The following is a 72,089-nucleotide window of genomic DNA, read 5'->3' as shown; positions in this document are numbered from 1 at the left end:
ATGTATCAAGTGATGGTTAAAATAGGAAAATACCCCAGGAGCTCTGACCTCTCTGCATAGGTGCAAATCTGTAATTCAGCTGGATTCATAGCGGAGCTGTATGAACCTGAGTGCAGGTCAGCAGGTGGCAGGCGGGACTCAAGGGCAGAGCGGGGCAGGAGAAGAGGCTCCCTAAACCCGAGCTCGGAACCGGATCACTGCCCGCGGCCGCTCAAAGCGGGACAGCCGGGCCAGGCTGGGCTCCGCGCTGGCACCGGCGGCCGCTGAAACCGGGCCTCGTGCGCCGATTTATTTAGAAAGTCCAGGGCACAGTCACTGGGCAGCCTAAATATAGCTCTACCGAAATGGAAAAACAATCTGGGATCGGTCGAGCACGATCAACAAGCGTCCGCGCACCTCGGAAGTCGGGACGCGCCGTTCAGCGCGCCAAGCGCGCTCCGGGCGGGGCGGCCGAGCCAGGGGCGCGGCGGCAGAGCGGGGACAGACCCCCAGAACGAGCCGGGTGTCCCCTGGGAACAGCGACAGGTACATGCAGGAGTCTGCAAAGCAAGCTGGTTTCGATCAGAGTAATGCCGTAAAGACCAAGAAAAAAAAAATCAGTAGAGAAAGCAAATGGTAATCACATGTTTCTAGAGCTCCCATTCTCCAAAAACTCTGAAGCAAGATGTGGAGGAAATATGGTTTTACTTGTGTAAGCAGTTCTTAGCCAAATGTCTTCTCTTTCCTCCCCCTTCACTACTTCTCGACAAATCGCTTTCCTTACACACAAACAAGGCTGTTGCCATAGGAGTCTTCTTGACTCGGTTAAAAAGCAATTCGAGAGGATCACCCGGTGGCTGAACGGGCTTATGCTGAGAGAAAGGCAGCAGAAAGCAGGCTCTCTGCTGGCTGGGGCTGGGGGAGAGCCCCAGCTCTCCTGTTACAGCTTGCCAATCTTGGTCTCTGCTTTTGCTCAGAAAGTGAAGCTGAACAGGAAATTATTGTGCTGCGTGACACAGAGAAGTACATTGTGGAGTATTAGGAAGATTATGTTTATAAAATCTTATTTTACCACTTTAACAGTTAAAATCTTTGGACTTGTTTTCTTAACATAATTTTTTATTTTCTGCAGTTATTGATGCTTTAATGCTCTCCTCCTCCAAAGGAGAGAATCCCCTCCTCTTGCACTAATGCATAACCTCCGTGTCTCCACAGCATCCCTGGGGCTGAGGGAAGGGAAGGCAAGTCCTGACACAGGCCAGGCATGGGGGGGAACCATCCCCTTGTGCCTCTTCCCTCCTGAGCCCATGGCAGAGCAGAGAGCTGGGGGCACATGAAAGGCTTTGTGGGCCACAAAGAGCAGCTGGGGAGGCTTGTAAAGCAAGGGGCTAAGTGGGCCCTTCCTCCAGTGGGAGCAAATGTGCTCTCACCTCCGTCATCTTTCAGAAATGGTCTGTAGCAAAGTGCTGGTATTATAAGAGGCCCTGTGACACTGGGAGTGCAGTGTAAACCAGTTCATCCATTTCCAAGAGTAAGACTAAAATAAAACACACGCTGCTCAGCCCACTGTAAACATTGTCAGCCTCCTTTGTAGCCTCTCTGACGAGCCTCCTCCAGCTACCCCTGTGCTGCAGCAGCGGTTTGGCACTCCCATTACAGATGTATGTCTTTCCAAGAACATTCCCCAAGTTAAGGATAACTCTTGCCGCAGAGAATTTGCACTTCTCACATGCTTTATGGAGACAGAAGCTGCCCAGCTCTCGAGGTGCCCCAGCAGTGAGCTTGCCCCACTGCTCTTTGCCTGCTGCGTGGCACTGGCCCAGACATGTGCCACCAGAAGCCATGTTCCTGCTGCTGCAGGCACTGAGTGGCTGTGGGCTGCCCCATGGTCCCCCTGGGCCAGGCACGAGTTCTCTCACAGGGTCCCAAATGTGCCTTTGCCAACAGAGTGGCAAAGGACAGGATTGAACATCCTGCCTTTAGCTGGAAGTAAAGGACAGAGGAACCAGTAGGGTCTGGCCAAAGGGAGAAGGGGAGGATGATGAAGAGGAAGGGGCCATGTCTGTTGGGGTGGATGGGATATCTGGAGAAGGCAGAGGACAGCCACATCCTCACCAGCTCTACTGGGTGCTGGCAACTGGCTGCTGAGCTCCAGCTGTGGGGTCTGGGATCTGAGTTGTCACCCTTCCCTGGGCCACAGGACCCAGGGTCCTGGATTACCTTATGAGAAATGGGATGAAACCCACTCTTTGATTGGCTGTTGGTTAATTAGGCTGCTGTACCCTGGGTGGGACAGAGGTCCATTAGGAGATGGAGCATCTGGCTGTGAAGGACGTGACACAAGGCAGCACAGCAGGCTTACACTGGGGTGGGTACTGGCCTCTCCTCTAGCCCAGGGGCTTCATTTGGGAGCTTCAATATTTAGTTGACATATTTTTGTTCTATTTTAAAACCCACCCTGAAGTTCAACACAAGCCAGTGTCACAGGCCTGAAGCTGAAATGCAAGACAGGGCTCATGGTGTATCCTGTGTGCATGTGGATCTAATTATCGGGGGGGCATTAACTAAATTATCTCTGCCAAGGCTTATAGAACTCCCAAGACATTGTCTGAAAGAACTATCTGACATTTTTAGACTGTTAAGGCTATGGATTTTTCATATTTTTTTAGAGTTAAACATGTGGAATCCATACAATATATTTCTCCATCCTAATTAGCATTTTCATTGGCATAGCTGTGCCTGGCCCTAATAGCTCTGAGGTCCACTGATTCCACACACCAGGAGGGCCCCACAGAAAACAGATACACAAAGACAATGCAATTATGCAGGATTTTAAGCAGCTTCCACTTAACCAGTGAGTGGTGTAATACTAGTCTAAAAGCTTCAACCATCTTTTGAAGCAAAATTCGACTGCTGAAAGATCGGGACAGAGAGAGGAAGGGGGAGAAGAAAAAGCCCAGAACAGGCTGTGCAGATTGGAGCTGCATAAAAACTGCTGATCAAACACTTTGATTAGTTGAGTGCCATGATTTGAACTGAAGGAGAGCTGAACCTCAGTTTGAAAGTTGTTTCCTTCCCAGATGGAAACTGAAAAGATCACCTATCTGCTTGGTATTTAATTTGCAATATTGATGTGCCAAGCTGCTCCCACACACAGTAAATCAAGGAGCAAGAAGTTGAAGATAACTGCCAGCCCATACGGACAGTGACCTGCTTCATTTGTTACCCAATGAATTGCGTCCATTTTGCAGATAGAAATGACATTTTCCTTGCTTGGTGGCACTAAGTATCCTATTACAGCAGGGCTGTCAGGGTCAGAGACCTGCTGACAGCTCAGGATAAAAGTGCCCAGTGCCTCATGGCACTAATTCAGTGAAAGCCAGACTGATGCAGATGTGAACACTCATATCTCTTTAAACAACAGAATATACTGCAGTGATGCTAAAAATTATTAGGTGCTATTTATCTGTGAAACAATGTGTCTGAAAGGGAAAAGAAAAGAGTTTTGATATGCTGCCCATGCCAAATGTGAAGATTTTTGCTGTCTTCTGGAAGCAAGGAGAGTAATCCTGGGGAGGTGCACCTTCCCAGGCCTGCTGGATGCAGCAGGGTTGTCAGACCCAGCCTTTGCCTTTGTTAAGACAGGCCAGAAGCTCAAGAGACGAAAAGCAGGAGATACCTGTTCCATCACACAAAGCAACACTTTCCCACTAGCTGCTGTTGAACAGCTAATCAAAAAAAGCAAGCACAGACTGGTCTAACGCTTGAAACATGGTGTTGCCTTCATATGTCACTGTCATCCATCCTTGCATGCTCCAATTCCTGCAATCTTATTTTCAGGTGAGGCACTGGAAAACTATTGCCTGTGAAGCTGAGCATGGCACCATGTGGTGAGGTAGCCCTGTAGTGTAGCACTGCCTTTCTCAGGCCAGAAGCTTTGCACTGGATTTCAAAATACTCAGGACTGAGATTTTTGGGCTCTGTCTGAACTCTTCTTGATCTGCTTGCAGTTTTGTTTTACTTTGTTTTGCTTCATTTAGATGTGGCAGTTAAGTTCTCTAAGTGACCGTGTGTGCAAAATTAGTTGGTTTTACTTTTGCACATCTTTGCATGCTATGGCCATAATTTTACAGAGACTGTAGCTATTCTATGCAGAATAAGTTATTTTTGATCAATACATATATACAATAATGCAGCGTAGAGGTGGACAAGTTGGCCACCACATCTCTGGAGAAGTGGATCTCCATAGCACAGGATGCACAGGCGTGGGATGGCAAGAGATGTGGCACAGGCAGGCACTGGTGATCCCACAGCTATAAATATCCCTCCCTTCAATGAAATTCAAGCAGAGTTAGTTCAATGAATTTTGGAACTGGACAAATCTAGTTTTAGAGTAAAATAAGAAAAAAGAAACAGTACTAAACTTATGTAAAAGGCATTACATATAGTGAATTTCAGAGCCCATGGAGCTGCAGACCAGCACAGAAAGAGAAAGGTGTGAAAAAAGCAAGTTAGAAAACTACTCCAAGTGGATCTTAGATCAAGAAAGGAAACACCAACCTGAACATCAGCGTGAACATCAGGATCCTCCTTGCAAAACACTCTGGATGTCCCTGACTCACTGCAATGCCCCAGCCCTACCAAACTGAGACCACCCACCTCAGGGCATGGAGGAACAGCCTGACATCAGGAAAGGGATAGAATCAGGTGTGTGTGAAAGAATTTTAACTGCACTGTTTTTCTTTCTTTCTTTCTTTCTTTCTTTCTTTCTTTCTTTCTTTCTTTCTTTCTTTCTTTCTTTCTTTCTTTCTTTCTTTCTTTCTCTCTTTCTCTCTTTCTCTCTTTCTCTCTTTCTCTCTTTCTCTCTTTCCTTTCTTTTCTTTCTTTCTTTCTTTTCTTTCTTTTCTTTCTTTCTCTGTATCAATTTGATCTAGACTAGAAGTGATTTTCAAATTACTGTTCAGGTTTCTAATAGTATATGGTGAGCTTCTCCTTCACCTCCAAACAAGATTTTTAACATGAGAATTTCTGGAATTAATTAAATGTGGTAACATTAAAATGATAGAGAGGCCATGGATAGGAAAGGGTCTACTGATCTCTGATCTTCTGTGGGTTTGCTCTGGCTATCACAATTCCCATGGTTGAGATGTGGTATGGGGTGGCTTCTGGAGGTCAGATGAGGCACGGCTGGCAGCTGCACAGCACAGCATGCTCCTGGGTGAGGGAGAGCTATTTCAGCAGAGAATGGCAAGCTTTCATCCACCATGAGGAAATCACTGCCTTTCCCAGGAAAGGGAATATGAATTTCCTCAGATCCCACAGAGGAAACAAAAAACCTGGGACAGATGAACTGCAACATACATTATTAGTGTTAAAATACTGAAGATCAAGCCAGAAAATGCTACAGCCAAATTGATTTGGAAGGGCTAAGCTGGATTCACGAGAGGGAGTCTAGGAGGGGATGGTATGTGTCTAATTTATAACTTAAACCAGGCTTCAGTGATATGGAGACACCAGCTGTCAAACCCTTCATGGATGCATAGAAAACATTTAACATGACTTAACAGGACTTTTTGAATCAAGTGATCTTGAAGTTTGTTTTCACAAGCTTTGCTGATAGTGTTTACTTTATGGACCTTCCCCTGTGAAATTGTTGCCAAAACTCAGCAGGATGCAATTTCTTCTTCATGTACCCTGAGAATGTTCCCACTGCAGTTCTGTGGGGCTAAACTCATACTAGCAGGTATCTAATCTTTAATAGTCTTTAATCAAGTCCCTTTTTTTCCCCCCCTATAAATGAGGAAAGAAGTATGTGCTATTTCTGAGTTAAGGTACTTAGGAAACAGCAAGTGCAAAAAAACAGTGGCTTGGGAAATCTGGGGGCCAGTGTTTGATGCATTATCATGGAAACCACATCACATAGAGCACTGTCTCCAAGTTCTGTAATCACAGCTTTTATGAACTCCAGGAGCTGGAGTGTGCTTTGAAAACCTACCTGGATGCCAGATCCAAGTTAACCTAACCAACTCAGTGGAATTAAACATATGGATATCATCCAGCTTCAATAGAAACACAAGTCTGTAGCAACTCCTCAATGTGCAAACATTTTTGAAGGCCATTGCCATTTTTCAATATCGCAATTTTTAGTCTAATGCTCAGATCTCTTCCACCTGCTTTATAGCTACACAGAAACTCTGGTCTTTGCTCCAAAGACTTTATTTTCTGTACATATGGATCTCATGCAGGCAATTCTGATGCTAGAATTAATAGTCTACTAATCATGTTAGCTTTTACTTTTCAACATATGCTGATGCCATATTTCTGCAGCTGAGTTATCTATAGCATAATGGATAATTTTGTCTGCTTCTAGTTTTCAAGTAATACTGGGAACATTTTAGATTTCACCAAAAGAACCTGACATAATTCTATGGTTTTGTTCTCGGCATTGCTTTCATGGTTCAAAAATATTCTCAGTGCCCAGCTTTAAAACTCTTAATAGAGATTGGTTTGAGTATACCAAGTTTCCAGTCTCCATCATTATGTGTCAGCCTCACTCAAGGGATAGGCTGGTTTCCCATGACTTGCTGCAGAGCCTGGACCTTCTGTGCTGCCCGCCCAGCACCAGGGTTGCTATCACAGTGTCCAACCTGTTGCCTTGTGCAGGAAATACTGGGGAGGACAGAGGAAGAGGGAATGTCCCTCATTGAATCTTTCTGGGAAGCAGACTAACTGTAGGACCCACTGCACTACTGAACTGCCCTCCCAAAGCAGCTGTATGGAGAAGAGCATGCCCAGTGATTCACCTGTGCTGGCAGGCAGAGGAGCTGGCACATGCAGCATCTTGTGGCCCTCTCATGGTCCTTGCACGAGTTGGACTGTGTGCTGTCAAAGGAAAGTTCTGTGGAATGTTTTGTGGTGGTATATTCCCCCTCCCATCCTGGCAAGATAAGTCACAGAGCAGGGGGAGTTCATTAAGTTCCATGTTTGTTGATCCAAGCAAGACAGAATGAACTAAGACTGATTTTATTTGGCTGGAAAGGGCTGAACAGCAGCTAATATTAAACACCGCTCATGTGAAGCAGGGACATTGGTACTGAAAGAATTATAATTTAATGTGAACAGTAATAAAGCGTTCATGAATAATACATTTTAAATTATTACCAAGATATTGGCTGGCTGGAGCTCCAACCTTAGCCCATATTTCTCTGGCAGTATTTAACCTTGTCACTAATTTAGAGGATTAGAGGCACTTGAAATCCTAGCTGGAGGGGAAATATGGGTAGACTTCAAATACAACCCTTGTCCCATTCACTCACTGTTTTCCTTTTGCTTGTATAAAGGAGAGTAACAGATAAAATGAAGTCTGTAAATGAAGTCCATAAAATTAACTCTACACTGAGTCTAAGACCTCTCCACACTTTGAGATGGGCCTTCCACCAGCCCAGGCCATGCTGTGCCCATAGGAGCTCGTCAGAAGTGCAGGAGCTGTTTTCCTGTGATGCTGCAAGTACCTACAGCAGCACTTCAGCACTTCATTGTGTCCAATGCAGCAGACAGCAAATTCAGCCCATCTCCTTTTAACTGTGAGAGTTTAGATTAAAATTCACAAAGAAAACATCCCACTAGCCAGAATTTTCCAGGCAATGGATGGAGGAGGCAGACAACACCGTAACACATAGGCATATAAAGGGACACATTTCCCTTTTCCCAAGTAGCTGTATCCATTTCCAACACCCTTAGCACTTTGTAGGTACCTTCTGCACAGCTGCTTCTTGCAGCACTGCACCTCTAAGAAGTGCTTTAGTAACACAAGGTACAGCTACGGATATTTCTGAATGGAGGTATGGATTTGCAGTGTCAGTGTAGCTGCTAGTGGCAACTTCTTCCTCTTGCCTTGGAACAAATTTCCCTTTATGGTTAGGGAACTTTTCACTTACCATAGGTTGTGAATGGGATCTTGCTGTGGAAAACATGATGTGATGTACATGCATCTCCCCACAGTCACATGTTTGTAGAGCTGTAACTTTAGAAATAAGAGCTGCAACCCAAGTAGGGTTTGACTAGAGTCCTGCTGCTGCCCAAACAATGCTTTCAAAGGACTTTCAAACAGCGTGTCATGAGGAATTTGTAATTTCTTTTGCCATACAAACCTCTGTGGCACCCATTTCAGCCTGGGTCTGAAGCAGAGTTTGTGGTTAAAAACACTGTGCAGCTGTAATACAACAACAAAGCAGTTCCTCTGACTAATGCTGGCCACAGTCCTAGGGTCTTTTCTCTTGCTTTCTCAGCCACACCCTTCCCTGTAATCTCCTTCTGGGTTATGCAGCTGACTGCAAGTCCATGGGGTTAGTCTATAATGGCAAAATGATTTTCCAGACCAGAACATTTACAGTTTGATATCTCGATAAAGAGTGACTGATTTTTGACTTATGAGTAATGCCTGACCTTACTGATGTGTCTCCATCTGGTTTTGAACTATCAGAGGAAATACTCATCCTCAAATTCCCAAGCACCATAGATGTCATGTGGTTGTCACCAGAATGACAAATGTGCACCCACACATCCCTCCCCTGCTGCACCCCAAAATGCTGTGACCCTTCAGAAGCTGAAACATCTGCAGCCTTTCTCCTGAGCTTGGGTGCACACAGAGGTGACAGCTGTTACCTTTCTGGCAGCAGCTGTACACACAGCTCCTGTATGGCCACCCCTCCCCTGCCAAACCATGCTGTGCAGGACTGTGCATTAACTCAGGATTGTATTAGGGTTAAGAACAGACATTGTGTGCAGGATGTGTTCTGTTTTCATAACAATATTTTGAAAGTAAGGGAATGCATGAGAATACATATTTGCTGCAACCCAATAAATTCCCTCCTTCTTTGTTTTAATAAGAAAACCACAAAGTCTGCAGCTAAATATTCCCCAAAGTTTTTGAAATTTCCCCCAAACTGAAGCTCCTGTACAAGCCAGGCATTTTTACAAAACAAAGGCAATAAAAAGTTGAAACATTAACATTGTGCAGAAGCCAAATTTCAGATGAATGCGTTGAAAATGTTCATACTTTCAACATCTTCTCCTCCTTACCAGTAGGAAACCATGTAACTTAAGGAAAGAAGGTGGAACAACACATGGTAAACACGGAAAAACTTCAGTAGTTCTCCTCACTGCTCAGAGATCTCCCTTTAGCGAACTTGCAGTCCACCTTGCAGTCCACAAGAGTGCCTATGTGCTGCACTTCAAGTGATGAAAATACACAGGAACAGGTGTCTCTTGGCCAAGCATTCCAGTAAGTAAAATTTATTGTTTTAATATTCCCTTCTCCAATTTCTCAACCAAGGACTCTTCCATCACTAAATCAACATGACCTAGGCTGGTGCAGGGAGACAGCGAACAGGACAAGTGCAGACCTTCAAAAATTAAAATAGAATCAAAGAGGTCCTCTGCAATACTGAGTTTTACTATGGTACCAAGATGACTCAAGGGAGCTACCCTGGGAGGCCAACAGAAGAAGGAGGTAGCAAGAAAAGCTTATTACTGCTATCATTATGACAAGAACGGGTGAAAATCATCCTAGACTTGAACCAATCTGATCCTTCCACCACAGTGCCTTCATCATCACATTGGTCACAGATGAGGGCAGGAGGGTTTGAGGGTGAACACTAGGTTTGTTCTTTGCTGCTTTCTCTGTTCCCAGGGCCAGAAAGGATAAGAGCATCACCTATCACGTGTCAGTCCACCGGCAATTTCTCAATGCTAAAGAGAAAACTGGGCTTGGCAACACCCTGTGTCTCATGGATGGCCCAAATGTACTTCCCAAGGGAGAGGACAGAAATAGCACCTTCATCCTTCACACATCACCTGTCCATGTAGGAGTCACTAGATCTGCCCCTCCCTGTGAGTGGCCCATCCAACTTCTACAGGATACCCGGAAGGGCTTTATTCCTGGTAATGCTAAAGGGGAGTAGTGTCTTAAGGTATGTAGTGCACAGAAACAGGGTAAAAAAATGAACCAGAGGGTTTACAATGTAATTAAAGGGTTTAATTCTTTACATACACTGTAAAACTGAAAATCCAAGCTAGGTGCATTCGAAAACAAAGCAAACCAGATAAATGTGAGCTGTTTCAGGCTAGACTCTGGGTATATTTATGTAGAAGACTGAACAAATAAATTAATGGTTTTTTTCTTATAATGTTAATACTCCCAAGAACACTGGAGATCCCAGCAAAGTCATCTGGATGGGGATATAATGCAGTGCAGATGTGAAAGTGCTTGAAGGGAAAGAGGGAGCATCCAAGCCTTTCCCAAGACTCTCCTAACACCCTTATGACAGTGATCTGCCTCAGTGTTGTTGTTGGCATGGCTCACTCAGCAGCCGTCACATCCCAGCTTCATAATTGAAGCTACAGTCCCAATTCATTAAAAGAAGATTTACTGGTGTTAGGAAGGTTTTGTCATAGATTTTGTTTTCATAAATGGGGCTCTCTAGTGCATGTGATTTACAGAGGAAAGAAAAATCTGAATTATGGGGAGAATTGCATGTAAGCAAGGTTCTTGGAGTGAGAATAGCTTAGTATGGAAATGTGACACAGATCTGGAGAAGGAATTCAATCTCCCCTCTTACCTGCTGGCCTCCCAGGAGATGTCTCAGCAAGACAAAACCACACTGGGCTTGTTGTGCTGCTCTGTACAACACTGCTCCTTTTGCTCTCCAGTGTGCTCCAGTAGCTCCAGGGGAGCTCACAAGGAACAAGGGAGTCCCAGCTCCCACTGCTCACTGCCTCCCCAGCGTAACTCTCCTGTCTCTGAGAACCACTCAGCTAAATGCTGAGGCCCTGTAGATGTCTTCTACACTTGGAGTGACTGTCCAGCCAGACTGGCAAGTACAGCCCAGCAAGATTAGCAAGGGGAGCTGCAGCTCTAGCACGAGTGGCTGTGAGAGCCACGGTGCAAGAGACATGCGTGACGTCTGGGTATGGCATAATAATTGACGATGGCAATAATAAATGATAATAGCAAGCAGGGACCTGGTCAGTGCAAGCAGCCAAGTCTTGAGCATGTCTCATCCTAAATGGATGTCTAAAACAAGAGGCTCTCCAATAACGCCCCTCTTTTCATTGCCTACCAAGGGAGCCAGGGTGCTGACTGGACCCAGTTGAGGTGAAGTCCCTCCGTGGGTCCTGATTCAAGCCTAATTGCAACTTTGCTGCTGCCCATGAGGCACAATACAAGCAGCACAGCTATGTACAGTGCTGTCTGTGTTGGCAGAAGCAATGCAAAGACTCAATCCAGGTGGGGAAATCCTGAGGACAGACCAAAACTTTTCTAGTCCCCTTCCCTCTTCTCTCTCCCCTAAGAACAGTTTATGCCTATTAGCCTTTATGTCTAGATTGCAAAACAATTGAGTAAAAATTCCTGTCCTTTCACTGAGCCCCTTATATTTGTTATTAAATACAAGTAAATTATTTTACAAAAAAATGTGGAAGTTTCTAATTTTTATGAGGTTTTTCTCTCAAAATTCATAAAAGGCTATAATATGATTAACAAAGCCAATGAGTAATTGTATAATGAGCCATTGTACAACTTAGTATCAGACATGTTGGAGCTGGTCAAAATCCATGACAGCCAGGAGTTAACAGACCTGTAGAAGTGAACAAGGGAAATTGTTACTTGTTTTGATTATGATGTGATGTTATAAGCATTTTGCTCTTGCAGATCTGATATGCTGCAGTGACCTACATGTGACACACAGCTCCTCCAGAGGGTGTCCTGTATACAACCAAGAAATTTTCCTGGCCAGATCTTGTATGTACAAATGATTTTCTGGAAAGGTTCTTTCACATCTTTACTTAGTGATATCATATAGGCCAAAAAAGTTTGTTGGCTTTTTAATAAAAAGGAAGTGTGAAGTGAAGCATTTACTGCCTTTAAGTTGTTCATACTTGTCCGGGAATTAGGAGCTGTTTTCCAGAGGCCCTGCAGGTGTCCGAGTGCAAATTAAATTTGACATGTATTGTTTATGCCAAGCAGTGGATTTTTGAGGAACAATTGGAAACATCCACAGAAAAGGGAAATTTTGGACTTGTGCAGTGGGAGCAATCTTGCACAAAACCTGAAGCTAAATTTTACTTGCCCAGCGGGAGAACAAGGTGCAAAACCATCCTTCTGAGTCATGAATTCATTCCTCATTCAGTGCCTAAATAGTATTAGATATAGGTTGCTCTTAATTTGCTTTTGACCAGGGAGTTATCCACTGAGTAATTTTGATTAAACAAAAATGTTGAAAATAGTCATAACTTGCTTGTGGTCAATTCACAAAGGAAAAAAAAAAGTTAAACCGTCCAAATATTATCTTTATTCCAAAAAGTTTATTCTGTTCTAATCACATGGCAACATTCAGCTATATCTAGTTAAACCTCACTGGCAAGCCATCAGCAATAGAACACCAGGAAAATCAGCCTTGATGCTTCAAATCCATGTTTTTCATTTGCAAACCAAGAACCATGTAGTAGAGGGGAAGAACCTGAATTTCAAGTGCAAGCTGACTGGCAACAAGCAGTTACCTTGGACAAACTCCACAGCAGTTGTTCCAGGGATCTGATGACTGAAAACTGTAGTTTTAGGTCAATCATATTTAAAAACCCAGTTTCAAGGCTGGGCTTTTTCTGTGTGGAACAGTAAAACTAGGAAGAGATTAAGAAGCCTGCCTAATAATTAGCATTCCAGCCTGTCAGAGTCATTAGGGCACATAAAACTTCGATTAGATGAACAATCCAAAGGCCGCCAAGATAAGGATTCAAAAGCCAGGCAATACCAGAAATAAGGTCCTTATGCTCAGTTTCAGAACTTTGAATGACACAGCCATGTTATCCTTCTGAGGGAGTCATCACTCTCCTCCACAGAAAACACATGGTCTGTGTAATTAGCATGTCCATGAATGAAAATCCCATCTGTACTCACCAATATAAATCATGACAGCCAGAGCTTGCAAGAAAATTGATTTTTCTGTTTGACGTGTGTCTTTCCTGATTTTTCAGGATTTTTAAGCCTGGCACCTCATCTAGCCAAAGTACACCTACCACTGGCGTTCAGTGGTACCTCCCACCTCTTCAAAGACTGCTTGAATGAAGTGCCCTGCACCACCTGGGACAGAGGGACAAGGACAGTCCATCTTTTTGGAGCACTGCTGTCCTTTCTATCCCTGTCCTTCTTGGCTGCAATATGTGCTTCCCTTCTGTTTGTGCTTGGAGAAGATGGACTTTGTAAAGTTCTAAAATCACAGTCTAAATGTACCTTGAAAATTGCTCTGTTCTTTCAAAGGCTGTTCTTTTTCTCCATGTTCTGCACTATAGTCAGTTCTTTTGCCACATTGCAAGCCTTTTCCAAAGAATGGAAGAACTCAGTCATCCCATCACCCATACAAGAAAGACCATTCAAGAATTTCAGGGAATGAAAAAACAGCATTTTTTTGATCCTTAACTTGGATCTTGAAAGTAACTTAAGCTGGATATCATGGAAAATCTCCTGCTGAAACATTTTTAAAAGATTGTCAAAATCACAAACAGAAAGACTGAGGATTTATAAAAGAGAAAATTCTTCAACCCAAATAATGAGTAGACTTGCTAGATCTTTCCAAAAGAGCACTTTCTGTAAGACCTAAAAGCATTTCTCCACAAAGGGTTGAAAGCTAATAAGCTAAGGACTGGTGTATTTTACAGACATAGGAGTGTGGAGAATGCTCTACATCTTCCTCTAGACATTCACTGAGATTAGACTGACACCAAGAGTTGTACTGAACTAAATCCACGGCCAAAAAGTGATAGAGTCTCTTACTTAATGTGAGTAGCAAGTCTCTTCAGACTGAATTGCTAGATTTCTGTTCTACACTAACAATCTGTAGGACTAATTCACAGACCATAACTGAAAACAAATACTCATATAAATCACCTTCTTTCTTCCTACAGATAGCTTCTTCAAAATGTTACTGTTCATTTGTAGAAAGCCCTGTTTGGAAGAGAAAGGAAAAGCATTACTTTGACACTATCTGTATGAGCATTGCTGCTCTTTACCTATTTTTCTGAGGGCCAAAATGTGGGAACTGAAACAGGAACTCCAAAAAGGCTCTGATTTAGATACCTGATGTAAGATATGCTTGAATATTTATCATCCCAAATTATGTTTCAGGTTTTTGGCTTTATGTTCATGTCTATTCTTTTGAATTTAGTTTTCTCTGATACATGTTTTCCCCTAAAGCCTCTTGCACTGCAGGCAAAAGAGCCCCTCAAAGCTGGTTTGTGTAGATTTTTAAAACTGGCTTACATGCTAAGCAACACACACAGCTGCGGTAAAGGGCGCTAGGCTTTTGATCTTAAAAAGAAAAAAAAAAGGAATCTAAGTTTGAAGAACACTCATTTTATGCAAATAAATCTGTGCAGAAAAAACAGTGTAAGAAAAATACATGCCCTTTAGAGACCCGAGAAAGCAGCTGGTGTGGCTCTGCAGGAAGCAGCCTGCAGGTGCTGGGAACTGGCCAAGGGTCAGACTTGCAGCTGCTGGACTCAGACCTGCCCTTTAGTACAGTGGGAGCAGGAAGATGTGCCTGAGGAAGCAGTAGTTGTCCCTGAAGATGATTCACCCCTCCCTGGCTCCAAGCAGAAGGGGGCTGCTTGGCTCTTTCTATCACATGCAGATTTCTATCAGGTTAGATTTTGTGTTTCTCTTGTAAAAAAAAATACTTAATTTGAGAAATATTTATTTGAAGGTTGTGTCTGGCAGGCATTTCCCTCTAGGGCAGTCTGTGTTCTAACTGTGGTCAGTCCAATAAAAAAAAAGTCAGATAAATGCTTCTGGAGACTTGCAGAGGAGGGACTGATACATTTCTCATTTGAAACAATAGTAGCTTCTTTTTGCAGAACTTGTACCTTTTTCTGTTTCTTTTTTTTCCCCCTGCTATCATGACTGTGGATTTTCTCCCTCTTCAATACCTTTCATATGAATATCCTACTGTATCAAATAGAAGCTGAGGGGAGAAGGGGAGACAAATAAATGCAGTTGCCATGTTTCTTCCCACCTAGGTAGATCTGGATAGCTTGCCCTTCATCTCCTTAGTCTGTAACTCCAAAGGGAACAGCATAGGTATAAAAGTTTATGCCATGCTGTGTGACTTGCTGTGTGAATTCCAAGGGCTGTGTAACAAGCCAAGGCTGACACATGTGATGGCACTGCCTGGCTTTTGTGTCACTGCAGAGAGGGAGCAAGGCACTTGCACATCTCCCAGGAAAGAGAGGATGGGTAGACAGCTGGATAAACAAACACTTTAAGAAAAACAGATGATAAACAACAGAGAATACAGTTATGAATATGTAGAGCTAGTACAACATTTTCCTACTTTCAGATCTCAAAAGAGATCCACCAGTTTATAAGGTGGGAAGCACACAAAACCCATTGTCATATTCACCAAATGTGTTTACATCAGAATCAAGGGTAACAATTACCACCATGCTACTGCACTCTTGAAACATTCCTTTTTCTTTCTCCCAGCTCATGTTGTGACATGTTTCAATATAAATGTCCCTGTCCCCATAACCAAGGTTCACTGAGTTCAAAGGTTGGAGAAAATCTAAGTTAGACTTGGAATTGAGAGGGATTTCAGGAAAAAATGGCGCTGATTTGGCAACAGCTCTTTCAAACTTCAACAAAAAATGTGTAAATGATGGGTGAGGTTAATGAGCCGCTGAACAATTAATTATTCTATTCAGTGGATGATCCCAATCATCCTGGAACACAGCTCCCCATGAAAGAAATGCCAAGACACAGCTTTCCTCATCCAGCATGAAGCTAACATGCCTAATCCCTTCCCAGTTATTCTTCAGCCATCTCCACCCAATCAACAATGAAGAACAAAGCCAACCTCCACAGACTTTTTAGCCCTCAAGCTATTTTCCATACAAGTGTGAAATGTCAAATTTGCTGGGTCTGAAACCACAGGATTGGAATGGGGCAAGTCAGTTGTAGTATCAAAGTGAAATAGGACTATGAGTTACACGTTTGTGACTGGAATATAGGATGGTTGGCATGAAAAGAGCTGTGGAGCTCTGGCTGCTAGGGTTTGGCAAGTGGGAAGAAACTGTTCTTGAAGCAATTTTGAAAACAGTATCTTATTGCTCTGCTTCCATGAAAACCATCATTGGAATAAACCCCGTGTCTTTTAAATATTCATTAAAAATAAAATATTCTCCCTTGCCAGAAGCGTCCAGTAGCCTGAAGTATCTAAGTCCAACCTCATAATTTGGGTTTGTACCAGACAGAGAAAATTGTGGCCGCCATGCATTGACTTTTATTCCTTTTTATTAAAATTTCAGGGAATGTCTCTGGCTTTCCTTCTAAAAGAATCCTATCTTGCATTAAAAAATTGATATTCAGTAGGACTAGGAGAAAGTGTCTGTATAGGCTATTGGTTGGTGTAGACTGAAGACTGATCACTGGCATTCGAGTTCAAAAAGAGGAAAGAATTAAAAACACAGGGTTTTGGCCAGAGTGCAACGTGTAAATGAGATCAAGCCAGGGACGAATGGCTGTGGGAGGGATGGCAAGTAGGATGCTCTTAAGGGATTTACTGAAGAGTCAAATGTTGGTGATGTTGTTTTGGCTGAAGTGAGAGTAGAGGTGTTTTGTTCAGAGCCAAGAGCACATGTCAGTGAAGCAGACACAGAAGTTTTCTAAGATCAGTGGTAGCTGGTGAATGTGGTGACACTGCTGAGTAATTTTGTTCATGTTGTGATCACTTCCTAATCCTAGGAAATCCTCTTACAGTGAAGTTGCGGGTCCCCCTGCCTTTGGGGAATCTGCTGAAGCAGAACTCACGTGGCTCAGGGATGCTGAAAGGATAATCTGGTTGCTGGCAGTAGATGGGCTGGCCACCAAGAAGCAGAACAGCAGGTCCTGTGATGGGCGCCTCTGCAGATCTGACCAGAGTGCTGCAGTCAGGTACCTCATCCCAGGTAGGCCTATCCTAAGGAGACTTAAAATGGAAGTGGTTTAGCAAAGGCATAATTGGTACCTGGTGTAATTCTTGGGGGGCGGGGTTGTGCAAGGCCAGGAGACAGATTTCAGTAATACTTGTGAGACCCTTACAACTCAGGGTATTCTATGATTCTATGACACATGCCTCACAGGTAACTCCCAGGAAGTGTGAGCTCTGTTGCAAGGTTTTCTGTATTTTTTGTCCCTATCCAGGTCTGCCAAATGATGCTTCTAACAGTTTGTCACAGCTAGACCAAAAGGCCCATGCACCTTATATACCTGGCCTCCCTCTACCCTCACCTCCCGCCCACTTTTTCTGTCCCTTGTCCAGGCTCCAGTTCAACAGCGCATGGACCCAACAAGTCCCACCTACCCCACCTGCCACCCTCCCCAGCCTATCTCTGACTGCTCCCGCTAATCTGTCCTGCCTCAGCCGGTGTCCATGCCGGCTCCCGCAGCCCGTGTCCCTCGGTGAGGGTGTCCGGCCGGGCACGGCCTCTCCCCTGAAGCCGCGGGCAGCGCCCCGGCGCCATTTCCCGGCCCGCAGGTGGCGCTGCTGCGCCGGCCGCCTTTTGCCTCAGACCCCTGCGCCAATATGAACGCGAAAAAAGCGAAATAAGTTCTCACTGACCAACAATCTTTGGCGGAAAAGAAACAAACAGGTAGCCAGGCGCGCTGGCAGCGTTCCCCCCACAGGAGCGGCGTGTGGCCTCCCGGACGGCACGGCGGGGTGTGGGCAGCATGGGCTTTGCCCCGCGGGCTGCGGCCGAGGGTCGAGACACGCCTGAGGAGGGGTCGGGGCAGCGGCGCAGGACAAAGGTGACACGAAGTTAAGACAGACGCACATCAGAGCCTTGACTTTTGTCTCTGCTAACGTGAGGAGGATGAAAGATCTCTGAGGAGGACGTGGAGGAGGAGATTTGCTGCTGCCTTCCCAGCAATTTCTGCTGAGGAGCCCCGTGGCAGCCGGCTGTCCGAGGGACCGTGCCCAGTGCCAGGGGGACACGCAAGCCAACAGCCAGGCCCGGGTGGCTTTGTGGCTGTGGGAGACCCGAGCTCAGCTGCAGCCATTCCAAACAAGGCGCTCTCCTGAAAGCGGCCTGTTTCTTTACTGCCCTGCATGCACGTTATTGAAGCTCTCTTACCCCCATCTCTATCTCTTGGCATCACCACCCTACGGCTATTATGAACTTCTTCAGTTATTTATATCGTTCAAATTTACTGACACTGCCTAAAAAAATCCTCAGGGCAGAGTTTTAGGAAATTGGTCAGAAATCTCAGAAACTGAGTCATTTGGGATGGGTTGAACTTTGCTTTTTTTTCCTCCAGCTGCCTGCTGTGTGTTTGTCAGATAGGGATTGAACTGAGGAAGGGTCTTGGAGTTCAAACGCCTTCCCTGCTGCAGCGAGGTGGAGCATGGCACAGGATGCGGCTTATCACAGATAGCAGCTGTGTGTATCAGGGGTCTCCACTTCCCTCTCCCATGCTGTTTGCTCGGCTCTCCCGTGCACGCTGTGTGAGAGGCTGGGGTAGGGGATGGATTTCAGACCCATTAACAGCTTTCCAGACAGCTAAAGTCAGTGTCACGGGGCACATCCTGCTGATTCAGCAGCAGAGGGCAGTTCCTATCTCAGGGGAAAGGAGAATAAAAAAGAAATAAATCTGCTTTGCCTCAGGAGCCATGAGTTGCACCTTTCACCCCTGTCTGGGTGAAATGTGGACTTAGATTTCAAAACTATAGTGCTTCACTTGCATAGCTAAAGCAGTGTAATTTCTAAGCCATTAACAAAACTGTACAGATATAAATGCAGTCCCAAGCATTTACCAGCCACTGAACTTCAGCCAGAATAGACACTCAATAGAGCTGTGTCCACACCAGGATTTGGTAGTTTGAAAGGTTGAGGGTAGGGGGAATATTCAGGTACTCAGATCAAAACCATGAATAACTGCTTTTGGTGGGGGGAAAAAGGGGTGTGCAAAGACCATTTCTGAAGGTTTGAAATCAATCCACCATTGTTTTGTTATTCTCACTCCTCCCAAATATTCTTTCTAAATCTTAGCAAAAACATTATCCCAGGATTATTAAAACACCAACGACATGCTCAATAATATTTTGATAATAAAACTGCAGTAAAAGGCACAATGTTCACAATTAACATCCTTGAGTTCAAAAAATTCCTGAGTTTTGTTTTTAACTTCTCCAGGAGAATAGAGGATGATTTTTACATAAGGAATGTTTCTGTTTAAAATCTGTCCCAGGAACCTGGTGGCCTCTGTTTGCCTGTCTTGAATCACCTCCCTGTTGTGCCTGTGACCCTTGGGGGCAGGGAAAAGGGCTCTGTATTTTTGGCACAGTGCTGATGTCCTTCAGGGGACTGTTGGCTGAAGTGTCAGAATTGTATGAGAGCTGCGTAGGTTAAGGAGGATGTTGCAGGAACACAGAGGTGTGTCTGCACTGAGAGGGAAAAGGAGCTGGAAAGTAATGCAGAAGGCAAAAAATGGTTTGTGGATACTTTTCAACCCCAGGCACTCAAGAGGAGGCTGAGAAGGGAAGGAAATAAGAAAAGCAGCATATAATGAACTGAAGAGAGCAGTGACATTTTACAGCAGCCGAAGATCCCCTCCACAGTTTGTACTCCTTTCATGTGGTGTTATCAGAGCTCTTTGGAAGAGTTTATTATCATGTTCCCTCAGACAGCAAGCAGACAGCCATCCTGTGACCCACATCCTGAGTTTTACAGCCCTCCTTGTCCTGTGCCATCTGGGGTATTTATAGTGTGACCCACCACTGGGAGAGCAGAGGACTTCCTTTATACTCTAAACATTACGCTACAATAATAATGAGAAAATGGGACAAATGACAAGCTTTCCTGCCCAAAAAATGTCATAACCCCCTGCCACTTCAAATGACATGAGCTGGCCAGGTCACCACGCGCATGGCTCTGTGGGTTTCAGGGTACTGGTGTTGTTGTGACTATGCTGAAAGGCTGACGGCTATACCTGGGACAGCACATGGAAGGAAAGTCTAAATATGCTGCAGACTAAATCATGTAGGGAAGGGGTAAGAGGAGAGGCTGAAGCTCCCTGGTTAGGGCTGTATCTGCCCGCCCCTTCCCAAGGACTGGCTGTCGATGGCAAAGTGAGCTACAGCTGGCCTCTAAACACACTGCTACAGAGCATAGTATAGCACCTCAAAGAAATTTTAGAGTTTTTTCCTTTTTTTTTTCCCTCAGGAATTTGCCTTGATCTTAATTATTGTTACAATAAGTGATCTTCTTTTAAGGGATAAAAGGAAGGAGTTGGCTTCCTTCCTTTCTGTATCATCTCCTGAGGTATCACACTTCTGCAGGCTGGTGCTAGCACCTAACTGCATAAATAGTGCAAAGGGATTCCCCAGGGGGCTGTTTTTCTTTCCCCCAAGAAAGGGATGATTTTGAGAGATAAAATAGCTTTAACTGAATGTGGCAACATACCATTGTTGCCCAGAAAGGTCAAACAAAGGGGCTGTGAGAGGTCAGTGGGAGAGATAAAGAAGATGAGGTGTCTGGAGAGTAAGATAAGAGCTGAGGGTCTTACATGATTATCAAGGGTCAGGCATGCGTGGGCTAGAGTGGCAAAGGGCGAGTGAGCTTGTGGCTCTCCCAATTAGAGCTGGAGAGGGAGTGAAGGGAAGCTGTGCATCTGGGAGGGTTTTTGATTGACTTAGCAAGGAAACTTCTGAGTGAGAGCTGAGCAACCTCTGCTCATCCTTAGCCATCATTACACTTTCCCACTGATGTGCTTTGCAGGCCAGGGTGGGCCTGAGCACTGACAGATTTGCTTGGCAGGAGCTCAGACTGTGTTGGCCAGCCCCAGTCCCTGTCTGGTAGCAGCAAGCAGAACATGTGCTCCCTGAAGCATGCCATGAGAGTGCTGGCCAGGTGACATCCAGGAGCAAAAGTGAGAGATGGCTCCCTGCTGGAGGGGCTGGCATCAGCCTTGATAGGACAGAGGGTGGGTGGTAGCAAGTGCAGAAATATCTCTGCTCTTATGGTTTCATCTTTCCTACAGGGCTGTGTGTGGGTTCCCCAACATATGGCCAGCCCCTTTCTTCAAAATGTTGGGTCTCAATGTAACAGAAGAGTTTGGACCCTGGGCTTCTGCCTTTTGTAGCTAATAGCAAATGGGCCCATTCTGTTAGGTTCATTTGCAAAAAGTAATGAACAACATGCTTGGATTGATTCAGGGATCAAAACTAAGGTAAAGAGTAGAAACAAAAATCCCCATATATCAGCAATGGAAAAGAACTGCAAGCATTCTCCTACCAGCAGAAGAAATGTAGGAAAATTGGTTTCTAGACTCAAATTGGGTAGAAGGTGGGATTATGCTGGACTAGAGGTTTTTATACTTCAAGCAGGGGGGAAGGAGAGGGTATAGTGAGATCACATTGGCTGGATGATGAAGAGGAGAGCAAAACTGCCACAATGATTTCTATCTTCAACCTCCCCAGATCTGTTGGGTCTTTTGTTCCATAGGTTTGTTGGTTACATGTGAGAGGTACTGGGATGAATCCACTGCTTCTACACAGCAATACATGTGAATGTGTCAGTAAGGTCTAACCTGCTTGTGAGCCAGTGACAAAAGACAGAGCTGCACGTTCTAGCCATGAGCAACCTACAGTTTTGCCTGGGGAAAAAAAAATTGCATTAACTTGATAACTTAGCTCTCTTGAAGTCCTATCAACACAGATACAGAACATGCCATTCTTTGCTGCAACACAGCCAAAGTAAACTACCCCAGTGCCATATCAACTTTTGCAAAGGGAGGGGAAAACACTGACATGGAGTGGAAAATGCTCTGGTGGCGTAAGTTTGGCTGCTGCACATGGCTGGTTGCCAGGAAGTAAAGGAGGAATCTGCCCTTGCACAGAGGCAGAACACACCCTACAGGTAGCAATCAAACAGAACACAGCCTGGAAATGAATGTCTGTGCTTGTCTGGGACAGTGTGGATGTGGAAAGAAATACTTTAAAATAAAAAAAAAATTATACCTCATTTTGTAGACACCAGGTTTGGAAGTAGCATACCCCTGGAGAATACTGCAGCCTTTTAACACTTCACCAATATATTTATCTTTCTTGAAGGCAGTGCAAACATCAGAGCACATGCTCCATTTTACCTCATGATAACAACATCAACAACATCACTGAGTAGTGTACTCATGCAAAATCCTTATCTGGAAAATGTCTTGTCTTGAATAAAAGCACTCCTCTGGTTTACTTTTAGGCCCAGAAAGAGTATTTGCATTGTGCAGGAAAAAAAATACAAAGAAAATTCTTAAAACACATTCATCTTCTGATATAATATAAATAGTATTATAATTGCTTACATCTATTTCCTCTATTTTTACCCCACTAAATCTGCCTGTGGACTAGTGAGAGAAGAAAACCAAGGCAATGACATAGTATTAGTTTTGGAGAAAGGCCATAGTATCTTAAAGATAGTGTGGAGAATTATCTGTATTGTATAAGGACAAAGACACATGGATACTGATTCACTGTCTAGCACACATATCTCCTTGTTTTCCTTCCAGGCCAGGAATGGCTTTCAGAATGGTTCTGATTATTTTCTCTGCTGATCCAGAGCTCTAAAGAAAGCTGAGATTGTGGCTATTAAGGGTAGAAAGTTCCTCCTTCATTTTATAATATGAATGTTATTGTGGTTTCTCTTGGCTGGGAAATTTCATTTCTATTTCTAATCTCAGCCATGTGTCGGTCAATTCTGATTTAAGTTCCCTTCACCCTCTCCCTGCTGTGCAGCTCTGCATGCCATATTGCAAACATATTTTTCAGCATGGGTGAGAGGTAGCACTGTGGTTTGAGCTTTGCTATTGATATCAGGATTTCCCTTTTTCTTTGTTTGAAATATTTTCTTTTCTTTGAAAATAGAATTGATGGTAAACACGTTTCATTTACTCCACAGGGGAGGGACAGTGAACATTTTAATGCAAATTTGAATAAGAAATAACATTTTCCAATTTTTCTAATTAATTCAGTGATATATTCATCACCTCGTGAAATCTTCAGCTTGAACATTCATTTGGATTATGTAGAAGAATAGAAGTCTAAATTTTGTAGACTCCACTTGTAATTAAAACCCACTCCAGTAAATTAGGGCTCCAGCACTGTGGCTTATTGCCAGTGGAGGGAAATTAGGGGATTGTTTGATCCTCAACCAAGAAAATACCAATGTCTTCCAAAAGGACAGCTTCACAAAAAACATTCAAAAGTCTAACAAGCTGTCAGTTCTCTTCATTCCTTTTAGCACTTTTGTCTGTCTTCTTTGAGCTGAAGGCTCCTGCCAAGTAAAGATTCATTTCTCACATATACTTGCCTATCAGATTTTGAAGCTGGACAAAAGGACCCACTTAGCAATTGCAAGAACTTTTATCATTTGAAATGCAAGAACATTTGATTTCTGCATTTCTCCCAATCACTCCGCTCTTTTTCTTTTCCTTAGAAAAGAGGGAGTGAAGAACATATCAACATTTTAATCCAAAAAGAAGGTCGAGCACTTTTAAACTAATCTTCAGCTGGCTGTCCCTGTGGCAGAGACAGTAGAATGTTGATTCTAGATATTTATATTGATTTGTGATACTAAACAGAAATATTTTGCAAAATTCCAATATTTGTCCTTAAATAAGCTTTGATAGGAATGATTATTTTTTAAGGGTGAGGGGTTAATTCTGTGACTTTACAAATTTAAGCATTGCTGTCCTTCCTGTTTTCCTGGAATCATTGGATGCTTCAGTACAAAGACTTGCTCCCCACATCAGGAGCTGAGCCAAGGAAACTTGATGGTTTTGATACATGGTGCTGGTGTTTTCAATGAAGACAAACCTGTGGTATGAAATACAACAGCCCTTCTTATGCCTGGGGAAGGCTTCTTGAGTTAATATCTGATGAGCGATGCTTAGTCAGGTACACTGTATCACAGGGCATTTCTGTCACCGGAGGTCTCAAGTCATTCAGAGGCATTTCCCTCCTTTGCCTTCCCATCCCCTCCTTTAGCTGTGGTGGTGGTGGCAAATCAAACACTGAAGAGCTCTGCTCAGACCGCACTTTGTCTAGTTCCAGACGACTCTAGCAAGGAGGATGGCGTGGGGCCCGCCAACAGCGGTACTTCAGGGAAACCAACTCTCGGCTGGCGCTCGGGAACCGCAGGAGGGAGCGCGCTGCCCTCCCCAGATGCGCCGCCCCCGGCCAGAGCCCGCCCGCCCCCCGCTCCCCATCCCCGCCCCGATCCCAGCCCCGATCCCAGCCCCGCTCCCCCTGCCTCTGCCGCACCGGGAGGGGCTGTCCTGCCCCGTTCGCGGGGCTCGGGCTGTCCCGCAGCCCCGGAGTTCATGGGCGGCATCTCTTCCTCATATAGGAGATAGGAGCCTGGAATGTCGTGTTCGATTTTATCTGCCTGCCACAGCCGCTGTTACTGGTACCAACCCCTCAGGATGTGACTGTCCCTTCTGGATTTCAACAGGGTAAAGGGAAGAAGATGGCAGGTCCTCTTTAGCCGTCGAGGTCCCGAGTGTCCCCATTAAACATTTTTTTAAATGTATGGATCAGTCAAGTTTGGGGTTTTTTTGCATGAATTTCTGAGAATGCTCATGAAACCAGGATCTTTCCCCGACCTCAGCTTCCTCAGCTATAACAGCATAGCAGCAGCATGAGCTGGATACACAGCACATTGTAAAAACGTAATTTTTGAGGTCTAGCTCTGCTCTTCCCCCTAGAATAAAGGCAGAGTTCCTCACTTTTTGCTGTGCTTGCATTGCACCAGGCACTGGAAGCAGCCTGCTGCATCCTCCACCTCTGCACCCACTCAGCCCTGAGCTCCTGCTGCTGCCATTACCAGGGACGGCTGTTGCCAAGACAGTTTTATGTACCCACTGAGACAGGCACTGGCAATCCCCATTTACTGGTTTTTAACCATGTCTGGCAGAAAAGGAGCTTACTGTTGACTGCAAACTGACAAAAGGCTTCTGGAAAGGTGGTTCAGCTATGGTACAATCCAGTCCATTCCAATAGCTGACCCATGGCATTGACACTATAGAAACACTGAGGCAGAATTGTTGAGAAAACTGTACCCTATGGATTTCTAAGTTGTCTGTATCATAGTATCAAATGAAACTACCAATGTTGTGAGAGGAATACACCATTTCTAAAAGAGTACTAACTCTGCTCCTTCATCCACTGGTCAGTCACATACTACTGCAAAACAAAGATTACCCACTTTTTAGGTTTTCATTCTTTGGTTTTGATCAATAAAACTTTCTCTGCAATATTGTTGCTTCTTTTTCTTCTTCTTCTTTTTTTTTTTTTTTTTTTTTAAGATCTTGGATGTTTGTGTGCTTTGGAAAAGTAATTACTTGACACGACTGATGAAACAGACGCATTACGGAATCAATAAACCTATTCCTATCAGGAAAAAATAAAATGCACAGAAAACTTCTGTTCCATGTAGACATAAATAGAAGGTAATAGGAACAGTTCTTCTGCAATCAAGGTTAAACTAAAACTTTCAATTAATTGCTATGCATCTCAGCTTCACTGGTTAGTAGGAAGATGAGAGGGGATGAAGTTCTTTCAGAAATGTTTTTTATGGGCAGAATTCAGGTGGGGAGGCACTGAGGGGAGAAACATGTTTTGTAGCTATTTACAAGTGCTTGGATGTCCTAGATGGTGATGAAGAGAGGTGAATATAGTAAGAGTGGTAAGAACAGTTTGTCAACAAGTATTGCTACACAGCATGTGCAAGAGTTAATTAAAAAAAATATACACCACATTTTCTTTTCAAGCAAGCTTTAAATAGTCCATATGTAACAGAATCATGTGTTACAGACAAGAAACTCTTGCTGCCAAAACACAGGATGAGTGTTTTTCCCGATCGTTCTTTCCAAATTACAGACTTAGGAAAAAATATTTCAAGAAATTACAAGATTTTAAAAAATAAAATTATGCTAAAACCCAGAGAAGGCCAATAGAATAGACTGGTGAAGTACATGAACAAGTCATCAGAAAAATGTTAGTACACAGGTACTTACAAAAAACTTACAGGAATGGGCATAAAGGCTTTTAAGACACAGATAATTAGCAGGCTAATTCAGGATCAAAGGGCAGAATGCATAGGCTTTATTATAAATTCTGTAATTCATGCATTTGTGTGTGCAGATAAAATATATTTAAAGCCATGTATTTAAATGCCATCAAAAAGACACCCAAACTTCTCCCCAGCAACACCTGGTGACTTCAGGGAAGAACCCAGTTTTGCTTACTTTTGTGCATTGGCCTAATCCAAACTCATAATCTGTAAAAGGGAAAAAAGTATAAGAAAGCAAGCAGGTACTTTATCTGAGCCACTCGGCAGCACTGGGACAAAGATCCAAACACACTTTTTGGTAATCAGCGTCCCGGAATGGAATGGCAGCAGCACCAGCCTGGAGAGTTCTCAGTGTGTTTCAGAAAGTGGCTCCAAGAAGAACGATCCAAGGGTTGAGTGGGAAAAATTAGAAATTAACCCTGTGGTAGATGGATAGATAGATAGATAGATAGATAGATAGATAGATAGATAGATAGATAGATAGATAGATTAGATAGATAGATGGCTTTTTTTCAGAGCAAAATAAGGTAGCACTACCAAGTAAGTGGCAATATGGTGTGTGCATTAAGATATAGAAGTGAAATCTGCTTGGGGCACCTTCACTCAGAGGAATAAGTCTTCTTAAAATATAATTATAATAATTATAATAATAATAATAATACTTCTTTATACTTGCCACTTGTTAGCAATTGTTTACATCGTAGAAAAATAGATAGTATTCTGTAACAAGAAATATAGTTACTTTGTTAAAATGGGGTATTTTAAACCAGCTACTATTCTTTCATATAAAGAATTTCTAAACAGCAAAACAAAAACAAGTAATACTGAGTGCAAAACAGCCAGTGGTATACTTTGCATTGGTTTGAAACATAGTTGCCAGCTACTATAATTACATGTTCTGTACACTGTACTACAAAAGTCTTCCATCTTTTAGAAGACTTTGGGTTTTGTTTTTCTTCTTTATAGGTGGCAAGTAAGTATTTAATCCGAGGAAATTCAAACTCTGGAAGTCAGCGAGAATTTCACAATCAGTCTTTGCTACCATTCTTTCACATTCCTTCCCCCACACAGTGCAGCAGCACTTTCTACTTATGGCCAAAAATCCCTTAAGTTAAACAAAGTTTAGAATGTAGATACTTAGAAGTTTAGCTTATAGATTCACATTCTTTTAAAAATAATTTCACAAATTTCCCACGTTTACATTTACACCAATGCAACACCTCATTTGATGCATTTCATTATCCTTGCAAAAGACTGAAATAAAGTTCAGATGAAAACTCTTTGCCAATGGTAGGTATTGTCTTAAACACTACAAAGCCAGATGGTTCCAATGTAGAAGTCATTTTTCTGTGGTCTCCGCAACAGCTTCAGACATGAATAGCTAATTCCTAGTGGCAGTGGTAAAGGCATTATCAGTACACCATGAACATCACAAATGGAGACAACTTCCAAATGTTAAAGACCAAAAACCAAACAAAAAGCACCCAGGAAAAAAAAAATCAGTGAAACATTCTTAGTAGAGCAGAAATTTCTCTATTCTCTTCTTCATTAATCTCACACCTTTTCAACTTTGGTGGGGTCATACGTATCTGGAAAAAAACCAAAAAACCACTATTAATAATGTACTGTGAAATATATTCAATATATCTAGCTGTTGAAATGACACATTTTTCTTTAGTTTTTGTTTAAAAAAAGAAAAGCTGATAAAGCTTGCTGCATTAAAGATACATATCGTATTCCTGACCCAAATTCTGTGTTTTTATCAGCATAATTCAGGAACAACTCGACCAAATGCATGAAGATAGAATTTGGGAAGGCCTTGGGTAGGTAGGAACAAGCATACTGAATGCTAAGTGATTACTTCCAGTTTTCAAGCACTTTGACAGGAAGAAAAAGACATAAGATTTGGTCCCCCTTGTACCGAACACTAAGGACCAGTAAATGCTTTAAGCATCCTAGCAGGGTGTGTAAAGCAGGCTGAAGGAGTGATTTATGCCATGCAGTCATCAGGGTCTTTTCATTTGATTGCAAATCCTTCATTTCAGATTAATTCAACAGAAAACAGGAAAGTACAGCTGCATTGCATCACTATGGTTAGTCTGTCTTGCTTCAGTCCACAAAACTGCAGCTCATGTTTCAGCCTTATTCACTAAAGCACTGGAATGGCTTGCTAACACTCTTCTTCACTTCCAGCCTCCCTCCTGCCAGTTCACGGGACATACCGCAGGTTGGTTTTCCTCTTCCCAAATCCCTGAGGACACTCTTCTATCAGATTTCTTATTGGATTTATCCCACTGCTGGCCATGTAGTGAGCAGACATGAGCATTTTTCCTTTACCCTTGTCACTCTGGGACAGGATTGCAATAAAAAGGCTTTGCCCTGTGAGCTCTGCCTGCCCAACGCCATCATGCACACACCTGGCTTGCCCTTGATGTGCATGGTCATGGCATGAAGGAGCCAGGGCTACCTAGGGAGGAGTCTGCAGGCGCAGAGGGGCCCAGACAAACCAGCACTGCAGCCGCGCTGCCGCGTGCTGCTTCTGCTCTTACACAACCTGAGTATCTGCGCTAACCTTAAACGTCCCTCCCGTAGGCTGTACTCCCACTGCGCTCACATTTAAACAGCTGAGCATGAAAATAAATCCACACACAAATATCACACTTTGGAGTAAAACATTCATCCTCAGGACTTTCGTGTTGATGTGAGTGAATGTTTTCATTCAAACATAAAAAGCATAAAAATCCCCCAGGGAAATTTTTGCTCCTATGTGCAACTGTCCATCTGCTACATCCACACTCACGTCAAGGGGGAACTGGTGAAAAAAGGACTTCTGGATTTGGCCCCAGTGGGTGGAATTGTGTTGCAGAATCTTTTATCACTTCCTTTGCCCACCCTCCTTGAGCTGCTAGTCCAGCCAAGAAAGGAGTCTGCGCCAGCAACACCTATGATTTCTGCTAAGCCTTTTCTGGTATTTCCAAACAGACACCACATGAACGCAAAAAATCAACAGAAATAAAGTTTTTGAGGGCTAGTGTGCTCTAGGATAATGTTGCATCTTTTTAAGCTTAATGCGCTGATAGTGTATGAAGATGCTTCTAAAGCAGCAACATATTTTTTAATCATAAATATTTTGCCATCTAAACTGTTAAAACAGAAAATTCTGAAGTGTTCTGTCACAGGTTGACCTAGGAATAAAAATGGATTAGCACTTCAGAAACCTGATTTTCCTAAGGCCAGACACATTCACATTAACAGAATTCCCCACAAAATTTCAGGGAGTGGCAGGACAGGGGTGGGGACGAAGGGAGAAAACCAGGCCACAAGACATGGAGCCTCTGCACGGCTCAGTACATTCCCTGAAAGCTTACCCATGCCCTCAGCACCTAAACCAAGGACACAAAAGTGCCAGACTGACAGGCCAGGTCACCCTTTTGAAAGGGACAGACACTGGAGTTCTAGCACTGATACAGAAATGCTTATTCAACATTTGGTTAAGCTCATTTGAAATGCTCTCTACAGAAACAAAGCCAGATTAGCAGACTCATGTCTTCAAACAGCAAAGGAGAAAAGACATCCAATGCATTTGGGAACACTTAGAGATGTTCTCCTAATAGCAGTATTTGCATAGTAAGATGAGCTTCTTGCACTCAGTTTTGGCAGGGCCCTTACTCTGAGATGACTGTTCGTCTGCCAAGCTACATTATACATGTGAAAGCCTGTTTCTGCTAAGGGCTGCAGCCTCTGTGACAGGCCCAGTCTGCAATTATAAGACTAACATCACCCTACCTTGCTCCAAATAGAGTGGCCTTTTAGAATAGAATATTTACTCTCTGAAAGCAACAAATACAATGGTTTTCCAGGATTAATTCTCATTTGGGTATTCTCAGTTCTCATTTAATGGTACCAATGAGCTACTGTGAAAATTGGAGTGAAATTTAAAACAGGAAGACACAACATCAGGCCTTTTTACAAACATGAATCTACAGTCCCCGTGTAAGGCGAAGCTTTTGGGGCCAGCAACAAATCAGGGTCTCTTTGGATGGGAAGAGGCCAGAAGCCACCTGCCCACCCCACGCGTGTCACCCTGGACATGCACAGAAGGAAGGGACATTCATGCCATCCAAACGTGGGGAGGGCTGTTATGGCTGTCGGGGAGCTGCTGCAGTGAGAACACACTGCAGAATATAAGCCTGGCATTGTCAGCAAGAGGGATAAATTTAGACCTAATTTACTGCAGAATAACTCTCCAATAAAATGCACACAATCTGTTTTGATACATCCCTGAAGTCATGTCACCACAACAGTTATTTTCTTCACTCCAGCAGAAACCCCAAGGGAGGAAAGCATATGAAATGCATGTGGGGCAGACTAGACCTGATGGGTACAATAAAGCTGAATCAGTCTGTTTGAAAAATCTGGTCTGGAGAAATACAGTTCAGAGCAGAGAGAGACAAAGATGTGGGATACAGAAAAAGACATGAAGAAAAAGGCTTCAAGGCTGCAGGAGTCAATACTTAGAACATTTCTTTTCAGCTGGAATTGCATAAATCCAGTTTAAAGTATACCTCATTTCATTTCAGTCCCTCTGTACTGGAAAACTGTGAATAGATTTTTATCAATAAGGTTAAATGAATAACCTGTGCAGATTTCAAGACAAAGTGTCAACTGTAACAGAAAGGATGAAAAAAGGAAGGAGGAGATTAATACTAATTTAACGGCTTTCACACTCTATGTTTGCTCACTCCAATTTATTTAATGGACTAGGCAGGTGGCCTGGGAGATTTATCCCTTTACACAGGTCTATAGCAACAACTGATTTTCAGTTGTTAAAAAAATGCTAAATGAAAACTGTTTCAGAGAGGGAACTGCTCATGTTACTTTGGGGATGCATATGGACTACACAAGTTTTAGAGAGAGATCAGAAACACTAAAAAATAGTAAAAAAAAAAAAAAAAAAAAAAAAGGTGTTCACTGAAAAAGTCAACTTTCCATTTGTCCTGGGGTTAATAGTTATTCTCAACATCTGATCTGGAAAATATTCATGAGAGAGAGAGAGAATTTCCAGGCCCTTATATGCAGCCATTTCCCAGAGGCTTCATAGAAGAACATCAGATTTTTATTTTTAGTTTCTTCTGAACTATGATATAGTATGTGTCTACTTAAGTATTAGAGAAGGGAAAAAACTGGCATTCAAGGAACAGCTATGATTAAATCACCACATGTTCCCAAACACTGGCATTAGAGTGACTGTCTTTGAACTCCACTGTTTTAGCCTGGCCATTCCCTGAAACAATTAGACAGAGATAAGACCTTAGGGAGCACTCCAGTCTCTGTGAATGAATTTCTGTATCACAAGTGAGTTTTACAGTAACAATTCCTAAAATGGGACCAGAGAACACTCATCTTTTCCACAAGGAGAGCGAAGTGGGTGGCTCCCAGATGAGGATAGTACCACCTACAGCCTGTTACTATTTGAGCAGCATTACGTGGGCATAAGCAAACTGATCATGCCCATTACATAAGAAACGAGTACCCATCTGGATCTCCCATAACAGGCTCTTACCTAATGAAAAATCTCTGTCGATCTTCTTCTTGTCCATTCCACCTAAACATCCATTTTCACTGAGAGAGATAACACGCTTGGAAACAGCCCCTGAGCTCGCCAGTTTGCTTCCTCTCTCCTCTGGTACCTTCGACAGCTTTTCCTCATCCACCTCCTCTCCCGAGTCTGCGCTCTTAATGCTCAGGCGTCTCATGCGCGACACAGAGTCAACTTCTTTCATGCGCACCAAGCGATCCATGGCGGTCCGGCTGGGTGGAGATGTGAGCTTGCCTTGGAGTGTCTCTATCACTTTGGAGGTGCTCCTCACTCTCTTTTCTGAATGCTGATAAGCAGCTGACTTGCAAACCAAGTTTTGGTCCTCACTTTGGCTGGGACTCACAGGTTGTTCAAGAACTTGCTCACTTACCAGTGGTTGAGCGCTGGCTTCCTGGAGAGTGGCCTGGCTTTCAACAGGGTATAAAGATCGCCCTCCTGCTCTGACAAAGAGAGCACTCTCTGTCCAGCCACACTTTCGTCTGCCCTCATAAGAATCATCTTTTTTTCCTTCTTTGTTACTTGCTGTGCTCCCTATTGTTGCTGACTCAAAGTCCTGAGCACCGTTTGAAGGGCTAGTGCCTGGGTGGGGCCCAACATGGTCATCTGGAAGGAGAGACTCCACTGCTATATCTATACCTAAAATTCTTGCAGCTCTTGCCTGCAATGACTCATTCACAGGGATTTCCACTGCATTTGCATCCGAAGAGTGATCAGAGTTGTTAGCACCAGGTTCTGGGGCCACATCAAGTCCCACTGACCTCAAATCTGGCTCAGAGCACCTTTGGTTCCTCTTTGTTAGGGACAAGCGTACTACTGACCCTCTCTCTAATACCCTATCATTTGTGGGAGTTGCACCTTTGCTCAGTTTAACAAAGTCTAGGTAATTTTGGTCTTCACTCATCTCCTGCAAGACAGGGTTATTGAAAGGATTACTGTGACACGAACTACTTGGGCTACTGGACAAAACTCTTTTGACAAGGCCCTCATGAACTGGCTGTTTGCTTGTTCTGCTCTTGGCTTCCCCCATCCCCATTTCAGTTATCAGTCTTCCATCTGCTGGCCTGACTCCTTCACTGCTCCCTCCTGGCTTTGAGGAGCCTTGAGAGCCACCACTTTTTGGCTCGCCACCATGCTCCGTTCCCATGCTCCAGCTTTCAGACTTACTTTTAACCCTTCCTGACCTAATTACAGGCACCTCTGGCACAACCATTTCTGATTTCCCACCACGTTTTGGCTCCTGGCTTGATTTCTCATTTCTGGACTCCCTCCTCTGCATAAAGGCACTTGCCTGCAGAGGAGCTGCAGCACTTTCCAAATCTTCTTCACTGCTTGTGCTCTCCTCCTGCCCTTGCAGCTCCTTGTTAAAACTTTCTAGCTCACTTATTGCATCCCAGGGACGGCGACTTACAGGTTTCAACAGGAACTGCCCAAATGGTTCTGTACTGTTGCAGGGAGCACCTGGTTCTCCCTTAACTACATCTCCCTTGGAAAGGAGGCCCTTTTCCCTCTCTTGGACAGGCACAGGCTGGCTCTGGTGGGCTTTCGGGGAGGGAGACTGAAGGACTGAGGTGCCAGTCCTAGAAAATGCGCTGTTGCTAGACTGGCTGAGGTGTGTCTGGCCCTTCATGCTGTAACTGCTCTGCCTGCAGCCTCTCTCGTCAGAAGGTGACTCTGTCTGTTTTGCCCCCATTGTGGATGTTGTACATCCTGGGAGTTTTGGAGATAGCTGTTTGCCACTATCTGGCTTCCCAGGCTTTGTACCATGGAAAAGTTCTGGGCTCTCAGATTCTTCAGAGAAACTTGTCTGTGTCTGCTGGTCTTTGTACTGATCACCTGGCCAGGAGCCAGAATATTTGAGCTCTCTGTGTTTTGTAGGCTGAATAAATCTGAGGTCATTCATTTGTTTGAACTCTTCTGGTCTCCACAGCTCTTGTTTTTGTAACTCATTTTTATTGGTCATGCTTCCTGTAAGCGCTTGTAACTCCAAGTCTGTTGAAGACATACTTAAGAGACTTTGTTCTTGCAAAGCCCCATTGTTATCAAACCTATTCTTATCAGGGCTCTGAGTTATGTTGTTGTTCCTATCTGTATCTGGCAGATTGGGTTCTGATTTAACTGGGATGGAGACCAAACAAAATATAGTTTCATTCATTTTTTTCTTTGAACTCTTTTTGCTCTGCATCCCAGTTCCAGGTTCAAACTTTTTCACTTTTGTAACAGTCTCACAGGTGCTGTCCATATGTGAATTTCTTACAGAAAGTTTGCCTTTCGTGTACTCTGTGCTGGCTTCATTACGGGGGCTGTGATTAGTTGCTCTACAATTGTCTCTTTGGTCTGGCAAGGCACAGTTTTCCTGATCTCGGATGGATGGTGCCAACCATCTGTTGCTATGGGTGGAGCTGTCGGAAGTTCTTTCTCCCTTCGCAGAACTGGACAAGCTTGATGCGTCCACAAAGGCACTGTTGTACTGTACTTCAAGATTTCTCTCTTGCAAAGCACCAGAACTGGGACCACACGTATTTTCAGCGTGGTTAGAGCTGCCCTGCACACCTTCCAGTGGTGCAATTTTAATGTGTCGTATCCGAGGATCATCAAAGGGAATATACTGAACGGAACGCAGGTGGTCAGCAGGGCGCCTCGCATGGCTTTGCTTCCCGTGAGGAGAATGGTTGTCTTTGCAAGGGTCACCCCCCACTTCAAAAGTATTCACTGCTGGTCGTTGGCAGGGGACGACCCGCTCTGCAGGACCCTGTGGATCACTGCTGGCGCACGCGTTGGTGTTAGGCACTTCACTGGGGGAATGTGGGGTCACGTGTTGGTGAGGGGGGGATTTGTAAGAAGGAGGAGGTACATACACTGGGGGCTCCAAACCAGAGTCTGGAATGCCAGCATCTTGCCTTGGCTCACTGACTTTGGCTAAGTAGGAGACAGGTTCCTCTTTCTGGTAGTGGTCCTGGAAGCCCACGGTTTCTGCAGGTGCCCTAGTCTGCCGCTGCAGTTCATAGGATGGAGGCTTGAGAGGTCTCCCATACTTGGGCTTCACCAGGGGAAGGAAATTGCCTCCTGTTCCGTGGTGCTTGGCTGGTTCCACACTCAGTCTGTTTGGGGGATAGGAGGGGGTTTTAGTGACGCTGAGCGAGCTGTTACTGTTGGTCAGGGAGGGCATTTCCACGCACCTCATGCTCTCAGGTGAAAGGACCCTTGGCAACGACTGCGATTTCCCCCTGCTCTGGGTGCTGAGTACGTTCTCTCCCAGGGTCAGCGAATACAGCTCTTGAAGCAGCTTCTCCCTGTCACCCTCAGACATTTGCCTCCCTACCTTTTTTGGCTGGTTCCAGCTCTCTACTTCCAGACTTTGCCATTTGCAGTTGCTGGGCACTTCACAGCTTTCCTGCAAGCCGCTTCTTCTGACATACCCTGTACCTGTCCCCACCTTCAGCTGATTCTCCTTGGGGTGCCGGGGTGCCCCTGGGGCTGCAGCCAGGCCTTTCATCTCCACACTGGCCTTCTGGGAATAGCCCAGTAGCACACTGAAGTCCTGTCCTCGTCTTCTCCAGTAGGCCAGATCTTTATCAGTCTTGGGCTGGGATGACCATGCTAAATGAGGCCTGTCATAAACCCTGGAAAAAAAAGCAGTGTCAGAGGCAGTGTGCACAGGTGCCTGTTCTTTCTGCCATGGGTAAGGCTGTTAGGAGGTCAAATGATGAGTTATGCCAATGGGGTTTTGTGCAATCTATTTGCAACCAGATGACAATTTTAATGAGAGGATTTAAAAGTCAGTCAATTAACATGGGTAAAGAAAGGGAAAGAAGCTCTTCTGACAGGTTGTTAGCTATGCAAAGATTTCAGAAAGAGAGACAAATGCACACAGTTACCTGCTGTGCAAACATGCACAGCCCTCCTTGATGGACATTAGAAAATTCCCTGCCCATAGCAGGGGGCTTGGAACTAGATGATCTTGAAGGTCCCTTCCACCCCAGACCAGCCTCTGATTCTAAGATGCCATTCTAAAACCAGAAGTGACTGTCTTCAGTTACTTCTGTATCCTGCTAAATTTAAATCTATAGATGTCAAGGAGAGTACTGTGGTATTCAAGTTTAATGGGATTCCAAGATGCAGAGGTAGGGATAACAGGTAGATGTCTATATTGTAAGATTTCATAAGATAAAGTCTGTAAGAAACATGATTTGTATCCTGGTAAAAGTGCTGAAATTAAACATGTCAGTTCCTGAATTGATTCTTGTTCATCTTTCTGAGGGAACAAATTTCTTCAGGGTGCTTTGGATTAAATGACACATGTCACAACAATGGTGATGTATCAACACAGTTCTGAATAAGACGGAACCAATATTTTAAATGTAAAATACCTCAAAAGAAGTATAAAATTCTTAAATAAAAGAATCTATCAGTGAAATATGAAAGACATTAGACATTGCAGATTAGAAATTCAGAACATAGATTTACATGAACAGAATAGGTTCATTGTCTGTTCTGAACAGACTGTAAACTGTTTTATACATTTCTGCAGAACAAAATTGGTACCCTTCTATATAAATAATTAATTTTCTACTTGAATTGCATTCTGCTATTCTTGTACCTAAGGTGTCCAACAATATAACTGCCTTTACACTATGTGGCTGCCACCAGCATAAGACTGGAAAGAAAAATCAAAATTGACAGAAATAGGACAAGTATGTAGATAGAACCCAAGAATTTCTTTCTCCTCCCTGCACCCCAAGGTATATAAACAGTGTCATCTGGCTCTTTTTTACTAAAAACATGATCTATTTAAATGATCTATTTAAATAGGACTTTGTGAAGACATAATACAAGTCAAAATTTAGAATGAAAATTAAGCCATGCAGATCCACAGCAATTTTCTTTTATGTGTATTACTTTCATCCTATGAGTCTAAAAGTTTAAAAACCAGACTGGGATAAGGAGCATCTTGTTCACATTAATTCAATTGGATTAAGACTGAACTTCTGAACAAAATGTTCTGCCTCTGAAGCATGAAATACAGTTTGATTGCTGAACCCCAAGAAGGAACAGACATCTCCATTAATCAATGAAATATAACAGGACACCCCCTATATCAGAAGCTGACTGTAATAACAACAAAAACTTCCATGTGGAAACATACAGCTGAACAAATGTTGTTTTCTACCTTTTATCTCATCCCCATACTGCTGTGGCACCATTTGTATCTGTGTTTACAAAATGAGGTGAGAAACAGGGTCCAGCAAAAGTGAGGAGAAAATGAATAGGTTGCTCTTTCTGATTGATTTTATCCATCATTGTAAAAGGGTCTACAGAAATTGCAGGAAGCCCAGTCGTCGATTCCAAGATCAGAAAAGACTATTAGAATTATTCAGTTTGACATCTTGCTCAGCACAGGCCATCAGACTTCTTTGAGATGATTCCTGCTTAAGTGGTAGCATCTCTTAGAAAAGCACCTAAAAATTCTGATTTTTAAATTTCCTGCGATGTTGCAAAGCTTAATTCACCATTAAAAAAAAAAACCACAAAGTAACCCAAAATCCTTTTCAACAGAAGGAAAGCCCCTCCATTTATTAAAGCCTGTTTAAAAGATTAAATTTATTTTTAAAGGTTAATATCTAGGCTTCAGTAATGAACTTCAGAACATGATACAAACCACCATGTAACCCGTACTATGACATCATTGCAACAAGAGTGTAAAAAAAAGACATTTAAAAGGAGGCATTTAGAGCATTTAAAACCTGATCCTTTCTAAGATCTACTCACAGGACAGACAGTATCTGTCTCTCTAAGTCCTGGCTAAGGCACTAGAAGTGCTTACATAGCCAGCCTCTATCAGGGACCCTGTAAACTTGTGAAGATGACACTGCACCCTGTGGTGGGAAGAGGATGCTCCAAGGACCCTCCAGTGCAGCTCCATCCTGAAGTCTCCTCTGCTCCCAGTGATGGAGAGCAGCTCCTGCACACCTGCAGGCAGGCATGGTGGGCAGGCACAGCACAACCACCCTGCTTGTGGCCACAGCAGCAGCAGAGTGCCTCCCTCCTGGACATGTGGCACTTCTGGCTCTTGCAGTCAATGAAGTGCTGGAAGGGGAACTTCCAAGAGCCACTCCACGTTTAAAATGCTTCACTGCAGCCTCACCAAAGGTGAGGTGGTGCATATCACCAAAGAGTAGACTTCACAGCCCCTCTGTGCAGCAGCTCATCTCTGACTCTGCCACGACACAATTCTGTGTCTCTCCAGGATGTGCTGGCGCTGATGCACAAAGAAATGCACAGCCGGACACAGCAGCTCCCACGTGCCTGACAGCTGGAGGAGGATGGAGTCAAGGATGGAGCAGTCCCATGGGACCAACGGTGGAGATTTATGTTCCAGGGACAGAGTGGTCCCGAGCAATCAAGGAGGTGGGTTTTAACATTATGAACTCTCCTAACAGGCCTGCTTCTAATGCGTATCACATTTGCTCTCATAAAATGCTTTGAATTGATTCCATATAAAGTTAGGTTAATTAAAATTGTTTAAAACCCCCACAACTATTTCTAGCTTTCTGTGAATTTTAGGCCTTTACAAGAAACGAGGCCATAAGTCTACTCTGCACTGGCTGTATGACCATATTTCACTGAGCTGTCTTGCTCAGAGCCATGGATTGAAGCTGCCTTTTCCCTGAGGGTGACACTGGACCAGCAGGACCTCACATGATGCAATAATGGGGCCAAAAGTGAAGCAGCATGGCGCAGACATCCAAGTCCAAACCCTGGAGAATTGGGTCACTGCAGGGCTATGTAGGGAATGTCTGTCCCTGCTGCTGGCTGCCAGAGTGCAAGTGGAAGGTGTTGGGCACTCAGTAGCTCATCCTGCGTGAGCTGCAGGCACTGGCACAGACTTTGCCCCACAAAGATCACTGTTAAGAAAGTCAGCAAGGTGGAAAATTTTTCAGAGGGCTGTTCTGTACACTGGCAGCTTCTGCTCTATTTTGAGATCCTGTCCTCACATACACTCTTCTGAGACCCATCACTGGAAAACACCAGTATACTTTTCTAATTGTTCCAGCAGGTGATCTCATTAATGATATCTATTTATCACTAAATTTGCTAGCTACTAACAGTTCCTCCCACACAAACAACTAAGCAAAATGCCTCTTCTCTCTACTTAGAACAGAATCAGAAGGGAATTCTCCTGTGAAAAGAACTCTCATCTACACGCATAGGATCAGCTTTCCCATATTTGTTTACTTGTCTCCTCTTCCAAACCTTTACTGTGTGGCCTCCAAATGTTCAGTTAAGCAAGGACAGCCAGGAGAGCCCTCCCACTATCTGCTCCCTCACACTGTGCCTAAAGAACAATAGGATGGAGCCAAACACCCCTTCCCCATTCCACCAGGGCATCACTCTCCCCTCACAAGCAGCAAGAGCAATGGCTATGAAGCCTCTACCCTCCTCAACAAGGTTTGATTAGCAGAACAACTTCAATAAGCAGAGACAACAGCATCATCCCCTGCCATCACAAAACACCACAAGCCTTGCAAACCTGCCTGCAAAGGCAGCCACGAGGCTGGCAACATCACCCCCTTCCGTGGTGTATGGGAGATGATTAGTTCTACATCAGTGGTATGAACACGAGTATGGTGCAGATAATTCCCTGGGCAGGGAGCCTAAGCCATGCTCAGAGCTGCTGTGGAACTGTCACCATCCCTGAAGGACACACACAGCTTGCTCAGACCCTCTCCTGCCCTGTGCTAACTGGGAAAGCAGCACCAAGCAATGGTGGCAGGAAGCCTGCGATGCCCAGAGAGTGACTCGCTGGGTGGTCACCTTCCCTTTGCGCCCAAATTGTCCCCAGGTCTCTGCAGTGTGCAGCACTTTCCCAGCCTGGCAACCAGGAGCTGATTTCCCAGAGCAGTCCAGAAACCAAGAGCGATATCACAGAATCACAGAATCACAGAATTTCTAGGTTGGAAGGGACCTTTAAGATCATCGAGTCCAACCCACGTTCTAACAGTTCAACTAGGTCATGGCACTAAGTGCCACATCCAGTCTTTTTTTGAACACATCCAGGGATGGTGACTCCACCACCTCCCTGGGCAGATGATTCCAGTATTTGATCACTCTTTCTGTGAAAAACTTCCTGCTTAATTCTAGCCGGTATCTCCCTTGGCACAGCTTGAGACTGTGTCCTCTTGTTCTCTCTGTTGTTGCCCGGAGAAAGAGACTGACCCCCAGCTCACCACAGCCACCCTTCAGGAAGTTGAAGAGAGTGATAAGGTCACCTCTGAGTCTCCTTTTCTCCAGGCTAAACAATCCCAGCTCTCTCAGTCGCTCTTCATACGGCTTGTGTTCCAAGCCCCTCACCAGCCTTGTTGCTCTCCTTTGGACGTCTGCTGGAGCTCGCCTGTCACCAGCCTGAGCACGCCCAGCTGGGCCACCACAGGTCCAGCCTTGGAGCAGCTCACATGCACAGGGCAGCCTTGTGACTTGGGAGGGGACCTGGAGGGGCTCAGGAGCTGACAGGAGGCACTGCAGTGCTGTGGCTTCCCTGGATCCAGCCTGGAGAGGTCCCTCCTCCCTTTCCAGACCAGCCCAGCCACAGCTGTGTCATGCTCCACACTCCCAGGCATGGCAAGGAAGGGATGATACAAAGGTTTTTCCAGCTGCTATTGCCTTGTGAGAGTTCCCAGTAGGCTCACTGGGAATCAGATTTTCCTTAACAGTAAAAGCAAGAAAATATTTCTATTTTTATGAAAGTGTGACAAAGCCATTTCCAGGGTTGTGTTCACTATGTTATGTGGAAAAGCCACTTTTAAAAAACAGTATTAATATTTAACTATGCTGTAGACTGGCAGGTCCCACCCCTTGCATTTAGAAAGAGATGTTTAAACTGTTTGAGAGCATTATTTGATATTTAGCCAAGGCCAGCAATCACAGATATCTTTTCCATATCCAAGATGTAGGGCAGATGTGTGAGCCCCTGCAGATGCACCCAGAGGAATGGGAAGCAGGGAGGCAGCAGCCCTCCCAAACCCCTGTGCATCCACATAGGCTCTGACAAACAGGCTGCAGGAGCAGCAGTGCTGTGATAGCTTCCAGCCTCACACAGCAAGATCCTCTTCACAACACTATTCCTCCATGCTAAACTGAGCATCAGCTTCGGCACCACTGCACGCTCTTTTCCCCTGCTTCAAAACCTTCTCCCCTTTCATTCCTTTCCAGTATCTTTCCCCACTTTTTTTGTTGTCCAGTTTACTTCATCCAAAACACACCAGAAAGGACCCTCCCAATTACCCTTACATCTGTGTTCTGTCCCTCCTTCTCTAGAATGGATGGTTCCACCTGGAGACCTTCACCAGGACTTGCTGTCCTATGACTGCCTTAGAGGGCTCACATCTCCTCCTGCCCATTATCCTAACTGGCAACCAGCAGCCATTCCTGCTCCAGGCAAACAGGCGTGCAAGGGGAAAAGATGTGAAGGGAAAGAGCAGCCGAGCCCAGGAGTAAGGGGACACATGGCTTTGCCACATGTTACTGAAGGTCTTTGTAGGAGGACAAGCTCCCAAGGTGACAGTGTTTGCCCTGCTTTCAGTTTCAAGCCCACTCGGCAGGAGGAAGGGGCTTTTCCTTGTAAACCATCGTCATACTTGGGCTGGCTTCCAGTCCTGCTCGAGCCCCTTTCCTTTGTCCCTCTGCAGCACTCAAATAGCTGCAGAACAATGGCCGAGTGTCGCTGTGTACACTCAGCTCTTCCTGCCCAGCCGGCCCCGGCCCCGCTGCGCACGTACTCGGGGCTGAGCAAGCCATGGCTGTACAAGCACGTTTTCTGGAGTGACAACAAGAGCTTCCACTGGTTTGGAGTTGTTTATAAAAGAAGTGCACAGGCACCTTCTCATGTTTACTCCACAAGAGCAGCCTTAGGAGAGCAAGCAAGTCTTCAATGAATGTAGGATCACCCACCAAGAGCTGCATGTGGCTGAATCCACAGTAAAACCTGGGTGTGTAAGTGGCAGAAGAAGCTGGGTGCAGTTTTAAAATTGAAGAAAAGGATGACTTTTTTCCCTTTTCTTTCCCCCTGTGCTGGAACTAAGCTTTCCATCAGAAAGGCCTTTCTCATTAGTAAAACATATTTTCCCACACTCAGCCACTTCCCATTATCCCAGTATTCCCAGAGGCCTTTCTCTAGCAGAAGGTGAATGGATGTGTCACTGGATGTGGACATCCAGTCAATGGACATGGTTACTAGGATGGGAGCAGGAAAGGATCACAGGAAGATAGTGTTAAGGGTTAGAGTCATGATTAGTTATCTGTCAAGACCAAAAGAAAGAGAAAGCAAAGCCATGGCATGATGCTGAAACTTACCCCCCTTCTGAAGTATGAAAAGTGGACAAACCCTGAAGGTCATGGTGGTAACCAGGACCTGCTTGCCTCCCTTGGCTCCCATGGCTGCTTTCAGTGCTGCTTGAGCTGGTTTTCACCAGAGGTTTCTTGCTGTAGGCCCCAGGTCTGGATTCTGCTTCAATGCCATTCAGTGCTGGTCTCTGAGCAGATCTGCTCCCCGTGATTTCATGCCGGTATCCATCGTATCTGTTCTCGTATGAAACAGGGGGATTTTTCGACAATTTGTATCCATGAGAAATCAGAAGGTCTTCGACACTGAACATGTTGTGCTGGATTCACTCACAGCTGTGCCATCAGAAAGCTCTTTCCAGCTGGACCCATCACTACAAAACATAAAAAACAATCAGAAGGCTACTTCAGACAAGAAGAGTTACCTTTGATCAGCTGGTAGGCTCAGGAAGCTAGAAGTCTCATCTCCTCTACTCAGTTTTTCACCCTCTTAATAAAATAGAAGAAGTAAAGTGCATGCAGATGCTGATGAATCATGTCCCATCCTTCCCTAGACAATACACCTCCCTGCACTCAGCCAAGCAGCAGATGCTGTGCTGCTGCTGCTGACTCAGTCCCTTTCACTCAAGAATTCACTGGTGATTGCAGCTTTCAGGTTTCACTAATGCGACCTCAAAATAAAAACTTTGCACTGGAGGTAAGCCTACAACTTGAGCAGGCATTTCCTTAGACAACTATTTTTCTCCAGTCATGGAGAGGTGTGCTCTGTGTTAAGTTGCTGCAGGAAGAGGGGGTGGATTACAGAGCAATAAGCCTCTCCCTACAGTTCTGCATATTCCAATTAAAAAAAAAAAGTTCACATGAACAAGGATAAAATATGCATAAGAACAAAAACAAATTATGCAACCACATGAGAAACCCAGGTAGTATCATGCAATACCCCAGCTAAACAGTCCTTTTTACAGATTACTTTCTTTTCTCCCTGCAATCCTCAGCTAGAATAACACAAACCCTAAGATTTCAAGTATGCTGTTTTTACAGCACACTTCCATTGTGTAACATGAATATAAACAACATGTGATGCCCATGTGTATTGTATCTCAAGGATCTGCAAGACACAGGATGGTCAAAATTTTTCTTCCCCAGCCCTCAATTCTGCACTGACCAGAGTAAAGATCCAGCAAACTGAATTAGGCGGCTGAAAACAGTCTCTATATGTCTCACATATTGTACCACTCTCACAGCTTATAATGGCAATTATAGAATACCCATTCTTCCAGAGTTCTAAAATGTGTGGAAGGTAATGTTCTGTTCCAAAGGTTGTACAAAACAATGCACCCATCCTGATACATTCCTCCCTGTTTGAACTGTGTTAACAAAAGAAAGAAATTTTTTAAAAGGTGGATAAAAAGGTAAAACACACAAAACACACAGAAATAGGTTTATGTAAAATATAACCACAGGATTCTTTTCCTTGCATGAAGAGTTCATTTAATACATCTAGTGAGTAGAGTGTGTCCTTAGTAGCAGCAGGTCCACCTGAGGATCATGAGCCCTGCACTGGCAGCTCCTTAAAGGAGACCGTCTCTGCAAAGATCATAACAAAAGCACACTTTATACACTGCCTCTAATGCTCTTCCTGGGCATGAAGAAAGGGAGAAGTCTGTTCACTATTTTCACAAGGATTTACCTGAAATGGAGCAACTACTGACATGGCTGTTCCATGTTCACTAGTACTAAATCTCTCAGGCTCCATATCTACAGAAGTGGATGGGTCAGAGTGCTATATAAACCAGTTTCTGTGCTGCAGCACTCCATGTGTTATGGCCACCTTTTGCCTATCAGTGCCCAATCCATTTTCTGTCCCACCTTGACTCCTGGATGCTGTGCCAGCTGTGGAGCCAGCCTGCAGGAGTCCAGCTCCAGGCACACAGGAACCTTCCAGCTACTGCTGCACTGCCCACAGTGGCCACAGCACCCACCCGAGGAGAGCTCACAGTGTAGAAAAACAGTTGTTATGCGGAGCCACAATTTAACCTGCAACACTGCAAAAGCGGCTCTCCACCCTGAGAGCCTCCTGAACACCTAAACCAGTTTGTTCCTAGAGTTTAATGAATCTCCTCCCTTTTCACACATGCAACACTACACACCCTTTCAAAACAGAGAAATAAAGCTCTGTGCTAAAGATATTAGCTCCTGCTAGAACAGAACTCCAAATTCCCAGTAAGAGCTCAGAGTAGATAAGACAGCAGTAAGTACAAGCAGGCAGAAAGCAGGGAGGAGACGGACCCTTCCCTCATGGAAGAAAGGGAAGGCTTTGTGGGTTATTTTTGAATGCTGACCTAAAAAGCTGATTTTCCATCCACCCCCTGCCCAGACTGTGCAAGGAGCCAGGTACGAGCAGAGCAGAAGGAACAGCTGGCTGCTAGAGCTGTTCAGCTTCTAACAGGAGAAAGATCCAATGTGACTACCATAAACAGCAGAAAGCCCATCGAAGCGCTCACAGGTGCAAGGAAGAAATGTGCTTTTCCTGCTGTTAGAGGACTGCTTTGGAGAAGAGTTTAACCCCCTCTCTGCCACACACTGCAGCCATCAGAGAGGCAAAGCTGCGTGGGCGAGAAACCTCCAGCCCATGGGGCTTACTCTGATCCTTCTTTTGGCATCAGTGGTGAGGAGCAACAAGTGGAAGTGTGCCATGAGGAACTGGTATGACTGTCTCTTCCTGCTCTGCAAACTCACCATGTGTGGAAGGGGAAACCCCACGGTTATGTGTGCTGGGGAGGCCCATCTGGGAGAAGGATGCTATCGCTATGCCCACCGCAGCATCTCAATGGGAACAACCAAGGGGGAGAATCCTGCTGTTTATGTGCTCATGGCACAAGCTCCAAGGAGACAGTAGCAGTGGTGGCAGGTGGCCACTAGTTGGGACATTGTCAGGACACAGCCTCAAAGGGCAGTGCAGAAGTCATGGGGAAGCAGCATCTCCTGCACTGGACCTGATCAGGGACAGGGAAGCCAGAAGTCCTGCCTGATCAAAGCTTGCAGGACATCAACCATGTCAGCACCCATCATCTGCAAGGATGTTGGCCAGCTTTCTGAATCTGGCTAGAGTTCTGGGACACTCACCCCACCCTCCCTTAGATAAATAAACCTAAAAAATAAAGGAATTGGATTGGCAGGAGTAACAAAACCATTGCTGCAGCATTCTATGTAAATAATCTGTCAGTCTGGACCTCAGAGTAAATGCTGTGCAGAGCTTCTAATTTGAGGGAAGATCAACAACGCTGCAAGCCAGTTTGTTTTTCCAGCCCTCGTTTGTTTTGTTTGCCAATGACATCACTGCTTTCTGATAGGGTTTGCTTCCTGAGGATGCCTGCTATCTTGCCAGTGTTTCCGACTTGTCCCCGGCAGCCGGTACAACTCTGCAGTACATTGGAAACAGGGGCCAAGCTTTTCTCTGTAAACTCCTCAGCAGCACTCTCAGATGCAAAGAAACAAGTGTGAACGGCGGAAATCAGCATCAGCCCCACGTAGACAGACACAATGGAGACCCACAGCCTGGGCAGGCGGAACACAATGGGATCACCAGATGGAAACGTCATCAGAGCACCTCACCTTGGGGTGCTCATTCCAGGAGCACGGATCTCACCTCCGGCCTGAGAAAAGCCCAACGCACTCCTGAAAAACACCCTGAAGAAATTTGGGGCTAGTTTCCTTTGAGCTGCTTCTGGAACTCATTCTCAGTGGGGGAAACACATTGTTTTCTATTTATGATCTGCCTTTGTCTGCAGTTGTTTTCAGTGGCAGGGGTTCCCAAGCCTTGTTATTTCGGGCCTACCACCACCACCTGCATGATGACCAGCAGCAGTGATGATGAATGCCAACACCTGCAGCAACGGCAGAAGCCGGTCCTACCTGTGTGCTCTGAAATGACTTGCGTGGCACTGAATGCTCCCGTCACGGTGCTCTGAGCAGCCCCCTGGCAGGCTCCTTCCTTTGGCCCAAGTTCCACAGAGTGCCCTGGCACAGCAGGGCATACTGGGTGGGAGACCAGAAGTGTCAGAGGACTTGGTCCTGGCTGTCCTCTGTAACATCTCTCCTGCCCTCCGCTACTTGAAATGTAGGGGAAGGTGGTAACCCTTTAACTGGCTGAATACAACTCCTGAAATCCTTCTTGAGCATGATTTGCCCTCCCACCTCTGCAGAACTATTTATAACAGTAATATAAATGATTTGTACAACTTTCAAGAAAATAAAACATTGAAGGAACATGATTCATAGTGCAAAATGATGCATACAACATCAAGAATTACCAATATCAAGGGCACACAATTTGCTGCAGTCTCTAATTATATGACTTGAGGCTACTGAATTCTGCAGGACTCTGGCCTCAATTGGTGTGCAGGCTAGGTGATGGCAGCTCTTCCTGGGCTGTCTCTACAGCAGCTATTCAAACACTGCTTTGAAGATCTGTTACTAACAGGCATCTGAATTACAAAGACTATTATCTAGATGGGTCACACATTAAACTAGCTTATCTTCACTCGCGTCTGGGTGACATTATTCTCATTTCATATCAGACATGTGCCAGACAGAATATTTATGGAGACAGACTAAAGTGAAACGATCCTCTCCACTCTACGCACCCAGTCTGAAGTGCTTACAACCTGATTTTTTGAAGGACTCAGCTCTAAAAGTGAATTAGGTACATTCAAAGCAACTGCTGCAAGAACCTAGTGCCTCTGCACATGAATCTAAGTATGGCAAATAGCTGTCCAAACAATGAAGACATAGGATGAGCCAAGAAAACTGGCTGCAGTAATTTGTGTACAGTGCTTTCCTCCATCCCTCTGTCCATCTAATCCAACTCCAACACTTTTGTCCAGGAAGCCCCATATCTCCCCATCCCTGTTAACTCCTCAGCACCACGTAACCCAGTGCCTTCATTTCCCCCCGTCCCACACTCACCAACGCTTCTTGCTGTCCTCCCCCTCTCCTCCAGGATCTCTTCTCTGCCCTCCTGTCTCCTGGTCCCACCAGTGGAGCCACTCTTCCCACACAGCCCACCACTGTGGCAGTCAGCCCATCCTTCCTCCTGCACCCCTCACAGCTTCTGCTGGCCAGTCCTCAGTTTGCATCCATCACCCCAATTCCTTCCTTCCCCAACTGATGAACACCTACTGTCCTGTCTACACTTCCAGCAGAAGAACCTCTGTGCCTGCTCCCAGATTTGAGACCCCATCTCACCTATACTGGATGAAGCAGGAGCTGTCATTGCGGGGATGATCCCACTCCAGCAGCACAGCCCTACAGAGGCACGCTCTGCTGGCACATCCCTTGGAGCAGCGAGGGCACGAGCACAGGGCTGGGTCACCAGTGGGCTGCTCAGCACCAGAGGATTGCTGATGGATGGGGAGAAAAGTCTTCAGAAAATGGAGTAACTCAAAACAGAGATGAGTCTGCCAAGAACATGCACAGATGTCTCCAAGCCTTGTCACCATAGATCATGTTCTTGAACATGATGGCACCACAGCTCTTAATCAAAAAGCTGAAAGATTTATTTTCTTTCCCCTTTCTAATGTGGGCAAAACAACATTCCTTCTCTCCTCCCCTCTAGTTTTTCTTGGAAATGGTTGAATTGGTTTAGCTGACAATATTAAAATAAACCTAGCCTGAGAGAGAGACACAACCTGAAAGTCTCAGATCAAGTGATAAAAGCCTGACAGACTAGAGCAATGGAAAACAGGTTCTTATGGTTGTTTCAATACTAGATGGTGCTACTTATTCTGTCTAAATATAACCCTGAGCTATATCCCAGGAGAATATCTAAGGCTTTGGACATTTTAATTGCTCCTGTTTTCTCACTCTGGCTTTGCATGTGTGCATATAAAATAGCCTATCAAAAGCACATTAAACAAGGTTTTTACCTTGCTAATTTCATCTTTTGCAGGACAATAAAGTCAGATGGGACTGTAACCAGCACGTTGCAGTGGTGCTGTGCATGCAGCCACCCCAGAATGCCCCTGCCCTCTGCCATGGAAACAACCAGCACCACATCCACTGACTTGCAGATGCATGCTCCATTAGGAAAGATAAAGTTAATGTGTTTGAAGAGCCTTCAACAACAATGTTCACTATGACCAAATGCTAGCTATTTAATGCAAAGATACTGTAGAACACTGGAGAAAGAGATTGGAGAACATTAATGCAAGGTGGATGTATCCAACTTGGTGGAGCTTAATTTAGCATAGGCTAGGAGTAAGGAAGGAGTAGGGAAGTAGTCAGGGTTACCTCCTAGCCATGAGTAAATATCTTCTAGAAATTCTCAAAGGATGAGTGAAGGGCAAACATATTATCTGACTTAAACAAAAAGGGGAAGGAGACAGACCTGGGGTATCATAGACCAAACAGCCTTGCTTTGATATCAAATCAGACAAATTATTATTCAATTCCCTTGTAAATACTTAAAACAAATGCTGATTATCGAGGAGCAGGAGGGAGCAAGTATGCAATCCAAGAAGAATTTCCATCTCCCTGCTTGCCGCCTTACACTGCAGCTGCATCCACTCCCACATAATAAAGCCATGAGAAAACAGAAAATACAGACTTGTCAAGAACAAATTAAGCCTAATCTATTTAATTTTCTTCTTTGGCTGAGCTGGGAGCATAGTGACTAGGAAGGGAAAAACAGCACAAGTCACACGTTGGAATGAGGAAAGCTTTGATGAATGCATGTGATAGTCTTATATGCAAAGCAGGTGAATACAATTGAGGTATAATTTACTGTGGGCAGGCATACAGGGCAGGCTTCAAATTTGTACTCAAGGAACAGTAGCAAGTCCAATGGCAACCTGAAAAGACACATAAGGGCTGTGCCTGGGGTCTTGTTATACTCTGTATTTCCATTAATGACTTGTAAATTAGGAGGAAGATTACAATTACAAATCTCTAGGGAATGCTGTGAGCATTTTCAGGGATTAAAATTAGAATAAAATCTTAATAAATCAAAGCCCCAGTCTGAAATGAATGACTGAGATTCAATACAGGCAGGTGTAAAAAAACATGTTGAAGAAGAAGGATGTCATGCAAAACAAAAAGGAGTAGTACAGTAAAAGAGTCTCTGGGGCTATAGTCACAAAGAGGGATGACATGATTTGACTCAATGATCTTAGAGACCTTTTCCAAGTTTAACAATTCTATGGTTTCATGATAAGAGCAGTGCAGGTCTTGGTAGACACAGGTGAATAAGCTTGGAGATATATCAGGAGGAGCATCACACATCAGCCTCTTTACTCCTCAGCCCTATATCCAGTTTGTCCTACCTCAAGCAAGATGCTCGCAGGTATGATAAAAGATTTAGCCAAGTGTGACCCCTAGAGAAGAGGGTACAAGAAGTGGGCTTGTTTGGTTGGAAGTGTGGAGGAATGAGTGTGAGAGAAGGAGAGATGATAACAAGTTTTAAATATGTCAGGCTGCTAAAAGGCTGCAATAATCTTGTCCTACTCCCTGCAGAAGTGGATTACCAAAGGGACTGGCTTAGGAAGCAGCAAGGGTGATTTAGATTAGGTATTAAAAGGAACTGTCTAGCCATAATGATAGTTATTGACTGTTTATGCTGGCAGGCCGTGAATCAATACAGGTTTTCAAGAACAGACTGAATTAACATCTATCAGTAGTGGTGCAGATGAAGCAATCCTGCCTCAGAAACAAGGGATTTGGGATGGAAACTAAACTTTGTAATATTCTTCCTCTACCTTTCCCCAGAAAAATGTCTTGTTGGCATGCCCACACATTTCCAAGAAAATCAAAACTCTTTCCCCCCAATCTCTCAGTGCTACAAATAGCCACCTCACCTCAAACACAATGTGACTTTCCCATCTATCCCCAGCCCCCCTGCTACAACTCTCCCTGCACCCTCCTCTCCTGACACCTCTGCACTGCAGGGAAGAGTGAGGGGGTTGCTAAGGGGGAGCAGGTCTGGCACAGGGGTAGGAAAAGAAACTTTGCTTCTCCTCCAGGGATGGGAGGGACAGGGAGGCTGAGACACAAAACACACACCACGGGTTGAAGGCTCCTGAGCAGAGAAGAGGCAGCAGATGAGCAGAGGCACCAGAATGGGGTCCTGACCAAAGGACTCTGATCACATCATGGATACACACCAGGCAAAGCTTCAAGAAAGTTCCCATTGCAGCCAGTGCTGTAGTGAAGGCTTCAAAGCTGCTAGTGCTACATGCATAATCATCTCTGCAGACTACATGGGAGGTAGACGTGCCAAACTCTTTGCTGGAAGATAAGCCAACTTTATGTTGGTTCTGCATGTCTTCCCAGGCCAGTCCCTCCCATCCACCTCAAAGAAATTAAAAAGAAATATGTGAATTTTTGTGTTCAACTCTCATTACCTGCGGGCAGGAGAGTTCACATTTTTTCTCTAACACAGAGATTCACAGACAGTGAAAATTACAGCTCACATCCTCTTTGCATTCTTTGAGCAAAAAGACCTCACTGAAATCCTGGAGGAACTGTGCCAGAGAACAAATTAATGATACAATGTGTCTCCAATAAAATTAGGAAGTGGGAAGGATGAGAGGAACAAGTCTTAAGGAGTTTATTTAACTCTCAGAAGGTAGTTATTCCTGTCTTGTATCTCAGCAGTGCAGATGCATCTGCAAACCCACCACGGCATGAGAGTGCACAGCATCTCCTGGGGCAGATCTCCACGAGGGACAGCTGCTCTTCAGGTGCTGCTGTTTGTTAGGAGCTTTCAGACTCTGCTTTCTTACATTCACCAAGGAAAAATGGTAGAGAGAGATTATTTTTTCAAGTAATATGGGTGTGTGAGTATTGGGGTCACACAATTCTGAAAAACACGTCCGACAATGCACGGATGGGAGTTGGTATCCAAAATAAGTTTGATTTTTAAATTTGCCATGGACCAATCCAGGCCTGACTGAGCACTGATAGGCTGAGGCTCTTAAGCATCCAAATAGATGTAAATGCCTAACAGGGAGAGAGGATATGTCCAAGCATGCACAGATACCACTGTTTGTATTAGCTGGTTTTCAAAATGTCAACAGCTGGCTTTCACTGATGACAGACCAGCACATTAGTCCACTGAAATTGGCCCAGATTTTTTTCAGAGAAGGAGCAATTGTTGAAGAGCACTCACTGATACTCTGTGCTCCAGATATAACCAGTCCTTACACCAATTGGCAGCATATGGTGTATTTCCTCAAATGACAGCTTTTGTCTGTCACAACAGGAGAGCAAAATAGTACATTTATTACACAAAGAGTAATTAGTCAACTCTTTGCCTCCCAAAAAGGAACTGCAGAAGAGGTTGCTTTTTAGGACTCAGATGAACGTTTCCATGCTGTTTACAGTTTTGTATGGAGCAGTTCACACTGGTAAAACAAAGCCCAGGGAATCACATTTGTTGCTCACATCTTAAAATCAAGATATTATGGGCTGATCATCCTACCTAAAATACCTATTGGCAAAGTCCTAATAAGCTACTCCCACATTAGAACTTCATGAATAAGCATTATTTTTGGAATTTTTTTATAGAAAAGCTCTCCATCTGTACAAGACAAGAGAAAAAAAGGAAAAAAAGGATCTCAATAATAACTGTATTAAATCTGTCAAAGCAAAAATTTTTAATAAGGGATCTATCACATGGCTGAACTTCTTTGAGGTGACAGTGACATGACTTATAGAGCCTGGGCTCTGTGATCAAAAGGATTACACACATTAGCATCCTACTAATCACAGCAGGACAGGCCAGCCCATCAGGCCAGGACTCATGGAGGAGGGATCCATAAACAAACACTTTCTCCTGCTCACAAATGTGGCTGGGAGCAGAAGTGTTCCAAGGTTGGTGTGGTCTTCTCTTCTTTCAAAGAGATAAGGATTGTGTCTTCTGGAGTAAATAAATTCTGAGCATAGTCTTACACATCTGTTTGTTTACTCATTTTCGGACAGTACCACCCTCTCCTGTGTGTTATCCCCTTTATATTACCCTTGTGCTATAATCAAATGCCCTCTCTTCCGGACTGACCCTCTGCTTCTTCCTGTATTACAGACGCCTTTGATCTTTCTTTCTTGGATCTGTGTGTCCTGACTGGTAGTCTCAGCAGGATTTCCCCCTGACCCCTCGCTCTACCAGAAAATAAATGCCAAAGTAGCATTTTTATGCACTAGCATAGAAAAAAAACTAGACAGATGCTTGAGAAGGCTACACATGATCAATGTTGTGCTGCTGAAGAACTGTGAGTGATGGGCAGGGCCGCTCACCAGGGAGGTAAGCCCAGGCTGGTGAAGGGTGACCCACATCCTGAGCACAGATAAGCCCCCTGGACCAACAAGGTGAGCAGTCATCATCACAAGGGGGAAGATGGACCATCCTGAAAATTCAGAAGCAGCTGTTCATTTTTCCCCCCTTCATCGCGCTCTCAGTGGCTTGCAGGGTGCTATGAGCATTTTCAAAAAGCAGAACCCAGCCGTTAAATTTTTTTTTCCTTTTTTCACCTATCTCAGATTTTTTTCTCTTGCCTCACCATTTGAGACAGTCCAAGTTATGGCTGACAAACTCCATTAATATCCTAACTGTAAAACTCCTGGGCAAAGAGGCTCCTGCGGCTTTTCGCTCCCTGCAGGCACTGCCAGTACCAGAGGAACTGAGGGTTATTTCTAGGTAGATGTGAAAAGATGCCATCAGTTCACACAGAGACCTTAACAATCGCATCAGGACTGCTGAAAGGCTGACCAACCCCTTCCTTCACAGCTGGAACTGGTGAGTAAGTTTCCCCAGCAAGCCCAAGCCCACTTGCCCTTGCAACAAAGCACAACAACAAGATTGCAGAAAGCAAGATAACCCTTCCACTCAAGGATTAGAAAACAACATCTGTTAAAAAACAAATAAACTGGTGTAATGGCTTCAGCAAGAGACCCAGAGGACTTTAGAGATGTAGCTCGTAGCTTGGTCAACACATTGTGAACGGCAAATTACAAGAGAACAATTGTTTCATACCAAGCTCTCCCACCCCTGAACTCCCTCAAGGTTAATTAGGATGGCCTCTGGCCAAATTAATTAGAGGAGAAGATTTGGGCAGGACTTTGCTATGCACTCATAACTAGTTCCAAGGTGACCAAGAAGTTCAGAAATGCCTCACCTTCCAAGTAGAGCTTGCTTGGCAAAAAACAAGCTCACATGTGCCATGTCATTCTTCTGACAATCAGGAGAAACACTTAAATGTCGTGTTTCCCTAACTAACAGCTAACGTAGAAGAACTTTCTGCATCCTTCCCACTGAACAATATGCCCTTGTTTATTTTCTGTGTGCTTTTTAGGTCATAAGAGGCCAGTGAAGTTATGCATCTAAAGAACAATATAGTACTGTAAAATGCCAGTTGATACACACAGCCTGGCATACCCTGAAAGATCTGTCTTTTCCAAGAGCTGGCAAACACATGTTGCAGCGTGGAGAAATACTTAACATCACCATAGGAAGTGAGGATGCAGAAGGGCCCAGCCTTTGAAATGACAGACTAAATTGGTGTTTTAGTTGGTATTCTAATATGCCCTGATGGTGCAGCTTAAGAGATGATCCTGCCTTGAGGGGCACAGCCATGCCCAGCTTCTCTATCCCACGGCAGCAGACTGCCTCGACTTCCTCCTGCTCCTGCTGCCCAAAGCATCCTTGGAAAAGGGAATAGCTGGCAGGACCACACTTTTTCCTCCAAGAGGTACCATCATGAGTGGTAGAACTGCACAGCACAGTAGGGTAGAGCAGATCTAGCCTCTGATTACAAACCAAGCGCTGGCACAAATTAAGGCTCTGCAAGTGACTGCATCTCTGATCTGTAGAGCCCTTCTCTGTCATTAATCTGATATTGTTTAGTTTGAAGCCGGAAGGTTGCTATTTTCCATGTGTCTGTTACCCACAAAAAGCAACAGCCATTCTGGGCAGAATCGGAACTTCTGAAGTAACAATGAGAAACTGCTTCAGCTCACGCAAAGAAGTGCAGCTGAATACTTTTCAGCGGGACACAATTCTCATTGTCACTAGCCAAGATTTAATGTCTTGACTCTGTGAATCAGACTGACTACTTAGAACAGTTACATCGTGTGTTCACTTAAAGACATGGAGTAACTTAACATGTAGAGCTCATGCCAATAAAAAGCCATTTTTCTCAACTGTTGACCAAAAAAAAAAAAAAAAAAAAAGGGAAAAGAACCCAAACAACCACCCATCCTTAACAGATGCAAGAGTCTTTTGGCACAGATCCAGTGGCAGACTAAGGCCATGATTTGCAATTCTGAGGCAATTATGAAATGACATAACAGCACAGATCTCCTTCTGACAGAACAGCTGGGGTTTTGTCTCCCTTGCAACAGGACATGGTTTAAAACAACCACCAGAAAGCAAAATAACCCAAAGAGCCATTTAACTACTGTGTAAATACTGAAGTACAGCTAAACACCAAGAGGGACGGCACTCGGTGCTTCAGACCCTGGTGCCACATCCTCTCGGGTCGGTGAGAGCCGGCACCGAGCCGCAGCCGGAGCCCCGGTCCCGGGCGCAGGGGACCACAGCGACCGATGGTGAATGAAGGGAGCGGCTCCAGCGAGCGGCACCGAGCAACTTCCCTGGGACCTCGGCTCAGGGCGAGCTCCCGGGGGATGCCGGCAGAGAGCCCCGCCAGAGACGGCGGCCACGGGGGGAGACAGAACGAGCAGGTGCAAAGGATGGGAACCCGAGGGATGTGCCCCCCACTGCCGCGAACCGCCGTCCGCTCCGGGACCCCTCCGAGCGCCGTCGTTCCCCTCCCGCCTCCCGCGGCCGCCCGCCGCCCCTCCCGGCCCCGGGACTCACCGCTCGGGCGGCCGCGCAGGACCCGCCGTGCCGGCTGGGGCCGCCGCGCTCAGCGGCTGCGGGAGGCGCCGAGCCCGCGGCGGGCGGGGCGGGGCGGGACAGAGGGACGGAGGGAGGGAGGGAAGGAAGGAGGGACGGACGGTGGGACGGTGCCGGTGCCCCGCCCGTCCCCCCGCGGCCCGGCCCGCCCCGGCCCGCCCCGGGCGGCTCCGCGGGACAGCGGCGCACCGGGCGCTGCGGGCGGCGGTGTGTTTGCTACCGAAAGTTGAACGGGCAGGTCCCGCCCTCCCTCTGTCCCACAGATGAGCACAACTCATGGCTCAGCTTTCATCAATTTAGCACAGGGAAAATCTGCAGAAGCGAAGACGGGTCTGTCAAGGATGGAGAGGGACACGAGCAGACCTTTCCAAAACTTGCCGTTCCTGCTGGCACTTGGCCATGCCCCCAAAGGGCCTGTCTTCAACATGGTTTTCAAACGTTTTTGAAGCGCTGTTGGTTGCCTGCTGCCCCACCTTTCCCCTCCCCATGATCTATTCAGCCTCTAGAAACAGGTGAATAATTTGCAAATCTCTTTTGGTCTTTAATGACACTCTCAAAAAAAGAGTATGTTTGTGAATCATTTACTTTAGTAATTGGTTGGGCCCATCAACTGCTTGCCCTGTCTTAATTGACTTTTACCCCCGGCTACCAAAGCGCTTTTACACACGTTCATAAATTGAGTCCTCTACAGTATGTGCTCTAGTTAATAGTGAGAAAACAAGGGCAGTAAAGTTACACGATGAGTCCAAGGTCACGACAGAAGTCTGCAGGAGAGCCCAGAACTGAATACAGGTTTCCTGATGCCCTGGTTTCCCAGGGCTCTGGGAGTAATTGTCATTGACCTGCTTTTCTATGGACATCTCCTTTTGTCTTCCAGCCGTGTGGGTGTGAGCCTGCAGCTGCTGACACATGATGCAGCCACCAAAGACAATGCCACCAACAGCAGCGGGACCTTGACCAAGACCCCTTATACCCTGTCCCTGCAGGGTACCTGAGAAGTTCTTTGTGGCTTTGCTGTTGGGAAACCCCTGTATTTTCTTGTGGTGAAGTCTTGTAGCTGACACAGTAGTCAGTCAGTAGAAGGTTTAAGTTTTGTCACAGACCAGCTTCATGTGGATGTGATGATAGCAAGGGTTTCCATCAAGGAAGCTGTGCTGCCACAACTTCCAGTTTATTATTTAAATATCTTGACTCTGACAGGCAAATTGGGAGTTCTGGGTTTTTTAAATACTTCTCTCCTCTGTGTTGTTAGAAAAAATTTCCAGAATGATTTTCTCGTCTGCATGGCTGCAGCTCTGAGCTGTTTGTTCTCCTTGGTTATAGAAGACAGTCCTGTTTAAATCACTTCTTCCCAAGACAAAAGCTTTTGCTCTGGCTGGGTAGCCATGGTGTGCCACATGGAGCAGGCCCTTGTTCCTGGAGCTCACAGCTCTCTGTTGGGAAAGCTGCTTTGGCCCTGGATTTAGGGGATGGGAAGAGGTGTGGAGGGGGGGAACAGGCTGGACATTCCATCAGACCACTTGAAATTGGATGATTTACTGAACATTGTCAGAGTGAAGGGACATCTTTTTGTCTTCATGATGTCACTGACTATAGAGATCATGATAAAAGCACAGAGGACAGCACACAGCACATCTCAGACCTGCCTCCGCACCTGAGGCTAATTTTTGCTACATCTCTTCTGAGAACACTTTGTGGGCTGCAAAGGGAAGTGCAGTCCTTGGAGAGAGGCGCTCCTGCAGATCTGTCTGGAGTCCTGCAGTCACTGAAGATTTCCCCCAAGTGAAGTCAAAGGACCTTGAAGTTAGAAAAAACAGAGGAAGAGATCCCAAAAAATGGAAACAGTGCCCATGCTTCTAGGTCTTCTGTTACAGAGAAAAAACTGAAAACATGAGCTGAACATAGCTCCACAGTCAGACACCAGAAAGCAAACATGATTTTTGAGACAATAGGAGGGATGCCTTGGGCTGGATTCACAATTAACAACAAATGATGGCTGGCAGCCCCAATTAATGTCCAAGGGGGATTGCCCGGAGGGTTGGTGTAACAAGTCCATGATTTGGGAAGTCTGAGGGCTGAGCTTCTCCACATCAGTGCAGCTGCCAGGGACTCCCTTTGCCCCTGCTCCACCTTGCCCTCTGCCTGTTAGAGAGCAAGTTCTTTGGGCAGAGGCTGCTTCTTGCTGTGCCTTTGCCCGGTGCTCGGATCAGTGGGGTGGTTGTCTCAGGTTGCTACTGTAGTGCAGACTGTCACTGCCAGAAGGGCAAAGATGAAGGAAAGCAGAGGAGGCAGGAAAACAATTCTGCCTTTTGATGGTCAGTGTGCACAACTGATGGAGCATTGCTCCCCTGCAAAGCCCACAGTCCTGCAGCTGCCTGAGGAGATCTCCCTCTCCTGGCTCTTTCCAGAGAAGCAGACCATAGTCAGACATTCTTGAGTTTAGAGCTTCATCCTTAAAAGGCTAAAAGAACTAAATGGGGCTGGGAGAGAAGCATGCAAATGGAGTTTGCAGAAGGAAAAAGAGCACTAAAGCCACTCACTGTCCTGCCATGTAGGACTCCTGAGGTGAGTAAAAATCAGTGTGATGGGGCAGGGTGACTCAATGGGGTAACAGAGGAGAGAACCATTATTTTCCCCCTGCAAGGAGGAGGGCAAAGTAACCACGGATCAAAAGCTGCTGATGGCTGTGTGTGCAAAGCTGGGTATCTAGACAGGAGCACAGTGGGGCTGCAAGAACCCAGCAAGCAGTAGAGCATCCCTGTGTCACAGCAGGCAGGGTCAGATCAGGATCCTGTGGGACATGGTAGAGCAGGTCTGCGTGCCTGGGCAAGCAGGGAGCACCAGGACTTGGCTCCTCAGGAGATGAAGAGCAGCGCCTGCAAGTCTGGCCTGCAAGTGGCCATTATGGACAGAGATTGTGGAAAACGGAAACACACAAACATGAGCAAGACAGGCCAGATGGGGGAAATACAGATGAATTAATTTAGAGGGAAGGGAAAAGGAAAAACACAGAGACATGCTGCACAGCAGCCAACTCTTCAGCAACAGCACTGCAGCGTGTCATCACTGTGCCAAGTGAATGGGAAGTTGTGCTCTGCTCCATGCAAGTTATTGCTGTTTTATGCCTTTAGAATTCTCCCTGGCCTCAAAAACTCCCTGATTGGGAGGTTTTATGTTTATGTTTTATGTCCCATCAGCAGTGTCGCTGCTCAGGATTGGAACTCTCCTGCCCTTCCTGCAGAACTTGTCGTGGGCTTGGAGCCTTATTTCTGGAGGTGATCATTCATCGGTGCTTTTTACAGTGAAATCAAGCATACTTTTTCATAATTTGGTGGGGTTTGAATTCATAAGGTGTATTAATTACTCCCCAAAAGACTGTAACAGGTTTTGTCTTAGATCCAGTTGCTGGGAAAATATTTAGGAACATATGCTGAAATCACCACATACCTGAAGTTTACCATAACTAACTAGCCACAGATGTGCTATTAAACCCTTGGTTATTTTTTCCTCTTGTCCATCCTATGTGGCATGTTACAGCCATAAGATATTAAACTTAGAACAGCTGCTAGTCAAAACCAAAATAGCTATTACCTTTTCGCAAGAAAAAATTCACATTGCCCATCCCGACAGTAATCACTTGTTTATACAATTGGCACCTCTTTTTAGCTTGGAACAGAGAAACTTCAGATATTTTATTGCTACATCAAGGGAAACACTAAGCACTGCTGTGGAATAGGAAGGTTTTAATTTGCCAGGTCTCTGGTGCTTCTTTAGCTGTATTTTGACTTGGTATTCAGGGATCCTTTTCTTGAACTGCTTTATTGCTTCCTAGGCATCCCAAAAGAGCAGGAGGGGTGGGTGTGTATTGAATAGAGGGAAATAATTCATGATGTCAGGTGGTGACCATTCTGCAAAGATGATTTAATTCACAGCAGTTGCTGTCTGTGCAAGGTGTTGGGCCACAGGCTGCTGGGGAACAGAAATAGTGCACTGATGGAGAGTATTTTCCTTGAAGTGTAAGTACTAAGCTATCAGGTCTGTCAGATATACCTTGAAGTCCTGAAGTATGACACATGAAAGTGTGCTGGAGGGAGGAAAAAAATGGGGGGGAAAAAAGCTAAAAATAAGAGACTAGTTAACACGGAGGAAACGTACACCCATATCGTGTGAGTTCCTGAGCATTGTGAAGACTGACGAAAAGGCTGTGGGGTGTGGCACACATATTACCCTGCAGAATTTAGCTGGTTTACATTTGGGAAAATTAGGTAGTGCTTCCAAAACTTTTGAAGTGCTAAATATTGTTAAAACAATCCTTGCAGCTCTTTCATTCAAGGACTTGGCTCAGGGTACTCAGAAAATAACTAATGAGCTTCTCATCATAACACCCAAGAGAAATGGGAAGTTATCACAGTAATTACCCCTGTCACCCAGCTGAGGAACAGAACAGCTAAGCCTTGTTTTTCAGGGGTGTTTCTTGACTGAAATATTTGTACAGTCATTCAGCTGGAAAGCTCTTGAGAATGATTAGAAGCTCCAGCTGGCCTCTCAGCAGGGTGATGAGGGGAGGAAGAGTCATCCCCCAAAGATAGGGGAAGATAAAAGGAGCAAAGTTATGCAGTAGCAAGGCATGTTGGTGTTGGATCTATCCTAGTTCAAAATTTGAATGCTTTCTACTTCAGAGAAGACTAATTCCTGCATTTCCTTAATAATGTACTATAGATTTCATAGTATATGCATTATGTGCCCGGGCACAGAGTGGTACAATGCAGATGTTATGGCAGCTCCATCCTCCTCCATGAAGCCACATGTGGAGGCTCAGCTGGGAATGCCACATTGGCATTCCTGCAAGAGATGTGAGCTTCACTTGATGAGGAGGGAAGGTTCACAGATACTGGGAAGTGAGATGTGCAGCTGGGAAAAGGTCTCTTTCCAGGTACAGGTTTTAGCTTGATTTCTGTAATAAGAGGAAATTAGTAGGAGCTGTGGATCTCATTAACATCATTGTGCAGACTAGAGCATGAGGAAAACAGACTTCAAATAAGCTGAAAGAAAAGGCTGAGCAGCCTTTGGTCAGAACTCATGAGTCAGCACAAGGTGTTGATGATGTCTGTGGAAGTGCCCACCTCACATTTACTTGTGAGTGCTCAGCAGCCACCAGGTCATGCCTGATGTCCAGTGTAAGTCTGGTCAAGCAGTGGGTTCCACCCTGTCCTCCCAACAAACATCTGGCTACAGCTCAGCACCATCCTGCTGTGACTCCAGATTTACTGTGTCAAGCTCAGATACTGACCTGTTGGAGTTAGGGTGAAGACTGAAAATAAACTGAGGTGGCCCACAGGCTTTAGCTAAAAATTCTTTGCCTTTTTCATTAAATAAATTTCAAATTTACTTGGGAAAAAAGAAAAGAGTCAACTTCATCTTTAAAACAGCTGCAATCATATTGTTACTAGTACAGATAATTTAACTTGCAAATACATAATGGGTGCTGACCAGGTCTGTACTTGGGAGAGTAGACTCTGAAACAGTGGAGAACCTGGGGGAAGAGAAGCACAAGTGCCAGAGTGATAAAGGTATGTGAAGTAATGTAGAAACCAGAGAGGCCTTTTGGGAATGTCTCCTCCCTTTCCTGAACATATATGCATAAACAATAAGCTGGAAGATGGCAAATACAGTACAGATAAAATCATTCTTATTTATTTACACTGATATGTCTAGGCTGTGAAATCACTGCTATTAAGAGGCAACTGAAGCCCTGGGGTTTATTAGAAACAAAAGAAAATATATACTGATGGCAGAAGAACCTATAGCTACAGCAGTAGTATCAAGAAATAGAGTCTGGAAAGGTTTTAGTCTTCAAAACTTTGGTCAGACTGTAATTATTGGGAAGATAAAGGAAAACTGCCCTGGAGCAGGTTACTCCCTTCTCCCAAGCCCACTCCCTGCCACACAGAGGGGCTCAGGGGTGCTGAGGCACCTGTGTGCAGCTGGCAAGGGCAGCAGGAGGGACAGCTGGAGCAGTGGCCATGGGCTGTGGGCTGCCATTGCCATGGTATGCTCCTGCTGGCCCCCAGGAGGCTGGGGATAAACGCTGTGAATGACTGTGCTTCCCCCAGCACTGCCAGACTTTGGGCACCAGTCATGGTGAAGCCTCTGGAGCCAGCCCTTCCCTGGGAAGTGCAGATTCCACCAGGGAGAGGAGAGCATCCTTGAAACTGTGTTTTAATACGTAATAAAAACTCTCTTTTTATCAATGCTTTGTTTCATAGTTTCTATTAGGTCCATATGGACTTAATTAATATCTATTTGACCGATTTCAGCTTTTAGCTGTGGTAATATAAGTTTTCAAATCTTAAGTTTCAAAAGGCAGCATTGCCCTTTCTGAAATACTGCCTCCCTCCAGTGGATCTACATGAGCTGGTTTTATGAGATCAAGGGGAAGAAAGCTATCTCCAGTAGGTTGTTTGGGTTTTTTAAATAAAAGAATTCGAACACAGTAGCAAGGGCCGAGAGTGAAGAAAGGCTTGTTTGTAATGGGAGCACTCAAAAAGTTCAACAAGAATTTGCAGGACCCCTTCATGTCAGTGCATTCCCACAGAAAGCCTCACCCAAAAAGCTGAAATTACAGTCTTCCTCGGTTAAAGAAAAAAAATGGGAGAATGGCTTGTAATTTTTGAAGCAGGAAAGCTATGTTTGTCTTCCAAGACACAGCCCCTTGAAGACGTGACTGTCATGCAGGGTTGGAGAGCAGGCAGAGAGCCCGCAGAGGGACGGGCCTTGGCCAGCACCAGGCGTCTGTCTCCTGGGGCGAGGGGCTGCTCCTGTTATCTCTCTGATACAGAGCACTGTCACGGCTTCCCGTATCCAAACACATCTTGACACTGGAGATTGCACAGATCCCAGGGCTCTGGAGGGAGGCCAGGGACGTGCCCCTGCCCCAGCAGCCGCTCACGCCGCGGGAATCGTTATCGGGGAGCAGCGACATGTCACGGCCGTCTCGGATGGGCTGCAGGGTCAAAGGATTATGACTGAAATCCATTCTTCATAGAAAAATCTTTTCCAAATGCCTGGCTATGCTATGAAATCACACAGGGAGTGTCCTGTTATCTGTGGGGGTGGTACAGACCCACCTCTGCTTCATGCGAAAAAACGGAAAAAGAAAAATACAGCTGTGCAGAGCATCACTGCCGTACAGAGTCAGCTTTCCAAGCTGCTTCCCTTCCTTCCTACCTACTTGTAGACAGGTTTAGCACAGTGAGTGGGGATACGTTTCAGCCCCACAGTAATAAACTTGCCCTGTGCGTGTATATTCTAGTCTTGAATTTAATTCTTATTTGCTCTTCTTCTTTTACGTGCATTTCTGCAGATACTGATGTCATCCTCATTTCTTATCTACTCTCCACTGGAATTGCTTTTTGAAGAGATAGGAAAGGAAATACTTTTTTGGAAAAGTATTGGTACCAAGAACTTATCTGAGCAGCATTATGGAAACAGAGTTTTGCTTGACAACCTTTTAAGTTACAGCAACTGTGCAAAGGATTGCAGCACCAGAATGTCAGCGTGTACCAGGCTTCATTTGGATTTTAAAGTCATTGAAATCTGTTAGTTATGTTGTGGAAGTTTATACTGATATTATAAGGAAATCTTTCTTGGAAGGCAGAGAGGCAGAGAAATGCAAACTCTTACCAGAAGACTTTCCTGATGATGCTGTGAATTGTTCTATTTCCTTCCTTCCTTCCTTCCTTCCTTCCTTCCTTCCTTCCTTCCTTCCTTCCTTCCTTCCTTCCTTCCTTCCTTCCTTCCTTCCTTCCTTCCTTCCTTCCTTCCTTCCTTCCTTCCTTCCTTCCTTCCTTCCTTCCTTCCTTCCTTCCTTCCTTCCTTCCTTCCTTCCTTCCTTCCTTCCTTCCTTCCTTCCTTCCTTCCTTCCTTCCTTCCTTCCTTCCTTCCTTCCTTCCTTCCTTCCTTCCTTCCTTCCTTCCTTCCTTCCTTCCTTCCTTCCTTCCTTCCTTCCTTCCTTCCTTCCTTCCTTCCTTCCTTCCTTCCTTCCTTCCTTCCTTCCTTCCTTCCTTCCTTCCTTCCTTCCTTCCTTCCTTCCTTCCTTCCTTCCTTCCTTCCTTCCTTCCTTCCTTCCTTCCTTCCTTCCTTCCTTCCTTCCTTCCTTCCTTCCTTCCTTCCTTCCTTCCTTCCTTCCTTCCTTCCTTCCTTCCTTCCTTCCTTCCTTCCTTCCCCAGCGAGAAAATGGAACTAAGCACTAAAATAATAGAAGATTACTTTTAGCAAAGCCTCATTCAGATTAATCAAAAGGCATCCATATGCATTTTATGAGGTGGGTTGTTTCTGAGGTCACCTTATGCACAATTTATGCAGCCCCCAATTCACTAAAGGACTTCCAGACTCATCTGTGGAAATTACACCTCTACCTCCCCATATTTTCTCTACTTCAGATGAGAAACAGCCAGCACTGAAGCCTTATTTATCACCTCCTTTCCTTCCCTGGATCAAACTTTACCACTGCCATTTGGGCATATTGCAGCACTGTGATACAGAAGCATCATGCAGGCATCCCTTAGAGGAGACAGGCTGTTTAAAGACTAGGGTGCTGTGGGACATTTCCACCACACACTCTTTAATTGCATTGCCACTGTGCCCAAACCCAGTCACCCCCTCAGGCAAGCCCCTGCTGTGAGGGTCCCACATTCCCCTGTTTAGATGTGAGACCTCGTAAGTTCTGCCTTCACCTGACAAAGATCTGAACCTGGAAGGAGATCCTTTGTTCAAGCTCTGGAGTGCTCTGGGAGAAAAGCAGCCAGCCAGGCTCTGAATGAAGGCTGTTTGAAAGGAGATTAAACCCTCCCCTGCATGCCCAACTTACAGCCAGTCAGCCTACATCAGAGGAGTCAAGCTGCATCCACTCCAAGGGGAAAGTTAAAATAGAACTGAATCTTCTTACTTCAGCTCCATCTTTTGTTGTGCCCTGCAGGCAGCATTCACCTGAATGTATACCCTCCAAAGTCAGAGTACGCTTGCCTAAAGTGAAAAATGGCACACACAGCCCTATCTCTTTTATTCCCATCAGCCCCTGTTGTCCTTCTAGTGAGCATGAATTTAGTGGTCATGAGCAGCACCACTACCCATGTAGGTACTTACATATTTCAGAAGGGAAGCTGAAGAGAGAGTTGCAAAAGTTGTGGGGTCCTTACGTGGCCACTGCATATTTGAAAATAGAGGCAAACAAGTCCCTACAGAACTAACAATACTGCCTTAACATGCTGTTCTCTACCTGCCAGGATCCACCTTCCCCTCTAACAGTCAGATGTATGCACAGTGGGACCTGCACACCCATTTCCACACCAAGTCAGGGGCTCCAGCCAGGATGGATTTCTGGACTGCACTGGGCTGAAGGTTTTGCAGTGAAGGAAGTTCTGCTGAGGGCTGTTTCCTTGTACAAGTGAAGGAAGCAGCCTGGGGCAATGACACCATAACCCAGTACAGCTGTTTCTGCAGCATCATTTGTTCGCATTCTAGGATGCATTGAAATAGCAGCTTGGAGCATTTCTGTTGCTGCTTATCCTCTGACTGGGCTGTTGTTAATGCAACACTCACTCAATGAAGTGTTTGGGATGCAGTCCAAAAAAGCACTTAGGTGCCTAAATTCAAGACAGTGATTCACAGCTGCCTAAGGACTTAGGTTCCCCCCTTTGTGTGCCCCTTCCTTGAACCTCTTTAAAAACCTGGACTTCTGCACAAGGTTGACTCCAGGTGCTGTCATCCTGACTGGGCTTGGCCACCAGAGCCTGCCTGCTGTGTCTGTGCTGTCCAGCCCTGCAGACAAGGTGGCTGTGTTTGGGATACCCAGACACTCTGTGGATGTGCCAGAGCTCTGAATTCAGCAGCCACAGCTGCTCTTGCTCAAATTGTGGCTAATGTTGATTTTTCCAGCTGATATAGCCACTGTGGGGCTCTTTGCAGCCAGAGGGTTATGAAGAGAACAGCACAAAGGTGATTTTATGCTGATGAGGGAGGAGGCAGCCACTAGCCTGGCTTGAGTATGTTTCCCCCATGTAACACTCTCCTCGTCCCACTCTCTAACTCCACAGTAGAGGTGATGAAGATGCCTTTCACAGAAAATGGGGCTTTTCTCCTCCACTGTTCTTGCTACTGGTGGCCTGATGGGGAATGGTGAAGTCAGGTCTGGCATCTGCTGCTCGTGTGGAAACTGGATGGGTCATGGGATGCCACGCTCAAATCCACTCATACTGCCACCTATCAATAGAAATCTATACGAGAGTAACTTAAAGGCGTTCCTAGCAAGGTGCAAAATTCCTCCAATAACCAACTCCTCTATTACACTGCAGAGTATCTATGTCCATGTGCTCTTTTCTCAAGGTAGAACTCAAAATAATTGCAGAAATCTGGTTATCAAATTGCAGTGATTTACAGGGAGTGAGAGAGAGCATAGTTGCTCTTCTACTACAGCTTATTCACCTTGCTTTTGAAAAAGCCACTTAGTTCCAAGAAAGCTCTGAGTAGATGGCAAACTGAGGCACACAGTTCCCAGTGCTGGGGACTGGTTATTTTGGGTGGCAGCATCCCTTGCTGCACTAGGTTTGGGTGCTCTGACATCTTGACTACATTCACATGTCTTGCCATGAGACCATTACGCTTTGCCAGGTTTCTCCCCTTGTCTGATAAAGCAGTTAGGGCTCTGTGTGACAGAAACTTGCACTTTTCAAATATAAATCTCAGGTAGAGCTCTACATGCACAGGCTGTTTTCCTCATTAAGCCCTTCAGTTACTGCTCTTTACCTAAATCCAAGCTGGGCTGTAAAAGGCTTAATAGATGCAACACATTCACTCCTGATGATGTCAGGGAGCGACTATACCCATCTAACAGATGAGCTGATCTGCTAGCCAGTAAATTTGGGATGACAAGAAAAGTTTATCATGTTAAACCAGATGCCATCAGCACCCTTCAGTTCTGCAAAAATGCTCTATTTCTTCAAAAAGCTATTACTGAGATGTGTAAGGAAAACATGAGATCTGAGCCACTTCCTGCTCCAGCCTTCTGCAGTTGGCACCTCTTCCCACAATCAGGAGAAGAGCCCAATGTGGAAGCATGTTTCTGAAAAGATTTCAAGGATGAGATTTGGTGTCTTCTCTGCCTACATGTGTCCTCAGCAGGAAAACTGCAGAGCAGCAGAAGAGGGAAGATGAGAGCTACTGTGGGACAGAAAATGAATCTCCTGTAGATCCGTCCATCCATGTGTGTCTGTCTGGGCCCCATCCTCTGGCCCTGCTGTGATCCATATTTCAAAGGGGCCATGATTCCTTCTCAAGTTACTGCTGCTGGCAGAACAGCAGAGCTGGCAAGCGAGCTTTCAGGAATGTCTTTATCCTTCGCAATCCATATGAAATAGGTCCAAGCAGTAATATTTTTGGAGAGCCAGATACATGGATTTTGCAAAGGTTGGGAGCAGCAAAGCACACTATTAATAAAACAGTCACACTGGTCTTGATTTTGGTCTTATTGTGATAATTATAAGCAGAAGTTTTCTTTTGTCTGGTCAAAGACTCTGCTGCTTCAAATTTAGAGCTGTCAGAGAGAGCTGAGCAAGAGGGCTTCATTCAATGGATGGCATTATCTGCTTCAGCAAGTGCCATCATTTTGCTTTGGTAAGATCAGTGGAAGAATAAAGAGGAGCTTGTCTGAGGACCCACTCTCCCATCCACTATTAACACTACTGTAGCTCAGAGTGTCTTGGCTTGGAGAAAAAATAGATTTTTAAAAAAATATATATAAGCATATCCATCACTGTATACAATGATGAAAGCTAGAACTACTTCAATTATCATATTTTTTTATTAATGCTGACTTATTTTAATGTGGTACCTTCAAGAGGGAGAAAAAAAAGGACGTACTCTCAAAATACTGGGAATTAGATACAAAGAAGAAACTGTTCATAATTGTCTCTTTTTATGCTCAACCAAACATGAAAAAAGTGCCTCCTGGCAGCATGAACCTGCCTAGGAGGGGGGATTCTGTTCTGATAGTCAATAATTTTCTCTTCACATTTTCAACTGGTAAGTCTCAACAGCTACCATTGAGAATCAGAGTTGATGCTCCAGAGGCCAAAGCACCCACCATTTCATCTCATTTGTAATTTAACAGGTTTATCATTTACACTGTGATGTCTCTGTTGAAGGAGATCCCAGTGGAATTAACCAGTACTCAATTTCAGGTGCAGGAGGAAAATGTGCAGTGGAGCATATTTATGCTAGAGACAGATTTTTGCGCCTGGGTACGCTGCAGTGGATATTGCTGAAAAGGGCAGCTTTTCTGCAAAGTTCTGGTACATCCCTTCAGCAGGAAACAATTATCTCTAATACCAATTTCCCGCAGAATTTTGCAAATCCTTCCCTACAGGGATTTCACCTTTCTTTGTTTCCCCTGCACAGCACAGAAAGTCTGACTGCAGTGATACAAAATCAGATCTGACTCATTTTTATTTTCAGCCTCTGGCAGCTGAAGGGAATAATCTCATTTTTGACTAGAAGGAGATGAGCAAACAGGGTAAGGGCTGGTGATCTGAATCCTCAGAGGACCTCCAGCAGTGCCATCCCACTGTGTCCATTTTGTGATGAGATGCCCAAAAGGAGGGGTGGAGGATGCAGTGGGGTAGTCCCTGCTCTAGGGGCACCCATGCCTTGGAAGGAGGGGTCCAAATCCAGGCATGCCAGGGCCCCAAAACATCTGTGGGAGGAGGGGGCACTGTCATAACCAGTGTGTGCCTGGAGTCACCCCTTGCAACACCTGCTGCCACCCCAAATGTTGTCTGCAGACCATGAAATCCCCGTGGCAGAGCCTGTGGCTGCCTTGAACCACTTTTCTTTCAGCTGCAACATAGAGTTGCTCTGAGGAGGATTACAGCCATGGTAACCAGGAGTCACATTTTCAGCAGTTTTCTGCATTTTTTGTCTTTGTCCCCTCTTCCAAAGCAAGACACCTCCCTGCACAGCTTCCTGACAGTGTGGGCACAGCCCTGCCTGTGTGAGCAGTCCTAGAACCAGCCCACGGCACACGGGAGCAGTCTGCCTTTTCCTTCCACCCTGGAAAGAAGCTCTGAGCTCAGTGTGGGGGTGCTCAAATTCCATGTTGGGCAGGACATGCCCAGGGAAAGAGGATGTGTGGGGCTCACAGGGGAGGGGGGCACACAGAGCAGTTCAGCATGTTTAGAGCTACTGTAAAGAAAGGTTTCCTTGCATAATCCACTTTGTTCTACCTCTATAGACATTCTTAGAGGGCCTTGGCTCTGTGGTGGAGGATGCAGGCATGGTGAGCCTGGCACAGTCTGTTCTCCTGTCCCCAGAGCCTGGAATCCCAGCAGCAGTGGGGCCTGGCCCGCTGACCGACAGGGACAAGTAACAAGCTGGATTATTTAGCTGCATTTCCCACCAAGAGGAGGCTTGTGACTGTGCCATCAGTCCATCTGCACCGGGCAGCGTGTGGCTCTGCTGTGGCCAGAGGTGTTCCAAGGCCATGAAGTCCCTGTGGGTTTGGGATACGCGAGGAGCTGGCTCTGGCAGGGCAGGGCAGGGCAGGGCAGGGCAGGGCAGGGCAGGGCAGGGCAGGGCAGGGCAGGGCAGGGGGCTCAGGGCAGCAGCTGAGGCAGCCCCAAAGGCCAGACCCTGCAGGAAACCAACCTGACAGGCTCCCAGAAGCCACTCCATCACTGTTTGTCCCTCTTCATCCCCAGCTGTTTATTAACTCAGGCTCAGCTGACCTGACATTCAGGTAAGCCAAATCTGATTTTTCCGGCTGAGGGAGCCCTCAGATCTTCACTGTTTCCAAAGAGATTTCATCAAGGAAAGCAGCATGCCCTGCTGCCAGCTAGAGGAAACTCAGCCCTTTGCGAAGCTCTGGCTGAGAAACAGGGAGGAGAAGGAGCACAGGAGCAGCCTGGATAGAGCACACGGCCGAGGGTCTGACCTGGGATAGAGCACACGGCCGAGGGTCTGATCTGGGATAGATGCACATGGCCAAAGGTCTGACCTGGGATAGAGCACACAGCCGAGGGTCTGATCTGGGATAGAGCACATGGCCAAAGGTCTGACCTGGGATAGAGCACACAGCCGAGGGTCTGATCTGGGATAGAGCACATGGCCAAAGGTCTGACCTGGGATAGAGCACACGGCCGGGGGTCTGACCTGGGATAGAGCACATGGCCGAGGGTCTGACCTGGGATAGAGCACACGGCCGAGGGTCTGACCTGGGATAGAGCACACGGCCGAGGGTCTGACCTGGGATAGAGCACACGGCCGAGGGTCTGACCTGGGATAGAGCACACGGCCAAAGGTCTGACCTGGGATAGAGCACACGGCCGAGGGTCTGATCTGGGATAGATGCACATGGCCAAAGGTCTGACCTGGGATAGAGCACACGGCCGGGGGTCTGACCTGGGATAGAGCACATGGCCGAGGGTCTGACCTGGGATAGAGCACATGGCCGAGAGTCTGACCTGGGATAGAGCACACGGCCGAGAGTCTGACCTGGGATAGAGCACATGGCTGAGGGTCTGACCTGGGATGTGCCATCAGGTCCCGTGGGTGTCCCAGGTGCAGCTCCTGCCCTGCACGGCAGGCACAGGGGATGCTCACCCCTCTCCAAAATGCAGAGTGCACCAGTGATGGTGGTCTGGAGGTCCTGGGGCCACTCTGGTGAACTGGTTTGGTAAGGAAGGAAAGGCAGGAGGGGCCCAGCCTTTGGGGTACAAAAGAGATGGACAAACAAGGTGAAGAGACCCCTAAAATATAAAGAATACCGTTTGATATTTTTTAAATGCACCTGGTACTGAAGATGGACAAATGACATTCAAATTTCTTAAGGTATTTTGTTTTTCAAAAACCGTAGGCCTAAATCACAGCTGTCTTTTTAAAATATACTGCAAAATACTTGTTCAAAAGCAACCTCTTTTGTGCAACAAGTGACTTAAAGAAAAACAGTGACAAAATTCTAGTTCTGGGAAGAAATTTTTTCAGCCACAAAGGTCTGATTAGCTCTGCTCTCCGCTGCAGATGCTTTCAGACCTGCTCAAAGAATGTGCACGTGCATATGGAGCTGTGTTTTGCCATTGTTTGGGACATCTTTGTTGTTGGCCTTGAAGCTGCAGGAGAGCTGCCTTGTTTACACAGTACACGTGAGTACAGAGTAGGCTGCCATTGTCCAAGAAGTGTGAGTACTTCTGTGGAGACACACAAACCCACAGCAAAGAAATTTAAAGCTGTGGAGCAATTCTGCAGGGCTGTTAATATGATCTGATCTTCAGCCCTCACCATCCATTTTTAGTCATGGTCTTTTTACTTGTTAGACCTCTCCAGCAATCTTTAATTTAAAAAATTCTTTTCCCTCCTTAGATCTCATATGAATGGGGTAAAAATGTCATTTGCATGATAATCAAGGTCTCCTTCAAGGAAAGGGTAGGATCTGGATAAATTAGCTACAACTTGGCAAGAGCGGGAATATCCATCAAAAGTTTGTCTCCTTAATTCCAGAGTCCAGGTGATCCCAGCTTTTTGTAGAAGCCGGGAGAGAACAGCCAAGTGAAAATGCCCCAGCTTGCTCTTATTGGCCTCAGTCTGCAAAAGGGGTTGGTGGCACCAGATCTTGGCATCTTTGTAAAGGATTTCTAATTTTCAGTCTCAGGGTTTAGTTGTTATTTGAATTGGAACATTTTTCATTCAGTCGTAGCATAGTTGTGATGTCCCGTGACGGGCTGTGACATTTACAAAAATCAACAACAGTCCAAGTCCTTTGTTGGCTTGGAGCACTCCTGGCTATTTCCAAGTGCCATGGGAGAAGCAGGGATCACAGCCTTCCTCCACAGCACATCCTTGAGGAGGATGTCATTACTGAATTGGGTTTTCTGCTGGGTGTGCTCTGACTGACAGCCAGAGCCCACCCAGCCTACGACAGCTCTGTAACAGTGGAAGCTTATCTGCCAGCAGTGCCAATAAAAATAAATCACCTACTTGCCTTATGCTCTGAGTAGAGGAAAACAGAGTCATCAATGGTCTTGTGTACTTCTACACTAACTCAACGCCCCCAGCATTCCTTTTTTAAAATCAAATTGCAGGATTTAAGAATGCTACTATGTGCTGGAGTACAGAGCCGAGGTTCAGTGGGTATGAATTATGAGGTTACAATACATTCATTGTTTGTTTAAATACTGTTTTTTCAAATTAGGTTTGCATGTATGAGTGTAATGTTCTCATTGACTAGAGCAATGCACAATAGACCACCCACAATTTGGGAGGGTGCCACGGGTTTGTCCCTCTGTGGGCAGACATCACTTAGTTTTTCATCCCCATTCTGTCTGTGTATCTTCAGCCTGGCCTCACTTGTTCCTTCTAGATGAGCTGGAAGCGTATGTGGATCACATAATTTTCTGTGGTGACCTCATATACAGCAAAAAGATGATTTTAAATTGAAAGTCCTCATGGTACTGTAGAGTTGAGACCTGTACCACTGATCCAAAATTCAGCTTTAGCATTTCCCACTCATTCAGTGTGGGAGTAAATCAAAATTTATTCCTCTGAAGTCAGAGATTTACATAACTTTAAGGCAGGGATGAGTGAGCATACCTCATCTGTCAAGGGGGAGCCACATAGCAGGTTAATTTTTTTATGATATACTGGGGTCTCAGCTGCTTTGCTGCAGTTTTGTCACTGTCCCTATTACCATCCTCCTACATTCATAAAAAAGTAAGTGAGCAGGCAGCCAAATACGATGCACTGTGTGGAGGAACCACTTCCTCTCATATTGCATTGGGATAAAGTTACATAACTCAAAGCCACCCAGGGCACAACCCCTGGCTGTATTTCCATCTGGAACACATGTCCTTGCCCCTTCCCCCAGCACTTGCAGGGGAGATGCTTGGACAGGTTGTTATTGATGTCGGCACACACTGGTGGTACCAGGCACCTCTCTGTGGCAGTGCAGCAGAGCATTAGCTCCAGCACCCTTGTGAAGCATATGTATGTGATGAGATAACAGACATCTGGCAGTGAGTGGCTACTGGAGCTCTGGAAATCCCTTGGCTTGCAGTTTTGTGCAGAAAAACT

The 72,089-nt window shown here is 45.3% G+C and overlaps 1 protein-coding gene across 2 annotated transcripts; it reads right to left on the bottom strand.

Annotated features, from left to right (window-relative positions):
- Positions 1–25,826: 25,826 nt before the first annotated feature.
- JCAD (junctional cadherin 5 associated) lies at positions 25,827–55,031 on the bottom strand. Of its 2 annotated transcripts, XM_084216300.1 has the most exons (4): positions 54,936–55,031; positions 42,077–42,438; positions 31,694–35,349; positions 25,827–27,719 (listed from the first exon to the last, which is right to left on the bottom strand). In XM_084216300.1, exons 2-4 carry the CDS (start codon positions 42,376–42,378, stop codon positions 27,685–27,687), a joined length of 3,993 nt encoding a protein of 1,330 aa, XP_084072426.1. In that variant the 5' UTR covers positions 42,379–42,438; positions 54,936–55,031; the 3' UTR covers positions 25,827–27,684. The 2 variants fall into 2 exon arrangements, with proteins under 2 accessions (XP_084072426.1, XP_084072425.1); XM_084216299.1 differs by lacking the exon at positions 25,827–27,719 and having other exon boundaries at positions 30,919–35,349.
- Positions 55,032–72,089: the final 17,058 nt, after the last annotated feature.

This window comes from Fringilla coelebs, assembly GCF_963513975.1.
Source record: "Fringilla coelebs genome assembly, chromosome: 1".
NCBI classification, from domain to species: domain Eukaryota; kingdom Metazoa; phylum Chordata; class Aves; order Passeriformes; family Fringillidae; genus Fringilla; species Fringilla coelebs.
Note: the sequence above shows the minus strand (reverse complement) of the source record. Positions and strands in the feature narration are given on the sequence as shown.

Coding starts and splice junctions, on each gene's coding strand:
- JCAD (XM_084216299.1), bottom strand. CDS start 42,378: ATGTTCAGTGTCGAAGACCTTCTGATTTCTCATGGATACAAATTGTCG. Junction 35,350..42,076: donor TTTCATACTTCAGAAGGGGG/GTAAGTTTCAGC, acceptor TTTTTTTTCCAG/GGTTTATGACAGGCCTCATT.